At 41.3% G+C, this 60,948-nt stretch overlaps 5 protein-coding genes across 5 annotated transcripts; 3 read left to right on the forward strand and 2 right to left on the reverse strand. All coding sequences in view use genetic code 11, as the record gives it.

The window, feature by feature from the left end:
- Positions 1 to 7,958: 7,958 nt before the first annotated feature.
- On the forward strand, positions 7,959 to 20,805 carry EGR_02944 (hypothetical protein; the record flags this gene model as incomplete). Its single annotated transcript, XM_024492193.1, has 4 exons — positions 7,959 to 8,184; positions 17,039 to 17,126; positions 19,947 to 20,065; positions 20,132 to 20,805. The coding sequence occupies 4 exons, from the start codon at positions 7,959 to 7,961 to the stop codon at positions 20,803 to 20,805; spliced, it is 1,107 nt and encodes a 368-aa protein (XP_024353388.1).
- A 5,385-nt stretch (positions 20,806 to 26,190) lies between these two features.
- On the forward strand, positions 26,191 to 29,369 carry EGR_02945 (Suppressor of hairless protein; the record flags this gene model as incomplete). The annotated part of the gene is made up of 4 exons (XM_024492194.1): positions 26,191 to 26,428; positions 27,116 to 27,444; positions 27,721 to 28,254; positions 28,956 to 29,369. 4 exons carry the CDS (start codon positions 26,191 to 26,193, stop codon positions 29,367 to 29,369), a joined length of 1,515 nt encoding a protein of 504 aa, XP_024353389.1.
- Positions 29,370 to 32,288: 2,919 nt separating this feature from the next.
- EGR_02946 (Tight junction protein ZO-3) lies at positions 32,289 to 44,856 on the forward strand (the record flags this gene model as incomplete). The annotated part of the gene is made up of 13 exons (XM_024492195.1): positions 32,289 to 32,431; positions 33,391 to 33,645; positions 33,930 to 34,117; positions 34,934 to 35,230; positions 36,452 to 36,825; positions 38,245 to 38,553; positions 38,625 to 38,717; positions 39,445 to 39,708; positions 40,390 to 40,728; positions 41,362 to 41,488; positions 42,900 to 43,095; positions 43,277 to 43,607; positions 44,278 to 44,856. The coding sequence occupies 13 exons, from the start codon at positions 32,289 to 32,291 to the stop codon at positions 44,854 to 44,856; spliced, it is 3,495 nt and encodes a 1,164-aa protein (XP_024353390.1).
- Positions 44,857 to 47,436: 2,580 nt separating this feature from the next.
- EGR_02947 (Guanylate kinase) lies at positions 47,437 to 55,799 on the reverse strand (the record flags this gene model as incomplete). The annotated part of the gene is made up of 8 exons (XM_024492196.1): positions 47,437 to 47,472; positions 49,076 to 49,161; positions 49,229 to 49,313; positions 49,745 to 49,883; positions 52,621 to 52,717; positions 53,227 to 53,268; positions 53,665 to 53,784; positions 55,739 to 55,799. 8 exons carry the CDS (start codon positions 55,797 to 55,799, stop codon positions 47,437 to 47,439), a joined length of 666 nt encoding a protein of 221 aa, XP_024353391.1.
- Positions 55,800 to 58,629: 2,830 nt separating this feature from the next.
- Positions 58,630 to 59,567, reverse strand: EGR_02948 (hypothetical protein; the record flags this gene model as incomplete). Its single annotated transcript, XM_024492197.1, has 2 exons — positions 58,630 to 58,701; positions 59,496 to 59,567. 2 exons carry the CDS (start codon positions 59,565 to 59,567, stop codon positions 58,630 to 58,632), a joined length of 144 nt encoding a protein of 47 aa, XP_024353392.1.
- Between the last annotated feature and the right edge of the window lie 1,381 nt (positions 59,568 to 60,948).

The raw sequence follows: 60,948 nt of genomic DNA on the forward strand, positions 1-60,948 counted from the left end.
CTCCGTAAGTGCGTGCGCGCGCAAGCAGACATGCGGGCAGATGCACACACGGGCGCAGCGCGCAACGCAAGCAGCCGCACCGAGTTCCCACAGTCGTGGGAGCGCCGCACAACTGCACATGCACCTCACTGCGGCGGTGATGATGGTTATGTGCATTTGATTGGCTGGTGCAAGGCGCCACAAACAAATCGGCGCACACACGATTACTCATCAACCACAGAGGCTTGTGCGAGCAGAGCTGCTTGCTGGCCCTTCCACCTTCTCACAGTCATCGCCACCGCCCTTTACGGTGCCAATATGTTGTGCCGAATTCATGCGGGAAAGCAATTCCTATGCGATATTGCTGCTGCGTTGAACTTGATAGACTAGCGATTATTTGGACGTCTTTTCTCACAAAATGCTCCTTAACAAATGAAAGCTGACAATAGTACATCGATTTAGAAAACAAGGATTTTTCACTTTTCTTGCGTCAAAGTGACATACTTTCCGCCTTATCACCTACAATACTTGTATGTGAAATTTAAGCGCAGTTGCTGGTTGAGCCAGAAAAACCTGCCTACATTAAACCAAAAGCAGATTAATTTGGAGGTCAGGCAATTCTTCTGTGGTTCGAAATTCGAAACTTCATCTTCCAATTTTGTTGGCTTCAATACTAGGTTTGAAGTCAAGCATTAGTCTCAAATTTTCTGTGTTTATGTGAAAAGAGGCGAGCAAATGAGACACTTCGGTTTCATTCCGAAGGCAGCGATGCGGTCGGTGTTGCCTTAAGTTATACTTGAGATAGGTATTCCAAAAGAAGGTACATTTTAAGCAACCTAAAAATGATCCAGTTATAATTCAAAAGACCCAATTCTGAAAGTCAGGTAGGAAAACATTCAACTCAACTTATGTCGATGCATTGTATTCGCCTCCAGCAATAATAAAGCTTTAGTGCTAATTAAAGTTTTTGTATTGCTGTCCAGTGGATGTCAACCTTCCACCTGTGCAAACGAGGCTTAAAAACCAGAGAGAATACGTAGGAGCTAACTTTATTTACGCGCAAATATTCCATGTCCACTCCCCATGAATACACGTGTTAAGCGGATTTCTTTAGGAGATCGTCAGCTAGCTGTGGTCAAGTTTGTCACCTCATCTCAGTTGTTACCATCTGAAAGAAGCACTCTTTGGGTGCAAACAAAGAGGTTCTGTGGGGCTACCTTCGGAATTAATAACACAGCAGGTAGTACTTTAGAATTTGTTATATTTTCGTTTAATCGAGCTAAAGTTTGACTACTAAAATGATAGGAACTGGGATTTTCATCCATTTAAGTAGTTTGTACGTCATATTTCCGCTTTGCCTCTAGCTTTATGCGCGGTTTCTCTTCTACTGGATTCGCAAGTTCCTTTGTACGGTCAATAAGAATGTGATCGTAAAAAGGGGGCTATTGAAGCGTTGTCTTCAATCGCAGGGTTGCTGAAGCGTTCATTAGAAGACAATCGCTTCTCCGTTTACTAGTTTGCCCACACACACACGTTCACACATACGTAGCCACCACAACTAATGACAATGATTGCATGTACATTCGCAATTTAAGTGCTACAAGGTATAATAAAATTTTATGTCTGGCGGCTTCCTTTTGATCTGGGATCTTACGTCGGAATCGTCTGAACTAGATAACTGTGCTGATGGAAGAGCATCGGTGGTGCAAGCGGTTACAGTGAGGGAACTGTGGTTTCTACGTGTCTTCTGGCACCTCAAAATGATCTGACACACTTTTTCTTCCATTATTTTTGGATCTACGTATATTACAGCCATTTGCACCGATAATTTAACCAAAATTGAATCAGACAATAACTTAACCAAAAGGGCGATTCCTTGCGTAGCTGCCCACTGACAATTGCTATTATGACCGATAGAAGAAGTCTAACATCTCTAGCCGTTCGATAATGCCCACACTGAGTGGCACAAATCTTCCAATTCATTCAGTTCTTCATGCGCTCTTTATCATTGACTTTTCATGGGCGGTTACACTCCACATAAGAATGAACATTGTTTTGATGGTCGCGTGCTAAAGTTTTATGTACCGTTGGTATTAGCGATAGTCATATGGCTATAACGCGTTCTTTTTATTTCCGTGGGTATTTGTAGAACACGAATGTGGTGGGAAAATCGGTCAAACACGGCCAGCCTTGAGACATCAATCATGGACCTGGATAGGAATGTGGACGCTGCGCACGCATGCGTTCAGCCTCTGTTAAGGCGTACACGCAATTATTCACTCGTTCATCTGCAGGAATAAGAGAGCTTCATTTGTAGACACGATTAGTTTCGTAGGTGTGAGAAGAAAAACGTGGTGGCGAGAAAATTAACGACCGCGGAGGTATCCTGGCTAGACGAGTTATCATATCTAGTGTAGTTGGGACTAGTGTAGATGATTTCCATGCTCAAAAGGAAGGTCTTCTGACTTCGCTGATTACCACAAGCTTTAAACAATAAATAAATAGCTTCGAATAAAATTTTCTGGGACGGACTACTTTTCGGAAAATAAGCGTAGCTGTTACCCCCATGACAAACGGAGGATAGATCAGACTGTATAAATTCGACACCTCCTCGACTTTTTTCAATAGGGAGACGTTAATTACCGAATTTACTCATTAAAAGATTTAGTTTCTGTAATGTGACCGAGAATCTTGCAGGCGCCACTAGAGGACAGTCACCCATGATTCATTTCGTCAACGTGGAAGCGACCACTAATTTTGCCAAAAATGGTTGAGTGTAGAAGAAAACAGCTAAATAAATAATTTAAGGAATTTTAAAAGAAGTGTCAGGGCGCCTTGTCTCAAAAGCTAAATGGTAGTGAATGGTTACAACCATAATTTCATGTCTAGATGAGTGTGCACAGCCAGGGCTTTAAGTACCTTTTTCGTCTACTACCCAGAAGGTAAGACCATCGCGTGAGAAAATAATGGAAAGTCAGGGACTCCAAAAAAGAAGTTGCGCGATGCTGAAGAAGAAGCTTGACAAATTATGTGAATGAAATGTGGGTTAAGGCCGTAACCAGACAGTCAAGCCCTCCTTGTTAAAATGCCACTTGGTAGATTTTTCTGACTTGTTGGTCAATGTGTGCTTTGACATTTCTGTGCATTAGCAGTGATTAAAACATCCAAAGCTCAATTAAATGTCCCATGATTGCTTTTAAAACAAAGAGAAACACTGCTTTACTGCATAACACATTTCCAAAAGCGTAGAGATTCTATTATTTCACCGGGTTTCTGGAGTGAGTAGTAGGTGCAGTACCCTTTACTATTACCTGGAAAGGCCTTTCACGTAAACTGATTTTCTCATCCTTACTGGAGCATAAGAAGCCAGTGATTTCCACATCATGAACCCCCAAAATCCTATTCTCTCCTTTGTCCGATATGCCGTGGTAACAAACGAACACACGGGCTGTCACAAGCGCGGTGGCTTACACAGTGGAGATCGTGTCACCATGGCCATGTGAGTGCTGAAGATGTGACGGTGTTGCACGTTAGATCTCCCCATGGTGGTCGGGGGGAGGATAGATTTGATGGATTTTGGACCTCCACTTACCCCAACGTCACTGATCAGAGACAGCCAGCTGTCCTTGGGGTCGTTTTCGATAACCAAGGCGTAGCAACACAGGCTTAGCCCCAAGGCTTTCTAATGAACGATGTCGGCCGGCCTTGCTTAGTCATTCTACAATGGCAATAATAGATTTGATATAACAGCAGTGATTACTTAAACGGTCGAGTTTTAGCGTTTTGCACAAAATAGACACGTTTATTTCACCATTTGCTATGTGTAATAGACGACTCGGTGTATCATCATGAGGCGGGCTAACTCATAATCATTCTTATGAACAACAGGCTGTTTGCAATTATAAATTTGTAGAAATAGACTCTTAAAAAAACAATGATGGGTGAAACGCTATTCCCCGATGTTTTATCCATCATAAAAAAGCCAGTGAATGATTTAGTTCAAGAGACAGAATAGGCTCAAAATCAGTGATTAATTTGACCGAACTCGGGAAACACAGTAATGTCTAAATGCATATCATAGTACCCAAAAGTCACACAAAAAGTTTGATGCTTCAAGTAGTTACATTTTGGGCAATCGTGTGTTTACACTGAGTTCATCTTTATTGACAAAGAGTTTGGTCACTAATGGAGTCGATGAAATAGAAGTTATAGTACACAAGAATTTGCGATTTTGAGAAGAAGTCAAAACAATGTTTCTACACAGAGTAATTCCAAGTGACATTGCGGTTAGTAGCACAACAACGGATAGATAGCGCTGTAAGTAAAAGTGCTTATTGGATCGGATCTAGTTCAATTCTGATGGGAATGAAAATATACTTTCTGTAAATCCAAATTAAAATTTTTTAAAGGCTCTACAAGGTTCTGCCTAAATTATTGTGTCTTCAAACCCAAAATGTGGATCGTAAGCTACCAATTTCTGAAAAAAATTATGGCGACTAAAAATGATATTTTTCGGCCAACATATTTACTACATTCATAGACCCACCTAAATTAAACAGAAGTGAAAGACCTCTCTTTCTTGTAACCCCGATGTGACAAGTGTGTAGTGACTGCCAAAATCGATTTGACAACTTTCTGGACAGAATGTGTAATGTCATGTGTGTTTCGCTACTGTCACAAATCGGATTTGACAAGTCCGCTGCCTGCTAGGTGTAAATACCAAAACTGAATTGGAATAATTTCTATAAAAAGTTACAATAGATTTGGAAGATATGATTGCTACCCAACGTTTTGAATTACATGATGGTACTTGGATTTGTAGCAAACTTTCACTAAAGTTTCCTTGTTAAATGGCTAGGAGCCCCACTTATCAATGATGTTTTTTTCAACTTACTGTTGAATTTCTGAAAACAAATAATTTGATACGCAATCTCCATATTACTGTCCGTTTTTGGAGAGTTAACTACTTAAAAAGTTGTGCCAAGTCCACTCATACTGTACACCATTTACATATTTTTTCTATTAGAATATATTTTCTTAAAGTACGCAAAGAAATAACTAGAATATGTCATTTAGTAACTTGTTTCACCATACTTTGGTTGTAGAAGAGTATTTTAGCCATCTGTAACAGTTTTGAAGTTGAAAGGTGGTAATCCTGTCGCATACCTTATAGGTAGTCCAATTATCCAACCCGGACAAAAGTGTTCAGAAACCTTGTACGACCGGTAAATAATTGACAAAAGTGTGCTACAACAAAAGTGTTCATAGTATTAAATGTCTTTTTATTCTCCGAGATCGCTCTACTTTTCTATACCACATTGAATTCAAGTACTGCATCGACTTATTTGATGGTGAAGGAAAAATTAACCATGAGGTTATACCACTGCGTCGTCCTAAAAGCCGACCTTTGACTGAAACTCGAAGTAGACAGGATTAGCCAAGTGACCGGCAGACGTTTATTCTCATCTAAAGCTGGCATTTACCCTTGTGTAAATGCGCAACAGTATCAACATGAAAATTTCACACCACCTGTCCATGTGAATACAAGCAGGTAAATGTTTACACACCAAATTGTATTTGAGGCCTGCTGGAGTGACTTACTAAATAGTGCAAATGTGACGGAGAACTCCTCTTGAAGGCTGTCTGGGTTCGACTTTTCCACATTTTTATGAAGTCGTAAAAGTAGTTGTTCAAGCCTTGAAATGGTTTCCATACCAGCAATCTGCCCCTTTGTGATCACATCGCCTCGATGCCGCTGGGGTCTTTATTCTGAATGTTACGTTTTTAACAGTGGATTGATTGCCTTTCTATACTGTGTTTGGTTCATCATTATATCATATATTCAAATAGCGTCAAAGAACAATGCTATTCATCTTTACCATCTTCACCAGTTATCACTAACTGAAAACTCACTAAGCCATGCACAGTTTGAATTAATTTGCTTCGTATTACCGTAAATGCGCTTTGCCTTTGTTAGCGAAATGATAAAGAGGTATCAGGTAAAACTAGCACTAATTAGCTGATAGGTTTATTGGAAATGGAAATAATTTATGTTCTAGTTTCGCTCGGGTGTCCTCCTACGGGTATTGCAGCCAACCATGGTTTCCTCCAGCAAACGCAACTTCCAATTATAACTCTTTTAACTACTAATAGTATTTTTTGCTTTTATAGTCCAAAATTTCGTCTATAATTGTCACTGCAAAGCTTGGCCTCCAGTTCTACAATTTATGCTTTTGATAACGGCCCAATCAATGCTGGTATCATCCAGACGGTGACGTTATTTTTAATACGATTGACAGACCTCACGTTGATTCGTAACACAATGAATGTAAGCTTTATTAGTAATTCGATGTTTGTCTGACGGCCAACCACATTTCATACAGATGACAGTAAAAGTTATATTTCACGTAAAAATCAGTAATGGAATCTTCACAAGTAGCGTTCTTTATCTTGATTTATGCAAGTCTTGCATAAGGAGGGCACTGCGGGCCTGCAACGTGGTCCATATGCAGAGGGAGAAGGGCATAGTTTGGTTCTACTTGGGTGCTTGCACGCGGAATGAGATGAAGGCTATTAATTCGCTTGCTGTAAATGCACTATGGTGACAAAGTTAAACAGCATCGCACCTGACATTCTGCTCGGTGGTTATGAAGTGATACAAATTCTCAAGTTAATGATATGAATTATTGTCCCCTTATCCTACACAACTCTGAAGGACCGTCTCATGTGCAACTAGCACATCTGACTCATTGGAGTTGTATTTGTTCTCAATTTGACGTAACGAAAATATAAGAATGTAGATTCTTGCTTATTTAGGGAAGGACGAAATAAGCTGAACCTTGAAATGCTGGGGTTAATGTTGGAAAATGAAAATAATAAGACTTTGCCCAAGTTTAGACTTCAGTTAAAAACCGCACAATCAAGCAGAAATTCGGCGTTTTCAGAGCCAGATCAAGAAGCTTACTAGTAGGAAGAGGCGCAAATCTAGAAGGCAAATGTAACTAACGCCTTTGCCTTACGTTTTATCCGAGTGGACACATGTAATGGCTGCTATGCCTCAATTATTACGAAAACCAAAATGACCCCAAATGATGCATCCATGATGAAGCAGCCTAAGAAGTTGTGGACTTAACCTCCATTGGCAAAATACGAATCTATGTAAATCCCGTCTTCCCTTTTAGGTCTACACAAGGACAGTTTATTTCAATTTTGGCTATCGAGGGGATACGCCACTTTAGTAATTGGATGCATAGACCAAAATTGGATTAGCTCTGATTATGCCAATCCGAAGAATTGAAAAGTTGTTAGTCGAGCCCTATTTCCGCAGGTCACACTTGGACGTAAGCACAAGAACGAGCAGGAGCGCGCACACACAGAAGTAACATCCGTGCACGACGTGCACACACCTGTGCACACGTATGTGTGTGTGTGTCTATCCGTGCGCACACACGCGTTCTTTTTCGCTCATATGGCGTTGACGTCGGCGGCACAGATACACAGTAGCGTGTGAAAGTCGCATAGCGTGGGAACCAGCAGGCACACGCACACGCACGCTCATCCGCACATACATGCATACCTACACACGCATTCATTCAATCGAGAGCGCACCAGGAACGCATACGGCCAGTTATCCATTCAAAATTATTTGGGTTTGCACGCCGCCCGTGTACCAAGGCACATCTCGTGCAGCTGCCACTAGCACCATCTCTGCAGTCTCAATAATCCCACGCGTTCTCCCCTTCTCAGTGGGTGACGCAAACCTGTTCCCCTTATCGAGATCTGATTGGCTAGTGTGAATATTTCGCGTACGTGTGCGTGCGTGCACAAGCGGTGAGCTTCCATTTGTCTCCTGAACGCGCATTCTCGCATCCCAACCACACATCGCACAAGCACAAACGCACACACATTCTATCTCAACTGCTACCGCGTTTGCGTGCTTGCGTCCAGACAAAGGTGAGCGGGCTTGCGAAACCAGCAACATGTTTTCTCCCCCTGATCTGGGAGTGCTCGCGGCAGCATTTCATCCCAACGGACTGAGCAACACCAATAACACGTCTGCCAACGGTCGATTTCCCCAGACAGCCAATTCCGATGAGGCCGATGGGAATAACTTTAACAATGGATTTTGCAGTCGACAATCGGCGTTTTCATCTCCCGAAAAGGGTATTCTATCTCCACGGCAAAACTCCTACGTCGGCGTGACCGGTAAGCTTAATTTTACCATGTCCCTCTTCCATCTTTAATCGTTCATACACTTGGTGCGTATTTATCCCAAAGTTGACGGATCATGCATTCAGATTGGGAGGTAAATTGATTCTTTTCATTGAGCATAATCTTTCTTGCATGGGTTAGATCAGCCTACCATCCACCACGAAAAGCATGTTATGAGGTAAAGTCGCCTCATTTCACACCATTTCTATGCCATGACTACCGTTTTTGCTGCTACATTGGTTTGTGAAAAGCCTTTCTTATGTCTTTTGTTTGTACGATCCCGATAGACGTTGCATACAAGGTGTGAATATACTCGGGTCAAGCTACTATTTTTCTCCCCAAATGTTTTTCTATTTCACTCGATTTCGAGAAGCATAGAACGCCTGTATCTGAATGCGAAATGTGAAAAAAAATACACTAAGCTACAAATAGGTCGATGGGATATCACGAACACTACCGTTTCGATGTCAATGTAAATTCAAACGCAACCATCATTTGGATGCATCGTGAGCCTGTTGACCCCATGATCCAAAAATCACTCTTAGCTGTCATGAGGCGGCATTTAAATACTCGGTGCGGATTTATTTTTAGGTAAACAAACAGGTGGAGTAAATGACAAGGCTCGGAAAAAGCTGGATTGTCAGCCGCTTGGCCCACAATAGCTTTAGATAACATTTGGACGCAATATTATGCACACGTCAGATCAGTGGTTTCCGGGACATAAACAATCATGCCTTTAACAGTCGACACCGATCTGGTATTTAACCGGCGAACGTTATGTAGGGGGCCCTCCACTCTTCAGTTTTTTTACTAATTACCCTATCAAAACAAGAGATCAGGGCCTGAAGATAAGACGCTTCCATTTGATAATCCCTAAACAAGTTCTCTGCACCGAAAACATTAAAAATTCCGCGGTACAAATTGGACGCTTGGAAATCACCACAGTATAATTAAGATCTAAAAAGTAGTAATTGTTGTCTTGTTGAACATTTGTCTTGATTTATTTGACTTTTCAAGCTGAGGTATACAGTATTTTCCGTGACGAGTGTTGTCTCTGACCAATTTTCCGTTCAGCATATGAAGACACATTCTACCTCCATGGCTGATGTTGTATGGGGGAGGTGTTGTAGAAGTTTTCACTGTTTCTCAATTGTTTGTCGATTGGGCCACTAAAAAACTGCATTTTGTTTGACTTGAGTTAGATAAATCCAAATGGCATTCCTGCTGATTATTCATTCCTGGCCACTCTGGTGTCCTTCATCTTGCATCGGCGGTCAATTATCGGATCAAAGTTTGATTGTACAGTCCGGAATTCAGAAGAGGGGGGCGGGGTGCCGGGTCTTCTGGAAAAGCATTAACACGCCGTGTCGACTTAAATTACACTATTTGCTTGTGTCTCTGTGCCTGTCTCTGAATCACACGTGTGTATGCATGTATGCGTTGGTTTATCCATCGTCTGGTCGTCGCCTCAAGCCCTCCTGCGTGCTTGGTGTAAACAAACGACACACTGGGACCCCATTATTTCACTACTACCATGGATATCGCCTCAAAAACACAATTACATCCACACCCGTCCAACTTTAATTCATTTGTTAAATGACAGTCATGCATTGCCATTCGAGATTAATGCAATTTAACCCACTGCTACGTCTTACGTTAAGCTTGTGGTTAACATTGCGGTGAATCGTGTTGTGCTCACACCGATTCGCCATTCTGCACTTGTGATCACGAGAAACCAACACAAGCGAGTGTTGGACACCTAGCAGTGTCAGATACCTCTGCAATTGCGTACTCTTATGGCAATGTAGACGTGTCTTTGTTAGAGCCTTCAGACGATGCGTCACTATTCTTACGCATTTTTTCCCTTTGTTGGAGTCGCTGGCGGGCCGACGCGTATTTAGACAATAAGTTTGCGCATATTGGGATAAGGCACTGGTTGATAGCCAGTTGGGAAAACCGCAGCAATTGCTGATTTGAATAGGATAATTTTCACACGTTAAGTGGGAATCCACCGTGGCGATCGTGTTTTATTCTCATGCAAATCCCACAAGGCTAGCTGCTTTCTTCCACATAGTGGGAATCCAAATAGCTTTTTCTCGTTTCCTCTCACTGTTGAAATAACCCTCTACCCATCTGATTTTGTGGGTATTTTACTCCTTTTCGTCGACCCTCGCTTGAGGCGCACCCAGCACGGTTCGGGAGAACCCGTCCTAGTGCTAAGGTTTATTGAGAAAATGGTAGTTGATCTCCACCTTGGATTTGAAAAATAAGTCACCTAGAAAGTTCGATTGTACTGGATTGTCAATTCTTTGGGTTAGTGACGAGATTCTAGGTGATCTGATATCTCACGAAATGGTTCTTTTTATGTAAGTTACTTGTCAGAGCCTAATCCCATTGAAGCGATGTGGTCATTTTAGCGTAATTCACGTTTGGGAATGTCTTCGTAGTTGTGTACTGTGGCAACGCTAGTGTAAGTGGTGGATCGGATGTCGAAACTTCACTGCTCTAGGGAGAAGGAGTAAGATACACAAGCCTGCGTTTTTTGTACATGGGTGCGTGTGACCGTGTGTGTACATTTTCTTGTAAACACAACACGATCGAATATTGGTGAACCCATAAAAAGAACGCTTGCGGGATGCGTTTTCTCACCATATGGAACGTACATTACAACGGGTATTCCCAGCTGATTCCACTTACTTTGAACACCACCCTCCTGCACTCCTTTCCCTTCTCAGTGCTCTGATTTATCCTTCTTTCCTTCTTCTATTTTTCCTTGTAAAGGCATTCTTTTGATTCCTTGGTCAAACTTGATACTTTATCCTTCCAAAATTAAATGCACTTTTTTAGAATTTCCGTTTTTAAGCCCACTCCGCCGCTCCCTAAATATCTCATTTTTCCTTTTGCTCCTCTCCGACACATGGGCACTCAGAGCCTCTAATTTGTCCAAAAACTTGTCCCATGTACACCGAGTTTCTTATTGCCTTTATGTACTTATTATAGGTCTGTTCTCACAGATATTGAAGAAAAAAAATTCACCGAGATTGAAATATCTGGGAAAGCATATCCTTCGCAAGACCAACGCTAAGTACACCCTAGCTGAGAAATTCTCAACGAAAACTACTCGTGGGAATAGTATATTAATGAAAGAGAAAAGAAGGGACAACTTTTCAAAATGTAATGGGAGACTTGTTTATAAGCAGATTTCACTTCCTCCCTGTGAAACTAAGATTTGTTGATCGAGGTCTAATGGCTCAAACAGCACGTACTGATACTCCATAACGGGAATTATGTGAAGATTTCAGGGGATGAGGTTCTGATTTGACCTCTAGGGTCCTGTGGACCAATCATCGCAATCATTTAGTATTTATTCTTGGCTTCATGAATTTCGATCAAAATAATTTGATGATGGTGGAGTTCTGTCACTGCTTCAGACCGATATGATTTTCAAATGTTTCTACCTCACATTTAAACCAAATGAAAATCTATTACGAGTCCGGATTACACGAGTAAATTAGAAAGTTCAAATAGATCGCCTATCTGGATAAGAATTTTATTAAAATTTCGTTAGCTAGTGATGACCAAGTTATTGTGGTATTTTTGCATCCCGGGATTTGGTAACTGCGTTTTAGTGTCTCTCATTTGTAATGAGCAACTCCAAATAGGGTGTATAAATATTGGTAGATTGTAGTTGCTAATTTTTTAGGTAAGGATACTTTTTTTTGATCAAGTGGTTCCCTTTCTGAAGTTCAGAAAAGATTGTCGAAATCGTTTGGTTGTAGTTATGGCCTACTTGTTATTGCTTTGAATTCAAGAGACAACTCATTTTGCTGCCTGACTTATCGTTGGTCACTTCAAATAGAAAAATAATCTTGGTGATTTTAAACTGTTGGTGGTGCCTCATCTTCAGCAAAGGAGGGGAAACGATTAGCCGAAATTAGGCAGGTTTTAACCCATTAGTTTTCTCTGCACTGACATCCTGAACGAAACAGCTGTCATCGCTGCTTTTACTACCTCAGTAGAAACAAAAAACACGTTTCGCAGTGGAAAATGTGAAGACGATGGCTTCTTCAAAATGGGAAGCAAGTAGTGGTGTCCACCATCCCCTGTTGTTTGCGCCCTCAGGTGGGCCTTTAACCGAATTTACTGTAGTGCAACGCTATCTTTTTAAACTAGAAACGGTTTTCGCCTGTTTGAAGATTTGTTGATCTAATTAACACACAAAAAGCACTTGGAAACAGTATTACAAAGCAAGTAACTGCCTAAGAAAAAGTGTGTCAGCACCAACCTGGATTCACTGACTATCTTTAAAAGGCCTACTCATGGCGATTCTTCAGAAAAGAAAGTTCTATCGGCTTCAGATTGTGCAGCATAAATGACTGTACACAAAGTTAGAGGCAATCTTTTCATTTGCATTTTTACTGTAATACACCTTGACTACCACTTTTTGATGTTTCATACGACAAGGCTGATTTAATGTTGCCATTGTCGTTGTTGTTTTAATACGGCTCTCAAAATCACCCATTGGCATGTATAAAACTAAACGTATGAATTTTTTTGATATGGCGCTCAAGTGTGACTCCAGATGCGTTAAGTCGACAAGGAGCTTGTTGGTGAGGTATTCTTGCACTTTGAAGAGCCGAAAATCTCATTTACTGGGTGATGTCATACCACCATGAATGCGTAGCTGTAATTTATCTACCTTTTTCGTCCTGGATGCCGCTTAGTACTCTCATTAAGGTGGGATTTCCTCGCTCCATTGTAAAGTTTATCTCACTGCCATACAATGAAATCAGCTTATTGTTCAGTTTTACGCACTCCAATGGTGGTTTGTAAAATTGCGCTATTCTGTCTGTTCCCTTAGGTTATCAAGGTTTCAAGAAAACTCACAATTTTTACCTATCTGGAAAGGTGTGATAAGGCTCCTCAACTAGGGTTGTATTCTGCCAAATCTTATTTGATGTGACACCATCTAAAATCTCCCAAAATCGATTGACAGCGACCACATACTAGTGGCACCATGCACAAAATTTACCCAACTTAGCATTGCATAGATTTACGTATGCGCTGTTGGATCATGAGCGAGGCACAGTCTGGACAGCTTTCCTCCTACATCTATTATCAATACTCAGATTTTATTTACAGTATCCCTTGATGGACGTGATACCCACGTACAGATAACCACTTGATGCAATTGGTAATAGCAAATAAGTAGAGCCCAAGTTGGGCCAGGCCTTTTGGGTAGAGGCTAGAGACGATACCGTTCATCACCCGTATAAACGCCATCGCATTCCTCTCTCGTCTTGCCTTCTTTCCACCCTGAAAACGTTGCGTCTGGACACTAATCACGCCTTTGGGAGTGGCAGACACCGGACGACGCATTAATTTGTGCTGGCCTCACGCATGCACGTATACGCAGGCACACGTATGCGAACACAGAAAAAAATAAATGCATCCTCCCAGGTCTGACAGAAGAAAAGGCGCAAGTGGAATGGTAGGGAGGCGGTTTCAGCGAAATCTGCTTTACCGCAAATATAAATTTAAGTGCTATCGGAGTTCCTGAAGTCTTTGCAAAACATTCTACCTCTATGTGGTGGAATCATTCATTTCCGACGGGCTTAGTACATTTTCACAGTTTATATTACCTTTAGTAAAACGCACTGTAGCATCAACTTTGAAAGCAACTGAATGTGCTCTTTTCTGGTAGCTGCACAGCAGGGCTGTGGTGTATATCGCGACACACTCCTTAAATCCAGCTGTGATTAGCCCATTTCGTGGAGGTGTGTTTAATACACCTATTGGAGAACAACTTAGGCGAAACAAAAACTCGCTGAATGTTGCGGAAATGAAAACCCAAATGGCAAAACTTGTTTTGCACAAAACCAAACAAGTGCTCTCTCACCCGCCCGATAAGCAATTCAACCTACACAAGGCGACCAAACTGACATTCAAATAAAAACTGCGAAAAGTTGGTTAGAGTGCTTTTTCCCTTCAAGGGCTTTCCCACCATTGTTCAGCGACAGGAAACTAGTATCAGCCGATCTTTTGAAGTGCGTTAAACCACGCTAGCACACGGCAAGTCTTTACTGAGAAGAAAGCAATCGCTCCCTTCACTAGTTCACTCACCACTATATGCCTTCTACAGACAATCATGTGCTTCTAACCGGATAAATCAAGTGTTCAGATGCGTGTGAGCATGCGTGTGATCAAATGGAGTCGCTTCAGACTATCTTTGCTGCTATCGACTAAGAGTTGCAGGACAATCGGGTTTGTACGGCTTTCGAAAGTATTCTTGGACAATTAAAGTATACTGGCAACGTTGCGAAGTTGCACAGAAATACTGATACTTTCAGGGTTTCTATGTAAGCGAGATTTCGATGTTGTGGGGTAATAACTGTACATAGGAAAAATGAGTTTTTCTGGGGTTCATCTGATACCACAAGCCTGTCGTCCATAAGAATGGGAGAGAGTGCTGTCGGAAGAATCAAATCAATTAAATGTAATTTAAGGAGGGTTTACTATAAACGGGTGAAAAGTAATTGACATTTTATTGTGGCTATGAATGCACACAGCCTAAGGAAAATGGAAGTTGTTCCGATCTTTCGGCAGTAGAAAGGGGGATTGCAGTTATTTGTGCACTGCGTTTCAGCATTTTCAAACACATTTTGTCGGAGTAAAAATGGATCGTCTTTTGTGTGTTATTGTTTCCCTCTAATATCCGTTCACTTGCTCGTTAGCTCACTAACTCGTTCGACATTCCTCTTGCATTCGCTCGTGGCTCCGTTTTCTCGAACCGAAGTCGTCTTCCCCTTGCACCCACCCCTTTAAACACAGGCGCGCCTGCCTCTCTCCCCTTCCGAGGCATTTAGGCCAAATCCGCACCACAGTGCCCCTGAAAAAATCTCGTGCTTCTTTAGTTTACTTTGAATGCGTGAAGAAGTCCCTTGCAAAGTGAATTCCCTAACTCTTCCCAAATTTTGGTGATGCCCGCTAGGGGTGTTGACAAAGAATATGTATATGGACGTAAATATTTTTTCATTAAAAAAGACGGAGCAGTTCTTTTTCTAGGAATACTGGTCACTCTTAGACGGCTCTCATTTTTTCCAAAATATTCGGGGTGGAGAGTTTTTCTGAAAGTAAGCTGACGGTTAACTTCGTAGATTTTTCAACATTTTTATGAATTTAACTTAAATTTAACCTGTAAGTTTTGTAACGAAATAGGTTTCTTAATAAGAATAATGACACTGATGCTGCCTTTTATACCAAATAGTGCGTCGTTTGGATTATACAAGACCTATTAAGAGCTGAGAAGAAAAGTGACAAACCTCTACTGAATAGGTAAATCTAACTAACGGAAACTATGGCAATGTTGTGCCTTAAATTCAAAGTGTCCGAGTCATTATGGCGGTACATTCTACCACTTATGCAAGTAGTTCAAATACTAAGGTGGTTTAAAGCACTTTAATGAAGCCTAAAAGTGTGGTTCTCTTATCAGATCGTGACAGCATCTCGCCAAAATTGAACTGAAATTGGGTAGTGAAGTCGACTACACATTTACATGGGCTGTTTGGGTGAATTGGGTCATCATAGCCAACGCAACGGCGATTCGGACAATTCTTTCCTTGTGGTTAATGTTTTCTACTGACTCAAAAGTTTGCTTTAGGAAGCTGATATCCATACCTCTCGCCCATCTCTTAGTGCACTGACTCGCAGAATGCTCAAGGTACTTAACGCCACCGCTTGCAGAAACATGTGCGGACGGGGCGATGTCAGACACTGTCCAAACTAGTCTGCACAGCGCGGACTTGACTTATGTAAGGTTGCAATTAGATACGTAAAAAACGTCAACCTAAAATGGCGTATTCTATTTCGCGGCTACTGTATTATCGGCCTGAGTTCCATTTGTTCACGAGCCCTCAAAAGTCATCGCTCTACCATGTCCTCGAGGTATACTTATAGAGTGGATAAACAAAAATATAACTGAATGCTTCAGCATCGCTCTTCAAGGTAGGTGTTGCGATCGGACAATGCCATCATCTCTCCAGGGCGTAAAAATGGAGACAAGAGGACACCATTACTTTCCACATCACCACTTTCCAACTGATTCAAAATCAGAATAAGGCTTCTATTTCACCATTTTTTATGGGAACGAATTTGCGTTGATTTAAGGTAACCTTTCATGTTTTGTTGCTGCAGTATGCTATAAAAGTGACGAAAGTTTGAAAGTGTGAAAAGAAACTAAATTGCCAATTAGTACTTTTAAGGTGTGGGTGCAATTGAGGCGATAGCTCAGCTTTTTGACAACTTAGGGACAGGACTATTTGAGTAAAATCAAGCCTGATTTATATTCTAACTATCTGAATTGCGCTTGGATCCAGAGCCTAGACATTTATTTAATATGCACTCTAATCTGATCACATGTCTAAGACAAAGTTACTTTAGGAGTAATCGTTCCACCTTAAAAACCTTAAAGGCAAAAACGGTCGTGTAAGAGCTCGGGGAAACTGGGCTTAAGTCTGGAGAGGAGCATGGTGTTGCCAGGCGATTGGACTCGTCAGAAGGGCTTCAGTGAATTTGCGCGCCGATGTTTTGTGTGCATCCATAGGCTGTGTCTAGACACATAGACGATCCAAAATATGCTTTTTGAATATCATAATTCCATTGTGCGGTTCGGATATCCCCCGCCCCTACTTTCCCAGGATGGAACTTGCCTGTCTGTGACTGCAACACACTTGATTTTAATAATGATATGCGGATTTTCCCTGTTTTTCCCATATTCGGGGCTCTTCCCATACGATATGGGAGAGTTATTGAAGTAACTGCATTTTCCATGTTCCCTGTGTAATCCGAGATGCCTCCCGACGGGAAAGTTCCGCTGTTTCCCATACGACCGGGCGCACTTTTGTGGCCATGCTCGCTGAGCCGGTGACCCGTCTGGGGTGAGTGCAGAATCGCCCATGTATCCAATTGAGTCCATAATCTCAAGTAATTTAGTTTGCATTGCTAACGTTATTTTCAGCAGCACATAAATGTGAGGCGTTGGTCAAACTTCGGGTTTGATTACTACTACTCGACTTAGGGAAGGCAATTTTTTTCTTAATTGCAAAAACGGCTGACTTATTTCCTCCTCCTTTGTGAGAATTTGCCGTTTATTACATAGCTCATTTCATTCTCGAACGTATTTTGGCCAATTGGTCATAGAGGTTTTCTCAAAAGCATTGGTTTCACCCTAGCTTCAAATAGTTACTTTTCGACAGTACCTTAAAGCAGTGTGGTCAATGGACTTTAGCAACTGCCTTGGAGAAATAGATCGATTTGCCTTAGGTGAAGCTTTTAGAAACCCTTGGATTACTAATATTCCCATTTTCCTTGCTCCTCGGAACATAACTGATACCCTCAGGTGATGAAATGCAGAAATTGTTTTATGTCTTTCCAGAAAAACACCATTGTTTATTGCCTCCTTCGTGGAGTAAGATTCCACTTAATCGTTCTGATGACAACTGTTGTTGATGGAGTGCTTATGAGTCAGACAGCCTAGACGCCTTAAAGGCCACATACCTCTTGAATTCATTGGCTCAATGTGTGGCAGGTCTTATCTGATTATCAAATCCATATCTCTTCCCTCCACAAGCATCGTCTTGTGACCGGTCCTGGACGGTCGCACAAGTAAAATCGTTCCTGTTTTCCCATGGCACCGTCTGGCCCATTAATGTCTCGGCGAGCACACACGCGCGCCAGTGCGGTTAGCCGTTATTCGGGCTTGGGATCATGCATTTTCCCAAGGCATTTCTGCTTCCCTGACTACAGTGATTAACGTGTGCGTGCGTGTGTGTATTTGTGTGTACGGAATCATCTCCTGCCTGGGTGGCGCGTAGGTGGGTAGGAGCGAGGAGGCAGAACCAAGAATTCAGACTACCCCAAGTTAGTCGCACATACGCACGCATACACACACACGCACACGTGCACGCGCGCATTCCACAAGAGAAACGCGAAAGCGTGGGAACTTTCCAGCTGGTGCAAATAGCCAGACTTTCCGTTGACTAATTGCTGTTTAACCGCAGATTTGGAGGTGGGTAAAATGCCTGGCTAAATCGTTTTTAGGCGAAATTTCCACAAAATCACCTGTCTAATAGTTTTGGCCAGAATGCCATGGGTCTCGAGTTGTGCAAGCAATCATTGGTCATGTTTCAATGTGGACGGATTTTGGCGTTTTCACAAATTTTCTGTTTTCCAGCCTTATCGCAATGCTAGCATTTGCTTTGTAGCTTGAAATCCATCAGTTTTGGAGTACTCAAAATGCAACGTTTTTTGATTTACGTATCCGTCGCTCCTACTTTCTTGTCAGTAATTCCTACATTTGAATAGCCACTTTTGCATGGAAAAGGCAAATAACTTATCAAATGATTCGCTTCAGTGAGCTTTTGTGTGTGAATTCTGCCATGATCGGTGTGTTTTGGTGAGATTTCCGAAGTTCCACAGTTGTTTTACAAAATCCATTGCTACGCAAACGTGTGGTCGAGTGCATTCTCGGAGCAAGTCGGGTGCGTTTGTGCAGGGTGTCCTCTCCCGTCTTCGTTTCCACCCTTTGAAGTTCACACAAGTTAATTCCTGAGAAAGTGATTCCTTCCCCGGTCTAATCTCATACACGCACACGCACACTAGTCCCAACCCTATCTGTGTACATTTGATCACATATTTCAGACAAGTCTTTTTGATTGATTGTTTATCAAAACTTGGTTTTATATCACACTTTACCTTTTGTGTTTTCTTTATGATGTACCTGCTTACCAAAATAGCACGTCCATCTACCTCGGGGTGCCGTTTATCCCTTCCATTGGGTGTGCTTATGCATATGTTCCTACCATTGAACGTACTGAAGTTGCCGCAGTTGTGCTTTGTATTTGTGCAAATTAACAGTATACGCGAATTAAGGGAAAAAAAAGTACAAAATATCTTTCTTGAACGCCAAATACTTCTCAGGTAATAAATGAGCAAGGATTATCGTCTCATCAACCGTTATCTCTTATTTCACAATGTCATATTTCAAAAGCGGAATCTGAGTTTGACCGTCCTTACGATGGCATAGCATTTTGATTAAAACGTCCCTTGAGTGATCTTCGTCATCGGTCCTAGAATGGGATCGGAGGGCTTACCCTGCAAACTAGACAGTCCTAGTATTTGGATGCCCAATTGAATGCAGCCCCGCCCCCCCACCCCATTAGCCAATAATCAATCGGTGTTTACCGTGGCCCTACTGTTTGATTTTAACCCCAGTCGGTATGCCACCATGTTTATTGGCGATTCTTTTCTAAGTATCGCCCTATTCATGGACCACGATTCGCCCTCATTTCGGTACTTACAAGGCCATATTTTATCAAACATTCCTAGACTTGCCACCATTGGGCATCAATTGTTGACGCATTGAATGTGGCAGCTTTCACTCTTTTGCTGTGGCTGTTCACCATCCTTTTACCCTTGAACTGAGATAATTTTTGAATAGAATCGAAGAGGATTGCTCTGTAGTACGCTTGCGCCGTCTTAGAGTCTTGCGTACTCTGCCACGCACACACATCTACCCGAGCATACTTTGTGGCCGTGAGAAGTTTCGCGCATCCACAGTCCCACTTATGATATGCAGTACATAACAAAGTGGCACAACTTCAACCACTAAATTCCCACGACATCGTGTGTTCCGCGTGCTCTCACACATACAACCAATAGAAACCTGCGTGTGTGTGTGTGTGTGTGCGCTCTCTAAGCGGCTCGCTGACGAAAAAATCGAACTGTCGCGTCCGTGAATGCACGTACACACAGACCCTCCTCAACCTCCCCTACTCAATCACCCACCCACCAAGCTGCACTCAATATGCGTCAGTCGGTATGACTTGGACCCGCGATCCGGCTGGGACTGTGTGACCAGTCTACCATCGTCCTTCCCCTTCAGATTTGCTATCCCTCGACGATATTAACACTACCACCGACAATGGAGGTCCGATGATGTCAACGCGAAGTTCTCCTTCAACCTCATCTACGACTTCACCTCCAAATGCGTCTCAACCAGCTCCGAGATTCCCCCCTTCTGCGAACAGCGCCAACGCCAACGCAGCTGCGGTTCTAGCAGCAGCGGCAGTGGCTGCCAGTCGCTACAGCCCAACGGCATCGGCAGCTACTCCAAGTAGCCTTCAGGACGCTGCGGCAGTGTTTTCTGCAGCCTATGCGGCAACGTCCTCGGCAGAGTTCGGCCCGACCGTGGCTTCTCCGGCGGCGGTGGCCATGGCCGCGGCTGCAGCGGCCGCGGCGGTGGCTGCTTACCCGCCTGACTCAGGCTCAAGCATAATGAGCGTGCCCTCACCCATCTTTCCCCCTCCTCCGATGAGCAACGGAAATCACCAACAGCAGCGCTTGTCGCCGTCGCCATCTCAACCGTCAGGAAGCAGTGGCGGTGAGGGGACCTGCAAACCCGACTTTGCGAATGCCTCGGACTTCTTCGAGGCGTTCGCGAGGTCTGCCGGGGGCAATGTAGGCGGATGGCGCGGCCAACTGACCCCCAGACCGGAACGAAGGGGCATTCCGTCGACTGAGGCTTTGCTCGAGTGCTATCGGGCTCAACTACCGTAAGTGGCGTCGTTTCTCAAGAAGGTGACTAGAATTCTGATTCGCCAAATATACTTCATACATTTAGGTTTTTGAACTGAAATGCTACTGTTCTGTTTTTTTGCGTACTGGAATTTTCATGTAAAAATAGCTATCTGTACGTTTTCCCATGTTATTCATTCTTGCTCCATTTTTTTTGATAAGAAATGTTCTGCAGACATATTTTTTGCAAAGATCAGTGGGCCATAACTCGTATATCCCTATCCAGTAACAATCTGAGGAGAATTTTTTGGGCATTTATAAAAGCAAAAATTTGCTCGGGTTATTTCATGCAGCCTGCATATTCTGGTGCTTGGAATCCTTACTAAGTATGAAAAATCCCGATGTTGCTTTTTGAGATATGTTTAGCTGCCAATTCATTGGTGAATGGTCTATCAAACCAGCCTATTTTTGTGACGAGATTACATGCGTTCATTGTGACAAACGTGTCCTCGTTTGCAGCATGATAGTAGCCTCGACCAAACACGTGCCTTACCTTTGCGCTGCTTCGTACTTACATCGTATAAGTAGCAAATTCACACCACTGCTCCTGAGCCTTGCAAGGACCAGCCTCGTTCCCGTCTTTGTTGACAAGGTCCTACTTACTTTCCTGCGGTAGTTCGCAGATTCAGACTTTTCAAAGTTAACTTTTTAGCAAGACGTAGCATGGAGATATTTTGCTGTTCATTCTCATAACCAGACGCAGTACCTAGGACGTCCATTTTTCGATTTTCCTACTGTTGAGCAAATGAGTGCTTTACCATTGATCCCCATCCGATTCCTTCTTTATTTAAAGTATTGTCCTCCGGTCACCCCATGCACTTTCTTCTATTTTCTGACTTCTATTGCTTTCAGCTTTTGTTCACAACATTTGCTCCAAGTGACGTTAGGGACGAGTTAAAGAAACAATCGCAGCAAGGCCTTATGGGGAACGCGGGGCATCTGCAAGTGCTGCGAAATATGCAGGCCTTTTCGAATCTATTGACGAAAGAGGCTCCTTAAGGAGGTTATCTTACCGTGGGAACACCAACTTTTCATCTTTAAAGTACCGTGGGAATGTTCTCATACATTCACTAGCATGTGCCGAATCCATCAGATGCAGTAGTTATTATGGCAGCGTGTATTTAATTTAAGGTATTCAATATTTTCTGTTTCATCACAATCAGACGTTGAAGCTAGTAATTTGAACACTGCCAATTTCTTTATAAACAGATTCTTAGCTCGTAGTGGGGTTCACAAGTCTTCCGAAACATCTGAAACAATTAGGATTACTATTTACCACCCCCAAAGTGATTTGCTCTTCATTCTCCCCCCTCCCTCCCCTTTGGCCAAATATATCACGATATGCAGCCGGAAACGGATTTCACTGTCAATGGGAAATAAATAGGTCAACTGATGCAGATAATTTTGCACTGCACCTCTGTTTACAGGCGGTAGAGCATATTTCTGCTTATACATTGAGTACCAATTGGCCTGAAACAATAGGAGCGAGCTTTTGGCATTTGTCCCTGCCCCATGCTTCGATCAGCTTTAACAGGGACAGCAGTGGCCCACGAGCCATTTACAACCATGGAAACAAAGACTATAGCATCCACCATGAATGCGTAGAATCCGCATTCCTTTACAACTACGAACTGGACGCTTTTGTGGCTGCATTAAACTGGTCTCAACTAGGCTCGTCGTCAGCCTTCATTCCATGGAAATTGCTTGGCTTTGTGAGCTGCTTTCTTCTTCATCTGTTGATCGATTCCTTTTGGTACCTCCTGAACACGTGGTTACACATCTTAAAGTTGTCATTAGCTTTCAAACTTTGACTTAGTTGGTTCACATGTCCATACCCCCTACATAAGGACGTCGACTCTTCGCTAGCAATTTTAACCAGGATTTTACAGCGATCTCATTTTACACAGAAATGTCCTTCTGTTTCGATGGAGTGCTTCTCTATTAAGGGCTTGCTTTCAGGACACCTCATTGCGCATATTAATGCCTTCCCCTTTAGCTAGTAGTAAATTGCTGTAATTCAACTGAAGTCATCGGTGTTTTGTCGCTGTGCAATTAAGAGCATTTTATTGCTCCAAACGCAGCGGATGTTGGGTTGAGTGGAGGTGGCGGTGGTGTTGGCGGAAGGAGCTTCTCAAAACACGTGTACGTGTGCGCGTGACGGTGCTGTGCTCACAGCCCTCGCACACACACACACACACTCGCAGACGCTCAAAATCCACCAATCGTGCCTGGTTGCGCAGCACACACGCTAGCATAGTTGAATGGAGTGCTCGATAGATGGACGCACAGCTTTTTTCGACTTGCACTGCCATGACAGGACCCATTCTCCAGATGGAGGCTTCTGGCACTACGTCGTCCACTTCAACTCCAGGATCGCGTGGTATAAGGGCAGCACACAACCTCATGCCCTCGCCTTCCATTCCTTATAACTCTCACCAGCTAATGCAGCAATCGGATGAGTACTACAACTATCTACCAACCTCTTTCCCCTCGTCAACGAGCTACCAATCCACCTATCCGTCTGTCGATAATCGGTACTACGACAATCCAGCCTACTGGACCGAGCAGACCATCGGTGATGGTGTCTGGTATGCTTCACCCTGTAATCCAGAAAACCAACTTTCGTTGAGTTGTTTCAGTGCGCCGCCAACATATGCTGATCTGAGTCCAGTTGAAACTTTCTTTTTTGGAAGTGGGAAAAGTGAGGGAAAGGGTTATGACTATCGAGAATCCGGCGACTTAGGTTCATGCGAGCAGAGTGATTTTGTACAGCTGCAATCACTACCGCAAACTAATGAGGCTTGGTGAGTACGTAGTTTTTATACTCATTGAAGTGATTAGTACTTTTGGCCCTCGGATGCAAATTCTCGCAATGCTCAAGTCTGTTTTTGATGGGAGTCCTCTACTGAGTCGGTGGATCAGATTTGTAATGATTGCTAGTTATTTTACGTTTTACTAAATGATATAAGTAAAATAAAGCGTTTAAACGTTTTTCACTGTCTGTGTTGATCTTTATGTTAAAATCTTTTGCCCAAATAGAAAATTACTTTTCTAGGTACTCCAATCTTTCACTTGATCCAACATCAAAGGCGGTTCCTGACACCACTGAGAATACGACACAACCTCAGCCTATGCCTGCATTTGCGTCCTCGCCTTTCAAGGTTTCGGCAACAACGGCGACAACATCCACTCCCTCTGGTTTCCCTTCGTCGTTTCCTCAACCCTCTAACCAGTTCCCACCTACTACGGCTAATGTTCCGTCCAATCCATTCTTCACCTCCTTCCAACCCGCGGCAACAACGAGTGGAAGTGATTTTTACCGTGCCTCGACCCTCTTCAGCGCTGCTGCTGGAGCGGGAGGCGAGGATGGAGTTAGCGCCACCACCAACCCATACTACAACCTCCCTAGACAGGTTGGCGGGGGCGATCACTTCTCTGGGCCAAACGCTTCGTCCTCCTCGACGTCCAGTTATCAGCGAGTGCTGGGGGGCTATACAACCTCAGGTGGCGGAGGGGCTGGAGGTGAGAAGGGCGTGGTCGAGGTGCCAGGGGGCCTTAGTAGTGGAGTGGGCGGTGGCGGTGGCGCGGGTGACGGTGCCGTTGGTATTGTGTCTCGCGAAATGATGCGTTCTTACCTAAAGAATCGACGGGACCAGGTGCTTATTGTGCTTCATGCCAAAGTTGCACAGAAGTCCTATGGGACAGAGAAGAGGTAAGTCCATAATTTTCGGAAAACCATATCATCGTACTAACTACACACCTTCATGTAGAACAATACTTGCTCCATTAGATCACTCCTTCGATTTATCTAGCATTTGAAGTATAATACCGCTGAGTATTCATTATTAATGAGAATGAATCTACGAATGCTTGCTGGAACAAGTTTTGAAAGCCACGTCGGTTTTTACTGTTGAATTCAAAGATAGTAGGAGTCTTTTCGAATTTCGTGATTCCAGGATTCTGATTTGTTACGATTAACAAACCCAATATTTGGTATAAATAGCTTCCATATAATTACAGCGCTTGCAAGGTTCTCAATGCATGCAAATGCCTCTTACTCTCTTCTGAAGGTTCTTTTGCCCTCCACCCTGCATCTACTTACGAGGCGATGGCTGGGATGCCAGACCGAGCGTGGGTAGTCCAACCAAGCTTCTCGGTTCATCTTCGGACCCTGCATTCCAGCGGTCTTTCCTTCCGTGGGAGACAGAGAGTGACTTCAACACCAATAAATCGGGCGGAGAAAAAACCCAAGTAATTTTTTAGTGCTAATTTGCCGCTGATATGTGTCTAATTGATTGTGGTATGTTGCCCAGCGTCATCAAAATTCGAAAATGCGTTATTTTGACAGCCATCCCTAAATTTTGCTAAGGTAGATTCGGAACTGTTTCACACACAGGCTTAGCTTAGGAATCACCTAAAGATAAATGCTTTCCGATAATAAAATAGGACTGAATCGGAGTCCATTCGGAGTGTAAAATAACTGCCAACTTTCTTTCCGCCTTTTCTACTATCCCACAAAAACATCCGCTCCTAAATTTTGCCACGGTTTTATTCATTGAGAAATAAAATTCTGGTTAAGATAAATGTGTAAGCGATCACCTAAGTATCCGAGAGCATCATTCTTTGCCTGATGGAGGGCACTTTCTTTCGTTGCATAATGCTTAACTGTTCGGTAAAGGCAAAAATTGCCTAGTACTAGACTGGATCAAACTTTTAAAATTGTTATCTTTGTAATAAGCTTGGTACTATTTTAAGTATGAATGGATCCGGTCCACTACACGCTAGCAGCTATTGGTGTGCGCATTTGCTATTTTTAAGTCCACTTTTCTACTTTTAAAGATCACGAGTGCTGCGCAATTTCCTTGTAAGGGTGTAAAAATAGTGCAGTCTTAGGAAAGTTCATTTGGAATGGATTGTCACTTTGTGGTCAGCCGTTTTAATAAAGGATGTAAATCTGTGCTCCTTCCTCATCACGGTGTGCATAATTTCTCAAGTCTGTGCTATGAGAATGGATAGCACTTTGAAGTAACGCCTTATCACTCAATTTTGCGCTCTGGAATGGCTTACTGAGCTGTTTAAGCAGAAGTTCGACTTCACAGACCTGATGTTATGGCAAAATAGTAAATATTCACGATAGATCGTTGCTAAAGTTGGGATTTGGAGCTTTCTCCTAGTAACGTTTAGTTTGAAACATGAACCAGTGAGTCTCGTCATGGACAAACTAAAAGTCCTTCCTGGTGAGCCCTTAGTAGACTCCAGAGGTAGGCTTGTGGTTTCTTTTTAGTTTATCTATGCCAATGCAAAATGAAGAGTAACAATTTTGTGCTTTTGCAATTCTCTCAAACCAAATGTTAGGTTTTGGCCTTTATGGGCATTGGTGGAACCTCTACAGCGAAAGATATGGTTCAGCTAAGTCTGGAGCCCGGAAAGGACTACTCAGCCGCCAAGACCCTCTTCATCTCCGACTCTGATAAGCGGAAGCACTTTATGCTAACAGTCAAGATGTTCTACTCCAATGGAAAGGACCTCGGTCAATTCAATTCTCGGCGTATCAAGGTCATATCAAAGCCCAGCAAGAAAAAGCAGTCATTAAAGAATACTGATCGTGAGTAAAAATTATAGAGCTACAGATCACAGTAACTAATCATTACTTTAAATTTGCAATAAGAAGATGAAGAGTAGGTGAATGAAATAATTGATCGTTCCTGACATAATGGACCGCTTTGTCATGGGAAAGTCATTTGAGCGAAACACTGAATCGCCGAGAGGTGTAGAGGTTGCAGTTTTCTAATTTTTTTGTGGTCACCTAGAAGAGCTCGTTCTCTGGCACTTTCCCGGTCACACCTGGGTTTTATGAGATTCTCTGAATTATTTTATGGTTTGAGGGAGAAACTTTACTTTGAGTTCACATGAGGTCACGGCATTGGTTTTCAGATCAATTTATTTTGAAGAACGCTAAGCACTCCGGATCGGGGACCTTCCATAAGCGTACATGAAAGATATGTATCAGTGCATTTTTTCTAGATAGCCTTTCACATTTTAACTTCAAATTGAGCTTGTAAATACCGCGTCGAAACTGTTCGTACTGTTCGGCATACCAGAACGGGCAGTCCAGTAAAAGCTGTGTTAGTGTTTTAATTGGTACGACCGGCATGCATATTGAAATTTCTTTTCCGTCGCCATTAGCTTAATATGGTGATTTAATTTTGAGCCCTTCTATCACCTATCTCACAACCAAGGCAATCAGGTTCACATAGAATAGTTGAAATAATTGCGTAGTTCAAATTTTCAGAGCGCTATACGGAAAATAAGTTTGATTTTAACTTTCTCTTCACATATCCAACAACTCATTTTGTGCCTCATAATTTAGTATGCATCGCCTCAGGCACAAAGATCGCACTGTTCAACCGGCTTCGATCGCAGACCGTGAGCACACGCTACCTTCACGTTGATGCGGGTAGTTTTCACGCCAGTTCCAGCCGATGGGGTGCTTTCACAATCCACCTCCTCTCCGACGATGAGTCGGAGGCGGAAGAGTTCAACGTGCGCGATGGCTACATCCACTACGGGCACACTGTAAAGCTCGTCTGCTCCGAAACTGGCATGGCTCTACCCCGCCTGGTGAGTCCGTAGTACCATCAAAAGCAAATGGCCCAAGTGTTGCAAGCCTCCCACCGTAGGCCAAACACTATAACTCATTAGTAAGCCAATCATTCAGTCTGGCGTTTAATATTAAAGTTTAGGAAATGTTGCCTTGAGTATTAAACGTAAGATTGTGCCCAAAGCTGTATTTCACTTAACACACTGATCTTCATAATGGATACATCAAAAAAGAATAATTGCCATATACAACAAAAAAATTGACCCAATAGTATCTCTTGCGACATCGTTTTTCAGATTGTTCGAAAGGTGGACAAGACGGTGGTGATGCTGGATGCGGATGATCCAGTGAGCCAACTGCACAAGTGTGCCTTTTATCTGAAGGACACGGACCGGATGTATCTCTGTCTGTCGCAGGACAGGATCATTCAGCATCAAGCGGTGCGCTGCGACGACAACCCTCATCGGGAGACGATCAATGACTCCGCCGCCTGGACCATCATTAGCACCGACCGGGCAGAGTATCGGTGGTTTGAGCTCTCCAGTCTGCGTGACGACCCCAGTGTCTCCAAAACACTGGCCGCGCAGATCCCGCCACCCTCCAACCATCCCGTTACCCCTGTCCCCATCGTCACCAGCATCCGCACCAATGGCGGTGGTGACGTTGCCATGGTCGAGGTTTCTGGCGAGAACTTTAGTGCCAACCATCAGGTTTGGTTTGGCGATGTACCCGCACAGACGTTCTATAGGTGCCAGGAGCTTCTCCTTTGTCTGGTTCCCGATATCTCCGAATTCCATCCTGAATGGACCTACATACAATATGAACTCGAGGTATTTCAAACGAGAATACCATCTGTTGTAAATATAATCAATGTTTGTTTTCATTTAAAGTATATCGAGAAAACTTGAAAGGATTAAGAATTTTGGCACGCCCTTACGACGAATCGAAAAGTTCTGCTTCGGCCTGAGCATTGTCCTACGTTTTTATTACTATATTTGCACTTTGGCTCCATGGTTGCTGGTGCTGCCACTACAATTTGCATAGAGCTTGAGAATTCGCGCTTTGAAACATTAAGGAATCAGTGACGCCAGTTTGTGAGAACGATTTCTAATATGAGAACATCTATTTCGATTTACACTTGAAGGCTAGTACAAGTACTCACGCTTCCGCCAAAATAGAGCACAGATGTAATATTGTGTGACAGTGATAGTTCCGTAGAATGAAACAATGCTCCCTTTCGCTTCACTCAGAAGGGTGTCCTGGCCATAAGCGCAGTATTTTTCACTTGACTGAGTTAACTCGAAATATTCTGTCCATCTTACTCCTCAACCGATAGAAGCGAGGTGATACTTGTACAATGCAATTCTAGTTTAGAGTGAATGCATGGGTGGGATTTACGTGAAGTACTGCAGAGTTCATGGTAATAGTATGGCTTTAAATTAACTTATAAAGTATGAGCGAGATGCTAAATCGTAATTTCGTTTGGAGCCATCTTTTAGAAATCGTTGGTCTGTTGTTTATTATATTTTAGGTTCCAATAAGCATTGCTCGAAACGATGGTGTCATCTATGCCACGGGCTCTACGTTCACTTATCAGCCAGAGCTGGGACCTCGTCAGCACTGTCAGTCGGCTCTGGAGCTGATGCGAGCAGCGGCATTTGCAGCGGCCGCAGCAGCAGCAGCCTCTATGGGCCAGGTAATGCAACCGGCTACAGCGGCGATGGCACCGGGGCAGCACCAGCAGCAGCGGCCTTCGCTTGAATACTCGGCAGTTGAGAGCAGCCTCGCTACAGGAGGTGTATCCTCCTCCGCCTCCTCCTATCCGGCTTTTTCGGAGACCCTTCCCGTGACCTCTCACAGTGGCAGTAGGCCCTACGCGACGCCGATGGACGAGGGGTCAGCCCCCGTTGTTGCCACGCCATCCGTCAGTGAACCCGCCCAGTAAAAAGCACTGGTGAACCCATCCCGCCTCTTCTCTCTCACATAACTCCTTTCAGCATCTTTTCTTGTCTGACAATCAAACACATCCACCCGCTCACATACCTACTCCCTCTTCAAATCGCTCACAAATGTCTCCCACTGCACTTAAATATACAACTAAAAGACATTCGCACCACCGCCACGTGTAAATATATTCATCACTTATTTTTCCCGAATATTCAGCGCTGTGGTTTTATTCCTTCTATTTAAACAACAATAATGGTGACATGAACAATGAAGACATTTTCCCCTATCCACCTCTAACTGTTTCCAAATAATCCACCTCCTCATTTTTCCTTGTCTTACACTCTTTTAAGAATTGAATTCATATGGTGAAAGTGTGGTAATGTACAGCGCCTAGCAAGGAGTTTGGAAAGTTATCTTGTTTTGAAATGACTGGAAGTCATGCCTCTCATTATGGTGCGTGCAACAATTTACTTAGGGACGCGTTGTTTCTCGATGATGAAAAACCTAAATTCTTGACACGAAATGAGATCGAAAGTTAGGCTATCCAAAGTTATAGGGCTCTTGCCTTTGGTGATATTCAGGATGCAAAGTTGTTTTGCACTTTTTAGAGCCATGATTGAGATGTCCTTGTTAGTGCGTGGCGGTTGGGGATATCTCGCTAGTTGACGACCTTCCCCGTCCTCGTGGCTGCGATAGTATGAAAGTGGGAACACCAGCCTGGTGTATTTGCACACGGTCTTCGGGAGGTTGATCGTATCTGCAACTTCGCGCATTCTAGGTGATCGGAAATTTCGGAGTACAAATTGATAAGAAGGGAACTGAATGTTTTTCTTGTATCTATTTTAACGAGTGGGCTAGGGCGCGCAGGATGGCATTCAGTTAGATGAAAACTAAGGACTTTAACAAGGTGAACACATGATGAATACTGGGACTGGGCAACTGCGGCAGTTTTTCAGAGCGCGAGGGAGCACAAGTTGCAATTGCTCAAGGCAAGTGTGCCAGTGAGTGTTTGGCCGTGGATGCAACACAAAACAGTCTTCAGTACACAATTGCTGTTGATTAACGGTAAATTGCAGGTCATGTTGGAATTTAAAAACATAAATGAGGCCTCTCCTGATTGACGAGAACTGCAAGCAAGCTGTTTAGGGTTCAAAAGTAGTTTATGAAGGTGCCGACTGAGGTCGTTTTTGTAAATTTGTGTTAAAGAGGCGTTTGACACTGATCTGGTTGAAAATTTTTGCAATGGAGTTGTGTTGAATGTGATTTGACTACTTAAAGAACCAAACGAAAATTTGCAGGTTTGAGAATGATATTGAGACCCTCTTTTAACCTTTTCAAGTTGGCTTATATTACACACCTTGAGTGGCCTAATGTTGAGTAGGTGGATTTGAGATCGTTTGCCATTCTGATCGGTTGTATGACTCATCCAGCAGATGTTTTGGCACATCAATTAAGTGCAGTTTTTTTCCACCTTCATAGAAGGCTCATTTGCCTTCTTACAAAATAACACCACCTAAATCTCCTAATTATGCAAAAATGATTTTAGATTTCAAAGCCTATTTTAAAGATTGATAAAAATGAGTATCCGCTGCCAAGTCAGCAGCACATCACACTTGGAAAGTAAAAATGCACATTCTATGGTTGAAACCTCTGGGTGGATAAAATGAGTTAACAAGTCAAGAAATACTTCCACCACCTATTTAATATGGAAGATATACATGGAGCAAAAAGACCCTTTTTAGCAGTTATGAGTTGACACTCATGGAATCTCGGATATAACTTCATTGTTCAATTGGATGTATCTGTGATGAGCGGAGGAGAATAACAAGTGATCCCCAAATAAATTGACCGTCTTAACAGATCTTTAACAGTAAAATATTTGTAATGCATCAACGACAAAAGAGAGATAGGGTTACTATGGTTGGAAAGGAACATTCAACAGCAAAAAATCTCACCAAAGGGAGACACATTAAAGGGGGTTAACAACATTGTCGGTGGCACCCTGCGCTGGTGCTTATTTGCATATTCTCGTGGTGGTGCGTCAATCCCTGGATTACCTTATTGCAGCTACAAAGCGATTGGCCCTCTCTAAAACATCCAAAGGATATGCTAATGAATAGATTTCGTATGTTGATGCAATGATAGGCTATCACTAGTGGATATCTTTCGTTCACAGATGAAATTCATCCTCCTTCCAACTTCACCGGCTGTAGTTTTCGCGTAGTTCGACACCTATTGGTTCGTTCTTCCCTCTCTTTATCAGCTTATCAAGATATACAACCACACTATAAAATAGTAGTTGTACATAAATCTTTACAAAGAGGATAAATTAAACTCAAAAAGCACCAAGAGCTATTATTCAAAATATGTGTTTTATAACAACCCTTTGTAACACAAAATAGTACCTGCGGTCGTGCTTACGAAAGTAATCACATTTTGTGATTGAGGTATTTGATCAAGTGGTAAACGAATATCCAAGTCAAGTCCTAATGGAGAGATGTCACTTTTGTAGTTCCAATAAAAGAGAAACTTTACTTCAAGCCTCACACTGAACAACCGTCAACCCATCGAATATAGCTTCAGCATTAAAGCAAAACAGTCAAATAATTATGTCTCAGTTATAATACCCGAATGTGATTACGTAAATGTGTTTAATTACCTATGTGAAATTCTATAAATTTAAGAATTATACATCCATGAAAAGGGAAACAAACCGAGCTCACGTTTATTTATATGGTTAAATGCAAGACACGTGGTTCAAAGGAGGTGTGAGGATTAAAGCCATTAAATCCACGATTCCACTTACATAGCGCTATTTCATCGGTGAGAGAAATGAGTTGGACTTAAAAGAACCCTTTCATGGTAGCTAGTTGAGGAAGAGGGAGTAGTCAGAAGCTATGTTTATTGGGACAGAGCAATGATCTTCAACGTGGTGCTAGAGCGACGAGCACAGGAAGGTCTTGGACTTGCCATTAAGCGCGGCTGTTCAGGCGAGTGGGCCAGCTGCGGGGCCCTGGTTGTGGACATTCTCCCTAGTGGCCCTGCTTATGGAAAGTTGAGGTAAGTGCAACAGTAAATTTTCTTTAGCATTCAGTTTCCTTACATCCACACACAAAATGCTCTGACCTAAGTGCATTATCAATGACTCAACAAAAGCAAGTCAAAATTAATTGTCAAACCACAATTTTGCAGTCTTTAAAGCATTCTCTTTAACTCGAGAATACTTACGTTAGCACATTTTCCATTCCTCCTTCAATATATTTCTTTAGGGTACTTTTTTAGGAACCGTGGTGAGTTGCACCTGGCCGAAGTAACGAAACAGTATCGGTCACTATTAAATAAAAACGAAGCTCGAGGGTACACTGACGGCATCATCGGTTTTCACCTAAGTTTTCTAGCTTTAATGGAAATCTGACATCCATTTACTCAATATCAAGAGTTTATATTGCTTGATTTTATATGATTACTCGAATCAACTCGCAATTCACTAGAGCTCACGTAAGACTTACCGATTTCTGGAAAAGGAGAGGGGTCGCATAAAGTGCTTCTTTTCTTTTTTAATAAAAAGTCCAGCTAATGTAGTAACATCAAATTTAATTAAAAGCCACAATTATATGGCATTTAACATTAACACAATGCGATGGTTAGGCCATGTATAAAACCAAACGATCAAAAGTATAAAGTGTATGAAAACGACTTCGAATCATGCAATGCGGACAGCGGTGCTTCAGCCCCTAAAAGTATGCACATTTATGCGCTCTTGCTTATTCTAAGGTAAGAAAGCATCTTTCGGGATAGCCTAATATACGAATGAAAAGCCTGTTTTTGTTAAATGCTTTCCAGAGAGAACACAGTACTGACTGTAAATGCAACCCATATGCAAGAAATTTTTAAAATCCACAATTTGGGAGACAATATTTGCGTAACGGGATTGTGTTGGGAATACTACATCTTAAAGCAAATTGTTGGCTGAGCCATTCACTTCTGACCAGATTGATCTTCAGTCGACATTTTCATAGGCCAGGCGACATAATAATGTCAGTGAACGGTGTCTCTTTGGAGGGGAAATCGCATCCAGAAATGCTAGATCTCCTTCGAAGGGCAGAGGGCATAGTCACCCTCCTTGTCTATCGACGAGAAGATGTGGAGGTGCATGGGGAGGCCCAACGGGCTCCGGTGACTGCGACTTCGACTTCATATCAGTCCCTCTTCCTGCCCGACGGGCTCTCGATCGGCTCTCAACAGAGGCAGGCTTCTCCCTCTCCGTGTGAAATGTAAAATATTATTTTGTAAAGCCAAATTGGTTATTCTTCAATATCGTCTCATGACATAGGGAGGAAACAAACAAGAAATTTTGCGATGGGATCATCAAAAAAGTCTAATGTAAATGGCGTTGTTCCGTGAAAGCATCTTTCCAAAGTGTGTACAATTAAAATGCACTCATGATGTTGAAATTAAACCATAACTTTGACATCATAAGTCATATCTTGGACTAGTGCATAACCATACTTTGAAGAATTGCCATCGTTCATTCACCTCTCTGATTTTGGACCTGTAGTATTACCAACGGGACGAAACGCACCCATAGCATGCCGGGGTTCGCAAGTCCACAGGTGACTCCGTCTCACGCAGTATCCCTACCACAATTGACAGCGAGGTCGGAGGATCGCCTGGCCACGCTCACCCGTGACCGACGTCAGGCCAGTTTCCTCAAGGTCAATCTAGCTAAACAGAATCCTCAAGATGGTAAGGTCATGGGTGAAAAGCGTAGGGCTCATTTCATCCTCTGACCAAACTTCCATAAATTTTTGTCTCTGCAAGCGTTCATTCGTCTCTTATGACATTTGTGTTAGTCTTTCAATTAAAGAAGGGTGAACATGATAGTCATGCATTCAGAAAGAGTAGAATCCATTGATAAATCCCCTTGGCAAATCTTTTATCGCTGGTACTTTGGATACTCTTCAGCCATTTGTCTGAACTTATAACCTCAAGGCAGCACGTGCTCTTTACGGAGTCCTGTTTGCTAGCATATTTAGATGCTGAAGCAAATTAATGCAAGTAAAGCAGATACTTTGGGCTGTTTCCAGGTCAACGGAGCCTCTAAACTTCCATAAACTTGAAAGCGATGTTCATCTTTTAAAAGTAGGAAGTCAGGTAGGTTAAGAATCACCTTTCTTGATTGCAGCACAGACCTAACTTCCATTATTGTGTTTCCCACACGCATTCGCGGCTTAACTCCTCTTCACTTCTGAGTTCCAACACAGTTTGCTTTAATTTCTAATTTGTTTTGGCCAACACGCAGCAATTGATATATGATATATTTATATTGCTTAACTACTAGAAATAAATTTGACTCAAAGAGATTTTATTTGAGCATAAATCTAGCATAAAACGGAAAAGATTTTCGTTTCACAACACATTAGTGAGTCAACGTGGTCATTCATAAAAATTACTAAAGCCTACAACATGAATGAAGAGGAATCGTATTTCAACCTTAAGTGTCGAGAAGGGGCTAGCCGTGGTTGTTGTTATAGTTGATGCCTTGATACATTTCTTCGCCAGGGTTGGGCGTTGAGCTCTCAGGTCAGTTGGTGGTAACCTCGGTAACGCCGGGTGGCAAAGCGCATTATGCTGGGATTCGAGTGGGAGACAGAGTTGTCAATCTAAACGGGATAGACACGGCCCACTTGAGCCTGATTGATGCCGCCTACCTGATGCGAAGGGAGCAGTCGGATGTCACTCTGTTGCGAGTCGAACACGAGGGGGAAGAGGAGAGTGCTCGTCTGCCACCCGAGGCTGCACAGCTGTTTGTTCAGGACACTCCTCCTCAGTGTGGACACCCATGCTGCAAACCACAAGGTAAATGTACATGCGTCTCATAGAATATGCGGAGTTTTGCGCATCTGCCAACTTGCTAGCTCAAAATGGGTCAAATGATATCAAAATGAGTTCATTCGACCTAACGTGGTAGTCTGTTGATGCCACCCTAGGGTGATTGCACTAGACAATGCAGTAATATGGTTCTCGTTTAATTCATGTTCTCATGTTTTTTGGCATTTATCGGAGCGGTATCCACTTTGCTGAGGGAATTTCAACTGAATTTACAGCGATGATTGGTTTATCTAAGAAAAATTTTTCAAATTGCTTACTTGAATGCAGCATTTTAGGAATCGTTTAACATCAATTTATATACTGGACTATTATGTGCAGAAATGAGAATATTTTGACAGGCAGGCAAGAAAAAAATGGCGTACACAGGCATGAATGCGCCTTAAATTACCATAATCCACCATTCATATTCACACAGTTTGAAGGTACCAGATTTGATGTCAACGGAGAAATTCGCCTCATCCACCCCATACTGCACCAACCTTCATTAATCAAGGAATCGTCGTGTAGTAAGAGTGAGTATAAAATCAAGATCTCAACTTTAGGTAGATTTAATACAAATTAGTCTAACATTTCGCTGTCAAAGGTGGAAGCGATGTCTTTCAACTTTTATTTAAGACAAAAATTATCGGAATAGTTGGTATGGCTCCGTCAAACCAATAAATATATCTACACATGGACTTTCAAACCATTTTTAGAGTCGAAACGTCACAGAAACCATTTGGTAAATAGAGACCATTGTGAAAGATTTATCATAACTCCAGGTAGTCTTAAGAACAATCAATAGATTACCTGCTTTAGCAGTCGCTCGGCTATGTCCAATTTTTATAAACAAGCAATCCTGAGGAGCATCAAAAGTCTCTTCCAACCGAAAATTCTACGTCCTAAACATCTAGTAAACCTACCTTTCACTTAAGCAGTTCGACAAAAGCTCATTTTCAAAACGCCAAATGTGGGAATCATCATCTTTCACACACGACCTTGAGCTTACCGCAGTACCATAAAAAAGCCAAATTCACAGAGCGGAGAACCAAAGTAACCTCAGATCATGCTAAAAGTGCCATTTGAAACATTAAAATCGAATGCGAACATGTGAACGCTCGCATGAAATGCCTGTTGAACATTACTGAAGTCATGAATGCAGAAGAACGACCAGTTTATTCAAAATTCTTGGAATGTATTCCTTGCTAGAACCACTCCATGTTATGACCTCTCCCGCGGAATACTCGCCAGTCCTGTACAAGCCCATCTGCCCCGACAATAATGCGGATAAAGTCGGCATTGCATCAGGTGTCCGGTGCAACTGTCACGTCACGCCGCGACACCCCCTGGTTTGTCCTGAGATCGTGACAGGTGAGAGAGGCTCGCCTCCATTCGCCACCATTGACGATGGCTCCCATGCCGAGGGCGACGTTTCCCGAGTGGTGAGCATTCAGCGCCATCCTGTGCTTGGCACAGGCATTCGAATTATTGGGGGCAATGCCGTGGGCATCTTCATCTCCGAGGTGAATGGTCAGTCACCTGCAACCGAGTCTGGGGTCAGACCAGGGGACGAGATCATCTCCGTAAGCAGTTGACGTATATTCATTAACGTTATCAATTTACTGGACAACTGAGAAATAATTTTTGGTCATGACTTCATGCGACCTGGACTGTAATGCAATTAAAGTCAATTATTTGTATTTTAAAGAATATATGGATTTAAAATAAATGAATTATGTAATTAGAGCTGTCACTTAAAATGGCCCACCTTTTGGAGATCAAAGTTTAAGCACCATCTGAAATGAATGATAAAACCATGAAAAGTGATATACCTTTTTACACGTATTTTTTATGAGGGCAAACCTTTATTGGGGTTGTTCAATTTTTCACATCAGGTTGACTTCCTGGTTCTATTCAAACTAAATTGGGATTTTCCTATCAAAAAGAAAATAGCCAGGATTATACCTGAAAACTCAAGTATATGGAAATAAAGTAACACTGTGAGTCTCCTCTGACGTCGTAAGAAGCTAAAGCACTGTGGAAGAGCACACACGACTAAAGTACGGAGGGATTAGGAGTTTGCCAGTTGACCTTAAGCCAAACCTGCAGCTAAAATGGCGAATGGAGGAAGTAAGTCAATTCACAGTTGCACAAAATCGTTGCAATAAAATTACAGCAGCGTGAGATACTTCGAGTGTTGGTCTTGTTGAAACTCCCTTTTAGGTAATAATTGCTTAAACCTTGGAAACAGCTTTTTTGCTTATTTAGCAGCTTTTGACCCAAGGGTTGACGTTACCAAAGGCCTGATTCTGGAGTGTTGTCACTTATCAGTAATATGCGAGCTCATGTATTTGTATGTGTACAACCTGAAAATATTTTGTACCACCGTTTAAACGGTCTTATATGCTGAGATTTCCATCATCGGAATCCTTCCAATAGAAGGTGATTTGACTCAGATGGGAGGAAAATAATTCATTCAAAAAACCTCCTCATGATCATCTACTTAAGGGCAATTAGTGCTAATATCAGTAGGTATACTGAAATTATATTCGTTAAAAGTAAGTGAATTTTTTTGCTTTGCTGGATAATACTAGGCGAAGCAGAGAAAAATGCTCTTAATACGACTGATTTTGGGAGGAAGATAACCTCACACGAATCAGCTTATAACCACATTCGTATACTTAAGCGAAAGACGCCACAGAACACCTTCCCTTCTTACGGAATACGAGTTAAGGTTATTGACTGCAGTCATCTTATTAATCTCAACTACTCAGAACATTGATGCAGCTTTATTCAGCTTTTAATGCGCGATTTTTACGAGTGAATTGTAAACTTCTCTTCAACTCAGTGCTTTTGTAAATGACATTATGCATTTGTTCCAATACCTATAGTAATACTTTTTAGGATGCATAAGTGACATTGTTTATCAAATGTGTAAATTTTTTGCAGATTAAATTCATGAATGATGCGGATATAGGCAAAATTTGAGTTTTCATTTCTAGATAAACGGTGAATCGGTAAAGTGGATGACGAAAGCAGAAGCGGCATTACGGATTCTCAAGTCAGGAAAGGTACTAAAAATGGAGGTGAGGCAAGCAGTTGACAAATTTGAGGCCTTCATAAACGGCAAAGTGGGATCAGGGGACGACTTCTACGTGAGAGCCGCTTTCACCCATACTCCGAGTGTTGTAGATGGAAGCAGTGTGCGACCAATTGATCCGTTGGTACCTATACCTACTCTACACATATCTCATGGCGATATCTTCCATGTTACAGATAGTCTACTAGCTGGCTCGTTCACCTCATGGTTGGTAGGGTCTTTAAAATTTACAGGACAACGATTTAAGAAGCCCTTTTTCACAAACTTTCTCTCTAATTTTAGGCTCGGAAAGTGTTCCCAAGTGCATCGGCCATCGGAAGCATTCCAAGTAATGCAAAGGCCATTCAGCTTTTAAAGGCACAAGTTTCAACATCAGTGAGCTTTCCTAACTGGCTATATTCCTTTTTTTGGGAAGATTTACGATATCTAAAGCGTTCAAACGGTAATTTTTAAAAGCAAAAACACAATTATAACCGTCCATATTTCATATGGATTACCTCTGTCCCGCTACCTTTGTTATTTAATTTTCAAGTAAACTGTTGTTCATGGTACATTATTTTACTAACATAAAATTAGATAATTTTTAATCGTAAACACTTAAGCACAAATACGATTCTAGATTTAATGGTGCTATCATTCACTCTGATACCTTCTACGGTGAGATTTAGTAATGCGGAGTTCAGAAGATGCGCAAGTAATATATGAGTTACCGGAAAATAAATTCTTCTAAAGATTCACTCGCACAATAGCGTATTTAAGAGTCAATTTGAAGGTAAATTTTATATTGCTTGGTAGAGTAGCATATCTGAGCAGGAAGTGGGGTCTACAGACCTTTCTGCAATTAATGGAATGAGAGATATTCAATTTTCTTTGCATGACAATGCAAGCTTAACTTTTTGTGATGAATGGACACCTGGAGGACAAAAGATAAATTACTATATCCTTGGAACCCCTTAGTTATTAGTGCCACGCTAATAAATGTAGTCGATTCGTTCATGGCCTGGAGACTTGAGAACTTCAACAGATGCATTCCTTGGTAGGGTTTAAATAAATTCAACTTCTTTAATGTAATAAAATGTCTTATAATAATTTTCTACATAAGCTTTCCGTAGAAAGACTAAGACCCTACCTTCGGGTGGGTCGGCTAGACTGCTACCCCTATCCTCGGCCCGTGATCATCTACGGTCCTCTAGCCGAGAAGGCGATGCATTTGTTGGTAGAAGAGGTCTCTACACTAGACGACAGCGACGGAGAGCCGCGTTTCGAGGTTCCCCCAATATCGGGAGCCCCACCACCGTCCAGCAACGCCTGGGCAGCTCACCTCTGCTCCCAGAGTCCCGGAGTTATCCGCCTCAGTGCCATCCAGGTAAGGTGGACTTCAACCCACTTTTCTTCCTCGCTCTCACAAAAATGAGGGCGAGTCGTCCCACTGATCAACTTCAAGTTAGAGTTAATTTATCATAAATGCTTTAAGTAGACTAGATTTTAGGATTAACTTAATTATATCATTCGAATTCATTAGATGGAACCAGGCTGCATAGTTTGATATGCCTTAAGTTATAAAAAGAAATAAGAATGAGCTAAATTAAAAGGTGATTTGAACCCACTAATGTACTTACAGCTCGATAGTGCAGTACCAAAATAATACGTGCCACATGTTCCAGTGCCACAAACTACTCAGTTTCCATTAAATGTCAAGGCATATTATGGTCATATTTAAGATGGAAAACTGTGCATCCTTAAATGGATTTACAAACATTCCACTTTTCAGTCAAAATGAGTCATTGAACGGAGATTTCAATTACTTTGTCTTATGCGATTTTTAGACGTTAAAATTAACTGCCAAAAAGACGCTACCAAATGCAGTAAGTTATCGGCAATAAAAGTAAATGTTATATCTACTGACAAACAATAGCCACTTTGCAGAGTAATTCCACCTAGAAGGTAAAAAGCAATCTTCACCCTATGGGAATGTTCAAATGCGCTTATAAAAAGAAAAGAAGAAAGAAATTGAAATGCTACTAATAAATGCGCATGCAAATGGTAGATGCTGATGGAAAGGGGGAAGCACGCGGTGCTCTATTTGCGACCCTCATCAATTGAGGGCCTCCTGTACAGCGGCATCGTCCCCATCGTTCTTCTCGTGACCGCCTCTAGTGCGCAGCAGATCCATGAGGCGCTGGAGCTCTACAGGCCACGGTGCCAGCGTGGCGCGCGAGAGATGAGCCGACGCCTCTGGTCGGAGGTGGCCAGTCTGCTTCAGGCCATCTCCCATCTACTCACCGACACCGTTCCGCTTTTTAGTTCACCCTTGCAAGTACACTTTGACGAAATGGAGTGGATACACAACCTCATCTCCATTATCAGGCATCATCAGAGCCAACCGGTGTGCTATTACTTATTATCTTTATTACCTCCATTAGGAGATCACTTTAAATACGAAGGAAAACAGGTTGCCACACTAATAGTTCTATAATGGCAACGTGATAAGAGTAGTTTCCGTCATTACACTATCGCATGAATATGAGTATTGCAGTTAATTTGATATATTTTCTTGTTCGTACAGAAATATTTCAGAGGGGTTTAAAAAGTTCCGATCATTACTGCCATTTGAAACTCCTGAAATTCAGAGAACAACTGTTTGAAACTAAGTGCAAAATGCATATAACCTCATGGACGTTACTGCCTAGTCCTGCATAAACGACCTTTAGTTTCAACCGCGAACAATTTTGACAATTAAACAAATGCGAATACCACCAGATTATTAAAGTACTTGAATCAAATAGTTCGCGTGAATTAGGGACCACAATGTCAGAGGAAATGATCAACTCCAACTGGTCTGATGCATGGACAGAAGTAAAGACTAGTTGGAATTCAACACAAGATTATGTATGGTTTGAAGGATTTAAGAGGATGTAATGCACCATGCGAAATGTTACTGTGCCCGTAAATGCAATTTATTAATCCAGTATGAATTGCTTTGGAGTAGCATACCTCTCAAAACATCTTTCCGTTTAAGGTATGGGTCGCAGAAGACTCTGTAGCATTCTGCAAGGCAAATGAAAATGCTCTTACTCCAGTTGCATCGACAATCGAGCCACCTAAAGCCGCGACTGAAGAATCGTCCTCAGAAAAAAGTGATCCAGGTAAGATTTCAGGGAACTCATGGAAGCACTTTACGGACTGATTTGTGACTTACATGGTGTGTATAAATAGCAAATATGAATATTTCGTCTGACCAAACAATCAGCGGCAACACCAACAGAGTTACCCTATGCGGACATTTCTGTCGATCTTTGGCAAGTTATGCGGAAAACATTCACCTTTTAATAAGTAAACATTCCGTAAATATTTACAGACTAATGGTCACACTGGCTTTCGAAGTGCGCACAAGCAAAGCCTATTTTTCTAATGGTCATTTTAATAATCTCAGACGAGTCTCTAGAGGAGGGTTTCTCCTTCGAAGCGTAGTAATTTTACCAGGAGTGGTTTGCACTTACCAAACGTCTTTTTGTTTTGGTATAAGAGATTACCTCTAGACATACAAAGGCAATGCCGAAACTATTTATCTTCAGCTATTTTAATGGTGCCGTTTCTAAGCCTTCATGTCCTTTGTGTACTGCTGAATCTGAATTAATAAACCACCTTTCATTTGACAAATTTCGGTTCTTTGCTAAATTTTGTCAGTGGCGTATTCATTGGTTTGGCTTTTTTAACGGATCCATTTGCATTTTATGGCATCGCTAAAGTTCCATTCTTCCTCATTGAGAGTTGAAATTGCGTGCTAAATACACACGTGGTTGAAACTTACGCAAGATAGTCTATGATTGCTGAAGAACATTTTGATTTACACATTAGCAAAACCACTTTGCTAAAGTTTAAAAATAAAACAACCCCACCTCAATAGTCCCTTCCGTGTCGTCAGAAGTTTTCGTGAACCAACTCCAAAAGCAGTGGAATTCCGCTTTCTACCGACTAGATACTACGTCAAAAGGTTATAGAGCTAATGCGTTTGCGGTGCGTGGTTAGATCACCGGAGGCTCACAAGAGAAACTGAATCGCCTAGGCTCCATATGTCCGGCAAAGGGGTCAGGTCAGGCCAAGGCGATCCACAGTGCTCTTCAAAGATCTGCCTACCACAATGCCACGCGCATGATGATTTATAAGCACGTTCTGAGACTACAATGTCCCTCCAGTTGCTCTTATGAGAACAGTCCTACGAAAAGAAAATGCTCCAATTTAAGAACGTTGTCTAACTTCTCGGCACTACTTCCCAAAAGAATCATCCTACTAAAATGCAGTTCACCCAACAAATAATGCGGTTCATAGAAAATCACGAAACACAAAATAGATACAAATACCCCTATTTTTGTTCCAGTTCTTTCAGTGAAGCAGAAGACTACATTAAAGGTGAAACGCTTGGTTGAATTACTCTTTCATGAATAAATTAATTTTAACAAATCCCCTATTATTAAATAAAACTAAATGATGGGGAGAACTTTAATTCAGACCATACAAGCACCTTGAATATGGGCTTACTTTATCAATTGACCACAGATAGAAGGGAAGAATTCCGCTTTGAAAATAATGAAGGCTACCAAGGGGATTGCTCATCGGTCGGCAGAAGCTTCGAGGAATGGGGTGTGCTGAATCGCCTAGAACTAATGGAGGATGAGATAGAAGCCAGATTTCCGAATAGTACATCCCCGAAGAGGAAGAATGAGCTACGTCGCGTGCGGATTCAATCACCAAGGTGAATTAAAATTTGCCAGGACAATCTATTTTCGCATTCAGAACGCAAGTGCATTTAATACTAGTTATTTTAGTGGTCAAATACTTTAATAGATTCAAAAAGTCAACCAAATGGTAAGACTAAACTGGCTAGATTTAGTAGTGTTTTGGCCAAACGATTGCATTAAATGACATATTTTCAGACCCGATAGCAGATCGACCCAGACGGAGTCACCCAGAGTCCAGGAGACCAGCATCAACACTACCCCTCAGAGAGGAAATGACGAGGATGAAGAGGAGCGGAGGAAAGTTGTGGGTCCTCTCTCAGTGCGACGCCACCGTCCACTCTCCTCAAGCAACATGCCCTGTGGTCTCATCTCGGAGCCGCAGCGCGTTGTGGCCGAGGCCAGCGGCGAATTCATCCCAGCGGAGGGCGGAAATTTACAACTGCCACAACACGGCGTCGGACTCTTAATTCCACCCGGTGCTATTCCCGACGATGGTGATGGAGAAAAACAGGAGATTTACCTCCGCGTATGACCTTTTTAGTACACTTTCGTTAGTAAGGTTAATGCCACGCGATTGGGACACTTAGGATTTTCCATGATGAGGAAAACCCTTTTTTATAGATCAAATTGAGTTCTTTTTTGCAAATACTCGATGATTCAAGAGGCATCTACCAATTCTTTCAATGTGTAGTATTTAAAACAGTACCATTTTGCTCCATTTCAACCATCCCATTTTAAAAGTGCAAGACACTCCATAAAGGTAAAAAGAATGATAAAATTTAATCTAATTTTTGCAGCAAAATATGAACTATGTGATACCTTTGTTTAAATAAAGGAACTTCAGAGGATTAAAAATAGTTACATCGGATAATTACGTATAGGCTTGTCAACTAAATAATCTCCAAATAAATTGGGTTACTTTCATAAATGAAAAGTACTCTCGGCCGCTCAGTCCGTTAAAGTTGACTGGATTTGTAAGAAGAAATTGCCATAGTATTAATTCTGATTTGCTTTTCGAAAATCTTGGAATTCTTGTGAATTTCTACTATGAAATGTATCTAATGAATAGTCAAGACAGTAGCAATAACAGATATAAAGTTGCACAGTTAAATGTAAGTTAAGAAAAATTGTAACCAGAAACAGGTGCACAGAGGGCGCCACGATAAATGAGCCAATAAAGTGGTCTTCTTTGTCAGGTGTACGAGGGTGAGCATCAAAATGAGGAGTACGACAAGAAGACGATGAACAAATCGCATATAGTCAGTCCTTTGGTAATGTGCGGTCCGCGAGGACTTCGTTTTCAGAAGTCCGTTACTTTGACAATGCCACGTTTCCATACGCACTATGGGAATGGTGGCGGGGACAAAGAGGACAGTGTAGGTGATGTTGACAGTGGAGGTGGATGCGAAGGCAAAGACGAAGGCAAGGAAGCGAAGACTGAGGAGGGAATGCGGTCGTCGTTGCCACCATCTTCATGGAGCCTACGTGTGATGCACGCTGCAACCCAGTCGGACTGTGCCACCTCCGCCTCCGAGGGGGAGACGCGGCAGCACGCCCTCCGCCAGTGGCATGTTGTCCCCTCTTCAGTGACAGCTGCTACGGCATCGAGGCCGAGAGTATTGGGGACATCAGCAACGACGACGATGGAAAAGATACAGGGTACAGTGTCCACGCCCTCCAGACTGCAAAGCGGGATGGAGAGTGACAGCAGTGGAGCTGCGGTCACTTACCAAATCGCCGATTCATTTATCTCCCTCCTGATTGATCACTTCTGACTTGTTTGATGGAGCATTAGCATTCCATACGTCTACCATTCCCTTGATAGTTTAAAGCTAGATTCATGTTTTTAAGTGCACAGATGCCGGTAATTTTAGAAGTTTTGACTCAGAAATAGTCAGGAACCTAATTAAGCTGAAGGCATGGCAGAGAAGTTTTAAAACAGCGGGGAAACTAACCGGTATTCACCGTTAAAGAGTCTGTAAATATTCTGAAATCTCCAAAGTGGATAGATTTAAACTTAAAAAGTGTCAGCGCATCAGGAACTGGAATACCCACGCACTTCTGAAAGCAAACACTGCAATGCTTGGTTACTGTCTTAACCTGGCCCCATCTTCCGGTTCGGTATTGGGGTGTTTTTCAAACCTCTTTTCGTAAATGGCGAAAAAGAGTGGATTTAATATGAATTAAGTTTTACAGGAAGGCAAATGAGAGGAAATCTAGTCCTCGCAGCCGGACTAAAAATAGCCTTAACAGTAAAGTCCCTTTAATAAAGGAATTACAGCCAAAAAACAGGGGTTAGCTTCACCACATTGTCTACGCCCCTGGCGCTAATTTATGCAACGTGGAAAGCGTTACTTTGTTATGAAAATGAACGATGCTTTTCAAGATGCTAGACCTTTGCCCTAAAAATAGGAATGTATTACCAAAAGTAGCGATGCTTAGTTGTATCCCTTTTTAGAACAAGCAAAATCAGGCGTTATTAAGTTGATGCCCTAGGGTAGGACTTTTATAGCGGACCCTTATTTTTACAAGTAGATGATCAACTGAAAGGGCGCGTCTGCCTGATCTTGCTATTTATGACCGACGGAATTGCTCTAAAACATTTCACTAAATCGCGCATGACCCGTGGTATTTTTCACTCTTTGAGGTGCAGACTGTAAACGGTTTCGCCCTTTGCGGTCGAACGGATATCCATCATGTTGGTACACGAGACACACCAACTTTCCTCCTTATAAAGAAATGGATCACCAGACAAAACCGTGCAATGAATTTGCTTATTGACGCTTACCAAATTATCAGCAAACGCTAGTTGTCCTGACGTTGACCACTGCTGAGTACATGAACGTGCATGAATGGCTAAAATTTATCAACCAACCAAAGCTACAATTTAATCCGTCTCAAATTTCCACCACTCCTGGCATTACTCACGGCATTTGAATTAAAGTTCACACCCTTCTGTTCTCCATTATACTATATGGTATGAGTTATGAAGTAAAAGCATGCAGGAGACATAGTTTCGAGGTTTATGGTGAAATTAGAAAACTACAAAAATTGATAATGGAGCCATCCAAGCAACAATTTTATTGGTAGTCTCTTTAGAAAATGGTCAAAAAATACCACAGGAATGGAGATTTCCTTTCCATGTCTAGTCATTCCTACAAAATGCTTGATATGCATTTATAAGTGTTTTTTTGCCTTGTCGGTGCTACTTTTTCTCAGCTTTATCAGTAAATCGGTAATGAGTAGTCTTGCAGCAGTTTTCAAACACCTTTACTGCTTTTGCATTTGGTTTTGATAATCTTAAGGAGCGATTAAAATGACCATGAACATGTGACACACCAATACAATTTAGTTTTCTCGCTCCACTTGTCAACTTGAAAGAAAACAGCAATATTTGGTGATGTACCTTAATCCCCAAATTTCTGCCAAGGCTAACTTTTCATTTCTAGAGTGTAATGAAAAGGAACTGAGGGAAGGTAAACTAAGGTACATTGGGTAAAACCTCAAAAAAAGTTCCACAAATATTTACGCGGTAACATGTTGATATTGTGCCCCTTCATGTGGCCGATCCAGCATATGAAGGGGAAGCAAAGCATTTAACTCTTCAGCGTGGTCGAAATCATTTAAAAAGATTTGTTTTACTGGACCTGTGAATTTGCGAATGCAGTGTAGTGATAGGAAATGCATGTCACATAATCCCAGTGGAGCCGTAATGGCATGCAATATTGCAAATCAGCCTAGTGCATGGAAAACTCATAAAAAACGAGTTTCATACTTCTTCGTTCCTACTGTAGAGTTTTTACACTGGTTTTTGGGAGAAAAGAATATTGATTGACTAAGTTTGCATGGTTTATGACAATCCTGCGGTATGAAAATGGACTTCTTCGTGACACCGATCAAGTGAATCACGACAACACATATAGTGAATTTGATTTAATTGTCCTATAGTTATTTCTATCTCTGCTTTTAGTCAGCTGAAGTTAAAAATAATGCTGGGAGGTGAGTATTCTAGTTTCACACTGCGTGAGCATTCCTGAAATGTTACCCAATCGAGCTGCAGCAGCAACTGTTACACGGGGCGTACTCTATACTCCGTCCATCTAGGAGACAAGCCTTTTAGGGCTCCTATAACATTATATCACCGCATGCAAAACACCGTATTTACGTATATGTTGGAGTAAACCTGGATGAAGTGTCTCCTTCGACTTTCCAAAGAATACCCACCATTTGGCAAAGATGCAATAATGGGTTATCCAGATTGGAAGAGAAACAAATGTGATTGAGAACATATTGTACTATTTACAACACATGAATAGAGTTGAACCCATGGTTTCTACAACCTATTTGTTTTCTTTTCATGGATCACTGAAAATATGCTGGAGGCGTTCATCCTAAAATGTAGAAATTAATTTTAAATCAGTCATGAGTTAGTTAAATAAATGTCTTGCAGTCTCAAAGGCAAAAATAAAAGAATCTAAAGATGTTGCACTTAGTTCACTTGACACATTTACAGCTGGAAACCTTACCGATTTTATTGCAACATTTTACAGTTACTTTACTCGAGTGGAAATACTAAAAAACGCTTGATGGCTAAGTTTGATTAAAAAAAATAAAAGCTTAAAATCAAAGCTGACGTCTATAAAGGCACTAAAACTAGTTTCTGAGAATAATTTTAAGTCAAAATTGGGCAAATACTCCTGTACATTTTGTAAGCCATTTATTATTAGTAAATATTGAAGGTAAATTATGCCATCATGACAACAAAAAATAAAGACGTTTTTTCAACTGCCAGGAAGGATATAAAGGGAGCGACAAGAAAATACTTGCAAAATACGTATTCATTCATTTTTTATGGTGTTAATCGCGTTCTTCAAATCACGAATTAACGGCTTCATTTCAAATGGCAAAACAAAGTCCATGCCTTCCTGCTATGCAAATAATTGCCCGTTGACCAAGATGTAAAAGACAGCGCAACTGTCTGTTGATGCGAAACTCTCAGCAAAGGGTACGATTAACCGACGCCCCTTTCCGTTTCTACTAATGGTTGGATCTTTCAACGCTCTACACAGCGTAGTGCTTAAATGCCTAGCATGCAATTATCATTTCCATTTAGTATTCACCAGGCTTATCTTACCAGATTCTGTAGTTGTATTTTAAACTTCTTTTTATGAGTGACTTGATAGCTGGCTCATTCATTAGATGGATAGGAGACCAAAAACAATAAAAAATTTATATCCTTCGATTTTATGCAAGCTTTAATCCAGAAAAAATTGACTAAACACCATAAGTGATTTCATCACAATAGAAAGTCTTATACCCAAGTGCCACTTTATACAGGGAAGTCATCACCGACATTAAACCGTACTTAAACATGCCGCTTGAGGAGAAGTAGCTCTCCCCACAGCCTGAAGTGCTATTAAAGAGTAAAAATTTTGTTTGTTATATTATGCAGAGTTCTGCTCATAGTACTGACTGGGTGAATCTAGGCAAACCTCAATGTCCTCCAGTAAAATTTAATAAAGCGTCGGGATAGGTAAATATTGGCTCTCTCATTAGCATCTCAAAGAAAAACTAAAACTGCATGCACGAGTCAATACTGATGTAGTCAAAGTGAACCTCTACAATTTATTCACCTCTCTTTAATAACCTCTCAAAGCGCTGCACCTCAGTTCGAGTTTCTCTTAAACCTAGGCAGCCTAGGAATGCCACACCTAAAATACATCCACGCATGCTTGAGATGTCGACATTCCTCTATTCGCGGTGCTACTAGGCTTGTAACCATTTTCGTTTACATGCAAGTGCATGCCTAAAAGAAGGAATTTTCCTGCGTTGACAGCATGATTATTACTCATCATCTCAAGCATCCTTTCGGGGCTTCCTGGTCTACGCACTCTTAAAAAGCCTAGCAAAAGGCAAAAAGGATTAAAGTTTAAATTTTCTTACCTTGAGGAAGCAATTTAATGAAAAAGAAAACATAAACCCAATCACACTAACCTGTTGAAGAAGTGATTCAATTTCTCTAACTGCAGCATCGAGGTCTTCATTTGTGACAACCTTTTTAAATATTTCCTCATCAAGAGCTTGAAAAGACAACAGACTTATTCTGGTGGTTGTCTTCCAAGTACGTTTTAACGGCTAGCTACTTACCGTACTGCATCTCATGATGTGCTATTGCCAGCCGCTGTAAAATGTGCTCCTCCGACTCAACCGAATGCGTACGAAGTCTCTTCTCCTGAATGCACAAAATACTTGCCATTATCTTCTGTATAACTCTGATCAGCAAGTAAAACAAAGTGCTACACTTCATCTTTCACGCATTCAACGTGTGCCTCTTTTAGCGTATAAAAGCAAAGCTAATATTTTGGCGAAATAGCTACCAAGTTATGGTAAGACTGCTGACAAACTCGAGTGGAAAGATTCATAAAAAGAATACTTTCTGCGATAGAGGGAAACTACCGGAATTTCACTGCAGGTGACTGAGTAAAGGGAAGAAGAAGGTGTTGATGGCTGCATTTGGTCAGTTGGGTTTGATTAATACTTATTAAACTCAATTGTAAAACACCCTGGAAAGCAGGCAGACTCCCAAAGGCCTTATTAATTACATTTGAACTCATGAAGTAATAAGTGCTTGATTTTCACTAAAATTCCTTCCTAAAACCTTACAAGAACTGCGTAGTTCCTTGGTCGGATGAAAACGTAAATGGGGTGAATCTCCGTTTTCCTTATCTGCTCCACACCCTGTGTATCCAACTCGAAAATGCAAACTTTGCCCGCTTGAATGACTTTCTCCATTTGTATTTTGCTATAGAAAAGATGCACAAGCTGCTTTATCCCCTGTGTACTCTCTTCATTGTTAAAGAGATACTTGCATTTTTCCCCATTACTTACCTATTGTTATGCCAAAGCAAATATCGTGGAGGGCAATATCCGCCGCTTTATATATATTTTAATTATTGCTATCTTAGTAAATACAAATTATATAAGTTTTCACCGTAAAATAAGGCCAAATAAGTCCAGCCAAGGGAATTTTTAGTACCAATTTCACCCAAACCATACATTAACCACCTAAGCTCTAATTCCGCATTACCGTCTTGGTTGGATGCATTTCAGAAGGGCCAATAAACTTTCCTTCGATATTTATTTGCGGATGCAAACACAATTTATAGCTTGGCTGATTTGCTCAGCTATGAATAATAAATTAAGTACGTATTAGAAATATGCACTCACTAGAGTCGGTCTTAACTTCTACTTTACGTGAAGTAAACACAAAAATCACCTAAAATTTTCCCAAAAATTTAGAACGTGTCAAAAAATTGATGAATATTTATTGCTGACAATGCTGCAGACAGCCACAAGAGGAGTTTGACTTTCGATTGGATGGCGGGGAATTCACTGGATGGGAATTTCTGAGGTAGAATTCGAAAACCATGCCTTTAACCCCCTATTCAAATTCTACATATTAAACCGAAGACAAGAAAACGTACCAGCCAATTTAGTTTACTTGATTAATGAAGAATTTAGGCTACAATATCAATATTTTCACTTTGGGCACATTTATGCCACCACCAATGCATGTCACCCATTAAGGAAAGGAAATCAGATACTTGGTTGGCTTTTGTTCTTGGACGGAAGAGGAGAATTAAAAACCGGGAACAGTTTTATTACATTCAAAATGTATTAAACTGAGGTGACAAAGGCGCCCGTAAGATAGTACCTAATTTTTCTTTATTAATATTGACATTTGAGGACTTTAATTTTCCGCGAATCATTATCTATTAAAGTAAGTCGTTTTTGTTGGAATGTGACCCTCATAGCTTGTATGTGACGGGTAAACTGGCACATGCGTATAGAAGCAGATATGACCATAGTCAAATGTTGAAAAACAGGTTCGGTTGGAACGCCAGGTCTGTTAGAGCACACGATGAAAGTAGTGCCGACGAGCACAACCAGTAGAGAGGCAGAAGCAGACTGACGGTGACTGAGTTTCTACTAAACGACATGGATATTGCCCAATGCAATTTTTATTTGGAGGCTTAGTTCACCAAATAAGTGCACTGGTATAATTTATACAAAATTCCAGGCAAATATTCTTCTGCACTATGTTGAGGTACATCATTTTAAGGATCACGTCTCACCTTTAAAGTAATTTCCTGATCCCATTGCTGAGTTTGGGGATCGACAGGCCTTAATCTTACGGGTTAAATGAAGTACTCCAACAGCTGGCATTTAAACATTTCCTACTGAAGATCTCTTTCGGGCTGAATTAATATATAATCACAGCTTTCTAGGCCATAACGACTTCTGACCAAAATATATTATAACTTCATAATTATAGTATCCGAAATGTGCTTGCAAAGGAACTGCAATTAACGGCCAAAGGTGGTTGATAGTTAATTTGTTTGAAAGCAAGCCTTAAAGCAGCTCTCATTATAGCTTATCATAGTTCAGCGTCAGTTGTATGCGGCACAGAGAAAAAGGCTTTCCTATTTAATCATAAAATGCCATCGTACTAGTGCCTCACGCATAAACATAAAGTCATTCACTACTCTCACAAATTCCCTAATCAACCAAGCTCAGTATGGCATGAATATAGCTACCTATTTACGATTCAGTCACCTGAATCAAGCAGATGTGCTGCGTTTGCCTATAATACAAAAGTGCAACTTTGTGATAGTCGGGTCACACCGTAACGTTTTTATCCCATAATTGTTTTATTGCTAAATGAAATCTTTCCAAGAATTTATTGAGCACCTACACATCAACTTATGTTAGCTGTTCCATACTACCTATCTCTGGCTTTAGGAAGGTTCATAACAAAGGTTTTCAAGTTCACTTCAGCATGCTGCTTTCGTGACAGAACGTACATTTACATTCAACGTTTTATACGGAGAACTTCTCCGTGTGGTGATGAAAGTGTGCGTGCGGGAGTTTCACTTTTTTACTTTCCAAAGCAAAAGAAAGAGGAAAATAACCGCACCTCTTTACCTTAAAAACCAATTTAACGGAGGATCGTGAAGATACGGTTCACATTTAATAATATAGGAATGGGGAAAATACTGGTTTGAAGAAACTAAATTATAAGGAAAAGTTGATTATTTTATTGAGGTTTTTTAGAAATAGTGTAAAAACAAAAAAACATGGGAACTTGAGCTTGGAAATGCAAACTGTGTATTTTTCTAGGACCAAGATTATTTGCAGCTGGGAGGTGAAATCTCCCCTTAAGTTTGCGGCTTTTATAAACAGTTAACATTTCCTTCAATGGGTGCAAATATTTGGCAGGGCTGAGCTGACTCATTAAACGCTGGTTTTGCCCTAAGTGCGTTCAATTTCTCGCGTTTCCGCTCTATGGAGGACAAAACGACGGCAACAACAACCCTTCCTAGGATTTATTTTAAAAGTTCTGTTCAAAGCATTTTCCGTTTGGTAAAAACTTCTCCTTGGTAGGTTATAAGTTGTTTAATGGAATTTGAGAGCTTTAATGCGCTCCACTTTAGTGCGCAACAACAACAACAGCTACTAATGCCACAAATCGGGCTTACCTTGTACCATAATAGTTTCCCGAAAATACCGCGTACTCAACAAATTCATTCCTTTTTATAGCCGCTTGAAACTCATCTTTAGTAACGAAAATGTAGTCTAAAACACAGAAACTCGACACTTCTTAGCCTGCTATTCTTATGTTAAGAAAAAGTGTATCTTGGAGTTCTGCTTCCTAACCGTTCGTAATAATTAGTAATGGGATACCAAATAAGGCTTGGACACCTCTCCCAGCAATGATTCTAAATGTCACGCGAGAGGGATTTGCCCACTTTTTCCTCTAAAATCCGCCCAAGATTTATTTAAGCGGTTGATAGGAGGGGTGAACATCATGACAGGTGAGTCTTTTCAGTAATGTACCTTCATCCGTGCTTCAAGACAGGTGAATTGACAACCAAAGACGTGTTGATTAAGTGCAGACATTTGCACTTCTAAATTATGATATTTCACTGTTACCGTTACTTGGCAACTTGGAGTTTAGAGCTTTGAAAAACAATAACTGTGGCGCTGCCCGACTGAAGAATAATTTTACGATTTCCTATTACTTATAATTAGCAAACTTCCTATTTTTCCCCTTTTTGTTGTTTCGAAGTAAATATGAAGCATACCTTTCCCATCTATCTCATAGGGTCTTCTTTGACGAGTGGTGTCTAAAACAAACATTTAGCAAGGAGTAGTTAACTTTTAAATTTGGTTACATTTGATGACTACGCATGTTTTGGGCCGTTATCAATGAGGGACTGACGTACGGGCCTTCTTGTTACAAGCCTAAATGAAGGATACACCTGAAGATTTGGGTGACAATGTCACCATGTCTTCATAAGCTTTCTGTCATAAAAAACTACCTGTTTATCAATGGCTACTCAATCCATACCGTGTAATAGGTGTCATGAAAAGTAGTTTGAGTGGACATTTCAACGGGGAAATTGGGTAATTTTGAGGGAAATGGGTTTTAAATGATAAGCTTAAGGATTTTATGGTGCACTGCAAATATACGTTGAACCATAATTTGTACATCTTAGGACTGACCTATGAATGAGACTTACGGGAGATGCAGACTTGAAATATATCTGGATTCCTCAGGAGAAGTCTTTCAATTATGCTACTTTTTCCTGATCCAGAAGGACCACAGATTACTAGAGGCACTGCTTTGGAGGATGTAGGTCCTACAAAATTAAACATCAAATTGGGAATTTATTTTCACAAAGTGTAATGCAATTCAGTAACCTCGGAGGCACTAAAGGGGAAGTGCTGTTGCTGTTATTCGGTCTGTAAGAGAGTACGTGGGTGCGTAAGAAGAAAAGCTAAAGCTGAATTTATGAGTAAAGGAGTCAGTAAAGAGGATCACAAATATATGACTAAACTGGAAAAGGATCATGAGTGGCTCATATTAACGGCAAAATAACACAAGAAGGGGTGGTAAATAAGAACGTTGCAAATAGAAATATTGACGTAATCTATTTCCAGAAATTGAGTTTAACCGAACGAGACATTGGTACATGGTTCGCTCATTCTGCTTATTATTTTATGCTATTACAATGTTTTGGAGAATGGTACAACCTCTAACTAATGGGCTCATTGTAGCAATCGACTCGTACCGGTTTAATAAAAGTCAAAAATACTACTTTATGCATAGACATGTTATATAAGATTAAATTTCACAAATATTCTTAAGACAGTGCAAGGTATGGCGTTTCCTCCAGAGCCACATTTTAAAGTAAAAATTTATATCTTCTGAGCCTGTGCTTTATGACTAATCGTTGAAGATGATGATGCATCGCGTGAACACTAACTGCAGGGAAAATCCCATGTTGTCGCTTTGGTCTCCGCTTTAATTGTTGATTTGCTAAAGCATGGCCTCAAGCTTACGGTCAACTGACTCAAAAGACATTCAATTTCCAAAATTAGGCCTTTTAAGAGTGAATAAAGTTGCCGAATGTGCTTGCTGTGTGAGTATTATTTCGTTCACATTAATTCACACAATCTCCTGCCGGCAATAGAGGCGGATTGAAAATGAGTCCTGCCAGGAAAAAGTGGATTACGTTAGACCACATCAATAGCTTAGGCAAATCTGTTGAATTAGTTTGCGCTATCGTCGTAAATAAAAGCCTCGATCGTGGTTAAAATAAGTGAGATTTTAGACATTTCGAAGTGTCAATCAGGTAGGTAAATCAAGCAATGCCTAGAAGCCAACAACTTTCTCGCAGATCTCCTCAAACCGCCCCTCAAGTGATGGTATTTGATGCAAAGATATATATTTCAACTGACAGTGAATTTTGAAGAGCGTTCCCGCGCAGTAGATATGCAAGGTTATTCTGGAGTAGACCAAGTTACCGGCATCCACTGGACAGCTTATAACTCACTTTTATGCCATTTATCCGAGTTTCAGATCAAGTTAATGTCATGCACAACTTTCTGATTTTTTAATCAAGAAACATACACCCGTACTTACGTTGCCACACTTTGTGCCACACTGGCTGATCCAAATTTTCCCGTAGGTCTTCCAGCATTGCAATAGTAATGCTGACCTCCCACTTTCTTAGTAGCTTTCAACATACCTAATCTGCTGATGCACAAGAGATTACCGAAATGTTAAGTTTAAAATACTTTGATGCAGATACATGAAACACTAAATAAATCCAGACGTTAGAACTAAACATCTAATTGTTTTTGCGCAAAATATATCGAAAATGTGGTCCTAAATTCCGCAGAATCCAAATTCACCAATAGCCAGTCCCTGAACTCATTAAAATTTGCTCACCTCTCGTACAATTTCCATTTGTACCAGTATGTCTTGTGTGCCTCATTAGCCAAGGGTACCACCTCATCAATGATCAGCAAGTAGAGTGCCCAAAACACTGACATCGCGCACAAAACTAGTAAGTAGTTGCTACAATGCTTCGTTCTTGTTGAGATTCTTCCTCTGAGTCAACGTTCAGGCTAAGCTCAAACGCAGCTTCATAAATTTTTATTGCAGTGTAACTTCCCATGACTTAAGCTAACTTTTAGCAAAGGAGATCCTATTATAAAGACTTAAAATACAGGACCGTCAACCATGCATTTGAGCGCATGCCAACACCATAACAGAGGGTATTGCTAATGGTAGCTAGCAGTACTTACCTACAATCGCTTCTCTGCAGGGTGGTGATTCTTCACGAGTGGCAGATGTTTCCGAAAACATTCTTGCAGTAAATTTAGTGACACTCTTCAGGCTAATGCAATTCTGTGGCAAGTTTCTTCAGCGTTGGTCGAGTCCACTTAGAAGAAACAACCAATCAGAATCCAAAAATGGCAGCCAATTAGCCAATGATAATCCGAGCTTGATTTTGCCTTTAGGGGAAGAGAAAGAAGTCACGATGGCTTTTTAACTCCTAAATTATTTAACTACTCGTCAAAGCGCATGTTTTCAGCATGAAGGTAGGGTATGGTCGGGAAAATTCAGATCAATGTGCAAACTTAAGATGAAGATGAAGTAAACTTCTAGCCCAAAGTTCTTCGAATCTGAATTTATTTGAAGGGAAAAATCTAATAGAAAAAGGATCTTAGGTACAATGAACTAGTGCAGATTTTCCAAGCCCTAGTTAAACTTACTTCAGCTTATCGTTTCTTGATCCCGTGTAGATTTTACTAAGTTAAATATTTAGATGCACACAATATTGAATAACAGGAATGCTTTGTTATCTGCTCGATTAAGTTAAACATTCTTAACGGTAGTTGGGCTTTAGATGAAAGGACAGTAGACGAGCTTGAAGTATTTCCATCCTAGTATACAAGTGGGAGAAATTAATGTTGGAAAAGGGACTGAATTCCATAAAACGTTACTTCCATTTCATACTGCGAGCACTCGTAGAGGATATTTTCAACGAGAAGTATTTCGCCGAGCGTAAGCCAACAGAATTTGCTTAATGCCGGAATAAAGACTATTTTTTCAGTTAATTTAAGAGCCGTGACCTCAGCGTTGGAAACTGGTAGCTTATTTATGGAAGCAATATCGCCACCACAAGAACAGTAAGGGGATGTGGCGGTGAGAACAGCGGTAACAATGATTGCCTTGCCATTTTGGATTGGTTTATTGAAAATAACTGCAATTTAATAACAAACATATGCCAATTATGTATTACAGAAGTTTCAGATCTTTTTAAGACACCGTGGCTGATGACAAATTCATGGCACAGAGAGCTCATGAACTGTTCGGATAGTATCTACTGACAAGTTGCAATCAAGAATACAAGCAGTTATAAAAGTGACAAGAATATAAATTAGAGTGCAGACCTTCTCTTTGATTAGTAACAGCTGGTCTACTGAGTGCCTACTTATGATAGTTTATAGGATAAACCCGTTAGAATGGCCACAAAACTACAGGAATTATTAGAACGAAACATAACAAGACAAAGAATTAGAAGCTCATGCATTCAAACAGCACAGGAATTAACTAAGTAGTTATAGGGTACCAAAACAATAGCGAGGATGAAAGAATAAAGCAAATGTTAATTATACCCTCCACAATGATCCACGGTTTCCACAAGCCAAGGATCGGAGGTCTAAAAGTGCATCAGTACTATGCTAGTGTATTAATTTCATTGTCAAAAAAACTTTAGAGGCTTGAACACTACGTATACAATGAACTAAACACTTAAGAAGCTATTGCTACATCTGATATGTCTTCATCTTTCCATGCACTTCGTGTGGATTATGTGCTCATTCATAGAGGTAGTAAAATTGCCTGTAAACGATATTGTTTATCTAACAATGAGCTCCAAGGTACAATTGGGATTTTGATACGACATTCATGTTAGCATTCGGATATGACAGACGGGAACGTACTCAAGGAGACTGCTCAGAAAGCAGCAATTAAAGTTGCCTCAGGCGACTGAAGCTAATTCATTGTCAACTTGTCCAGGTAAAATAAAATTTGATGTCCTTCTTAGGCAAATGTTATGCATTAAGTAAACGTCGATTTCCCATTAATTATTAACATCTGCTTTCAGAAGTCCATGCAAAACACACTGATCTGTCTAAAGAGATGGAATTTAAAGCTTCGATTTAGTAGTCTCGCCAGTGTAGCCAGCTAACAAGCTTTGCAGACATCTACCTCATTGATTAGTTAGGGGATACGAAAATGAAAGCTAAGCAATTTTGATACGACCTTTGCCGTTTTTTCTATGTTAACGCCTTATTAACGGCGCTTTGACTCATTGGCTGCCCTGTGGAATCACTTTGCAGATTTTATTGTTGTTGCGCTCGGCGGCAGCGAAAAAATGAGCCGTGTATTCAAAAAAAGATCGTGCAAATGGTTCAGATGGCTGCATGAAAATTATGGAGTTAGGGATTTCAATTAAAAGGCACAGCATGTACTGCCTTACATGTGACGGTTTCTAAGCGATTTTGCAGCCTACTAAATAGGCTTTAACAATGACATCAAAATGACCTATTAACTAACAAAATATGCATTTGGCGATTTCTCAGTTCAGTTTCAGTCCCTTGATTGAGTTTATACTTTCTGAAGTTCTAAGCCGTGCCCCTCACATTCCATGGCCCATAGAAAGCGTGCTCTCATTGAAACGGGATTACAACGTGTTTATTTTTACATCACTAGATAAAATAAGGAGCCTTTAGCGGTCCAAAGGATCCACCATAAAGTGCGCATATTTTAATTATTTCTCACCAAGGTCAAAGTTAATTGACTCTAAACACATCCATATTTCTTCATAACTTCTAAATCTTCGTTAAAAACGATAGGGTTAACAGCTCAATGACAACTTCGATTGTTTATTATTATCTATGTCTTCAAAATATTTCCCATCCTCGATCAATGCTTTTATGCTTCTTTCAGCCCTCAGTTTATCGTCAAGGCAGCAGATCACATAATTTTATTTCCACCTTCTTCTGTTTGTCGAACGAAGGAAAAGTCATTCTTTACTAGGTTATAAATGTAATATCCTTGAGAGTGCAGCAATAGCGGAGCACGTAGACCGACGTTCTATACTATGGCTATCAAGAGACGTCTTGGATCAGCTGCAGGCTTCTTTGATACTCAGATTGAAGCTTTGTGGATTAGTTTCGTTTTCCAGCTCACGATGGAGCTAAAGTACACAAAGTGATTTTTAGTCAAATTTCGCAAATATAGGAATTGAGAAATGGCAGATGAGAAAGTTGTGCAGATAATTTTATGCTGTTTTTTAATATTGTGAAGTTTCCTGTGTCCAATAGTCAAAAATTAACAGGTAATGAATAGAAACTGACTGTACTATTGATATTGTGGAATGCGCGAATAAATCATTGAAAGTAAATAACTGTTCTTTGTATGGTTTAGCTGCATATTACCGCTATACGTGTTTGTCTGGGTAAACCACTTGGGTGGCGAGCCAACACGCCATTTACGTGGCTGAGCAGGCGTCACCTGTTCCTGAGGTGGAGACAAACACCGACTCCCCATAAAACTTTAGTCATTTGTATAATACCTCTATCACGCAATGTAAGATGTCCTCCTCCAGCCAGTCTTCTGTACCCAATAGTCTGATTCTGGTGGTGGAAGGGATAACAGCTTAAATATTGCATTGCAGCAATATGCTGGATAAAGGGAAAATTGACAAACAAATGAATAAATAGATGCGAAACATTTCATGCCTTCCAGCAGAGAAATGATTAAAAAAGTCAAGGAGGCGTCTGATACGAGTCCAGTTTTAATCCACCGGAGCGTAATTTTAGGGAAGTAATTGCTTAATCAGTTCATTTTTCAAACCAGTCCTTAACGGGAATTACAAAACAGCTTCAATTTATTTGTACATATTTCCCATAGTTTCCGCTGTGGGCAACCGAGTGCTATTTTTATTCTTAACCTAATGGCTAATCATGAATCGGTACTACTACCTAGTACCACCGGATTCACGAGTTCTAACAGGAGTACGGCATCTGGAGTCAAATTGGGAGCTGTAATCTTTTCCAGCATTAGGAATATCAATAAGGGAGTTAAATCAGATAGGCAACTTTGGTACTTCTTGGATGATATACTACACAATTCACAGATTTATCACCCGAATATTTACCTCTCTGGGGTCCAAGACAAATAGGCATTTTAGAGACCTACTCTCCTAAATAAGCGCAAAATTCTACTGTGAGAAAGGGGCTGCAAGTAGAATGTAATTTACTTTTTGAAAATCAAACATACTTTTCATTGGAATGAACCTGTCTGTGCCGAAAATCTTGATTTTCGCTATAACTCACTCGCAAACCTGTCCAAGTCTTTCAATAAAATTCTACGGCATACGATTACATCCGTTTTATAAAGGTTGACCAAAACTAAAGACCAACTTAATCAAACAGTGTAAAATATACTAATTTTGCTCTACTGAACCGTTTGGTTCAAATGGTTAGCTATTGTTTGCAATGTGCCAAATTTCAGATGTCAATTAGTGTTTTACAGGAGGCATGAGACACGTCCAACACTGCACGTCGCACCACTAAAACGCCATTAAAATCAGCCATTTCTATGTACTCGATCAGTAATAGTAACTTTGCCGAGCAGAGGGCTTCTCCACCTTACTCATCAGAGCATAATCGTTGATTGCTACCCCATTTTAAAGCAAGTACTTTAGTGCAGTGCTGCCGAATCACACCAACAGTTTCAAAGCCATATGTGAGTGTGCAAAAAATAAGGCGGGAAAATTAATTGATGCAAATAAAGTCGAACTTTCAGTTGGTCATAAATGCTTTGGGTGCAAATAATCACCATGCAAAATATTAAAGCACTTATTTTGCTACGCTTTTCTTGCACTGGCTTGAAGTTTAAGCATAACTGCCAGAAGAAATGATGCTAGGCCATCACAGGTCAGTTCAGGCAAACCTGATGAAGCTAGATGACCTGCACTTTGGCCTGACATTGTCCTTTACCTAAAAGGATAGAATATGAAATATTTAGATGACAATAGAATCATGAGGAATGAGGAAATGTCGAATCGAAACGCTTTATTCTCGAGTCCCCAAACAAGCAAACTGTTGACATCACAACCACAAAACCACTACAAAAGCAGTTTATTATCCACCTTCACAATATCCTTGCCATGTTGGTGGTGTTTGTTATATGATATTTTCTCCTAACTTTTCGAATAGACCAAGTTTCCTGTAGATAACTGATACATCTTGGCTACATTTATTGGGAATTTGTGTCATAGCTTAGCATTTGAGTCTAAACTGTGCCGACATGAGTATTCGGTCACCCATTCAACGCAACAAATGAGCCGAACAGACAGTCATTTTAGAAGTCAAAACTGATTAGTAGTCATCATAAGATGTTGAAATAATAACACAGAAAGGCTTTGGATGCAATAAAA

This window comes from Echinococcus granulosus (assembly GCF_000524195.1).
Source record: "Echinococcus granulosus chromosome Unknown EG_S00014, whole genome shotgun sequence".
Classification (NCBI taxonomy): Eukaryota; Metazoa; Platyhelminthes; class Cestoda; order Cyclophyllidea; family Taeniidae; genus Echinococcus; species Echinococcus granulosus.